Source organism: Ictalurus punctatus, chromosome 19 (assembly GCF_001660625.3).
Source record: "Ictalurus punctatus breed USDA103 chromosome 19, Coco_2.0, whole genome shotgun sequence".
Taxonomy (NCBI): domain Eukaryota; kingdom Metazoa; phylum Chordata; class Actinopteri; order Siluriformes; family Ictaluridae; genus Ictalurus; species Ictalurus punctatus.
Genome location: NC_030434.2, coordinates 18878452 through 18939399, shown reverse-complemented (window position 1 = coordinate 18939399; position 60948 = coordinate 18878452). Strand labels below are relative to the sequence as shown.

Here is a 60948-nt window from a genome sequence, read left to right as displayed (position 1 = left end):
GTAGTAGTTACAATAAATACCTAGAACATTGCACCACATCCTAGATCCGTGGTCACCAACCCTGTTCCTGGAGATCTACCTGCCTGAAAACTTTAGCTCCATCAAAGGTTGTGCCCACCTGACCATCTAATCTACCTTAAGATGTTCTTGAGCAACTAAAACAGGTGTGATAGATTTTGATTGGAGATGAAACCTGCAAGAAGGTAGATTTCAAGGAAGAGGGTTGGTGACCACTGTTTTAAATTGTTTAGTTGCAAGGATGTAAATCTTTTAAGCGATTTGCAGCAGTGGTGCAAAATTAGACGTAGAAATCTTTGATGAGCGTTAATAATAATAATAATAATAATAATAATAAATTATTAAATATAAAAATATATTACTGGCAACCGATTGTTCAGGCACTACAGTTTCAGGACAACTGTCACAAAAAGTGCAATTCAAATCAAGATCACCTTTCAATTTTGCAAAGTAATGTTTCACTGTGTGGCATTACCAAGTGGAGGGAAATGTTTATCCAAATTTAGTAAATCCAACTACGCCACCCTGGGGGAGAACCAGGGAAATATTCCCAAATAAAGGCACACATAAGTTTTACCTATCAGGGCAAGGAACATGATAGTGAGACATGCGCACGAATATAAAAATGACATTTTATTATGACACTTAAGCATCATTAAAACTTAACATACTAATATAAAATCGCTCTCCCATGAAGCACGATAAGGCTTTTAAAACTAAGCACTTCTCCAGGCCCAGGCTTGGCAGGAACAAGACAGGCCAGCAACAGCTCGGGAGGTCATCCAAACCCACCTCAAGTCACAGCAAAATCATCAAACACTACCTATACCATAAGGAAGTTATTGTGCTGGCACACTGAGGATGCTGGGAAGCACAGACCACTGAATAAATGCAGCTAGCCTCCCCTGTCCCACACCAAGACTCACTGGCTCCTGGAGAGAAAGAAAACACCCGTTAAACCAAAATTACACAAACACTAAACCATAAAAAGAAAAACATATTACAGACACAGGTGTGGTGGCTAGAACACCCAGGCCCACTGACACCACCACATAAAATAGAGGCAGTTAACAGCACCTACTCAGAACCAGAATTATAGTAAACAGTAAATAAAATGAAAAGTATAGCACCATAGACAAGAAGGCTTAGCATATGCCCCATCAACAGTAAGGTGGTTATGTGGAGAAACAAACCTGAAAGAACAGGTGTGAGGCTGGAAAACACTAATTTACCACTTACACTACATGTGGTTGCAAAACAAACCAAAAATACATCCAAAACTAAAGTCAACAAAACAGACACTAGCACAACGAAAAATTTTAGGAAAAAGACAACACAAATTGAGAAAAAGTAAATAAAAAATTACACCAGCAATAAAATAAAGCTGATATGCAACACAGCGGAGGCAAGGCACGTAAACAGACAGCCCAAGCGTGCTGCTAAGCAACACAGCAAAAGCAAAGCCCGGAACCGAACCAGCCCATAAACAAAACAATAAATAAAACAATAAAGAGAACAAGAAAGAATAACGATAGAGCAAAACAGTGAAGTAAAACAAAATAGCAGCAGTGTCACATGTAGCGTCTTGGGCTAGGGGTTTGCCTTAGAGAAGATTAAATGCTCAACTCTCCACTCTCACCTTAATACAAACTAAATCTACCAAGTCCCAATGTGAAAAAAGAGAGGTGTACTTAAAATTGGGTTGAATAAACACCAGACGCGAAGTTGTATGATTACTCACAGGTACCGCGGCTCAACATACATATACATATACATATACATATACATATCATTCAGCCACCAGCTAATGTTGATCACTGAACGCGATCTCCACCGCCGACTCACCTCTCTAAACTATAAATAAACAAATTAGCCTTGAGATGTTCACCTCACTACACCGTGAGCAAAGCCTCAACTTACCTGAACGGAAATGGGAACCGGAAATGCCAGGGTGAGAGGAACTCTGAATCACCAAGATATGTTGTCATGACAACAGAACGCTAATTAATAACAGAGAGCGAGAGGATTGTGGGTTTATATTGCACATCATGTTTTTTTCTTACGTATTTCACAGGAATAAAGTTGACTTGACGTTGGACGCTCGGTATTCGCGGAAATGAGGAAATTAAGGGACCGTCTCTAAAGTTACCTACGACATTGTTAAACACGATTCTAACTTCAATAGCATTTGAAGGGAATGACTTACAGTCATATAACCAACTGTAAAGTGTTCATGTAGGTGTCAGCAATGATGCACACCTTTTAGATTTTTGATATTTAATGAAATAAACTATTAAATCATATATAAATATTGCCATGTATTTTATTACTACATGGGCTCATACACAAAATATACTATAATTTAAAGTTCAATAGCATTTGAAGGGAATGATGTACACTCACAAAACCAGCTGTAAAGTGTTCGACTAGATGTCAGGTATGACGCACACCTTTTAGATCTTTGATATTTAACCCTACAATGCATGAACCAAAAAACCCTTCACGAATGCATAAAGGGGGACCCGTACTGGATTGAATGGTTTTCTTCAAAAAATAGATTTCCTATTAATGAAATTATATATATATATATATATATATATATATATATATATATATATATATATATATATATATATATATTATATTATATATATTATATATATATATATAATGTATGTAAATGTATGTAAAGTATTAAAAAATATGTAAAGTAGTGAGTGTACAGCTTGTGTAACAGTGTAAACTTGCTGTCCCCTCAAAATAACACACAGCCATTAATGTCTAAACCGCTGGCAACAAAAGTGAATACACCCCTAAGTAAAAATGACAGCTGGTAAGTCATTCCCTTCAAATGCTATTGAAGTTAGAAACGTGTTTAACAATGTCGTATGTAACTTTAGAGACAGTCCCTTAATTTCCGCATTTCTGTGAATATCGAACGTCCAACGTCAAGCCAAATTTATTCCAGTACTTATTTCAGAGACTCACTCTGGACTGATTTTTCGTTGTGGGATTGAAACTATGAGTCAGCGACACGTTTTACAGGGTGAGAAAGTATTTTCGAGCTGTACATTTAAACACTCTTTGCATTGGGGTTATTTAGCTTTTATAATTCTCAGGTATTTTATCGTTAATTCAGTAATAATTGTAGATTACTGTTGTGCTTTGTTATACGTTGAACTTTGAAACTTTTATTTGAAGTATATATGGATGTAGTAAAACTGAGAAGTGCTTCATTCACACATAAACAAATAAATTATTATTATTATTATTATTATTATTATTATTATTATTATTATTATTATAACTACTACTACTACTACTACTACTACTACAAATGTAGCCTGTCTTTAACAAAACATCCAAACAGATTTAATCTCTATAGCCCCAATTATAGTACCCTACACTCTCAAAAATGAAGGTATGAAACTAGGAAAGTGCACCTGGTGTACCATTAGTTAGTAGTGGTCAGTGCTTAAGGTCCCATTATGTACCATAAAGTCTATTCTAAAATTCTAACATTTGAAATGTTTTAGTTTTTGAGCAGTACCAGAAAGAAAGGATGAAGTTTGTGCAAACAGTTGCAGAACTTTCAGTAAGACCTCAGAATATCGAAACACTTCAAAATGCAGGTAAGTGATCTTGTTGATGTTTTCCATGTTGTGGGGAATTGAATGTGAATAATAATCATCATCATCATCATCATTTTTATTTATATACTGTAGCACCTTTCATACAAATCACAGTTCAAAGTGCTTTACAAAATGACAATTCTATAAAACAGTACAAAAATAGATGTAAAGGAAGAGTTTGATTAAAACATTAGAAAGTTAAAAGATCAATCTTAATAGTTAAAAAGTAAATGAAATGAAACTACATGAAATATGAAAATAGAGAAGGGGAGAGGAAGGGAGTGGTAAGACCTTACAGGCTGGAATTTAAAACAAGATAATGGCCAGACTGGATCGAGCTGACGGCTATGGGAACCACTCTTTACAACCATGATAACCAGAAAAGCATCTCAGAACATACAACGTGTTGAATCTTGAGGCCGATGGGTTCCAACAGCAGAAGACCACATCACCTTCCACTCCTGTCAGGCGTCTGAGGCTACAGTGGGCACAGACTCAGCAAAACAATAGTTGAAGTGCAATAGTATATAGTATATAGTCTCTATTTTTGTTTAAAGCAAACATGTGTTTTATTACCATTGTGGGTTATGTGTTCGTCTGTGTTATCTTATTATAATATTGTAAAAATACAGTATATAATATCTTATTATTCTGTGTAATACAGTATGTAATGTCTATTAACAAAATGAGAGCTCAACATTTGAGTCAAATTCCTTGTATACTCTAGTTTACATGGCCAATAAAGCCTGAATCTGGTTCTGATTCTGATGTGGCACATTTACAAATTTTCCATTTGAAAAAATAATTATTTATTCATTAGAACAGATGTCTTGTGAAAACATTGCTGACTGGACAGTTTCCCTTTCTTACATCCAGTATTCTCTCTCTGTGTGTATGTCTCTCTCTCTCTCTTTCTCTTGCTTCAGGTGTGATGTCCCTCCTGAAGCCTCTTCTCCTGGATGCGGTCCCAACTATCCAGCAGTCAGCTGCTCTGGCTCTTGGAAGACTCGCCAGCTACAGTGATGATCTGGCCGAGGCTGTGGTGAAGGGAGGCATTCTGCCTCATCTCGTCTCCTCGCTGTTTAAGCAGAACGTAAGACTTCAACCCAGCGTTATAGCTCTTATTTTAAAACAATGGATTAACTGGTGCGGAGCTGGGAATATACCTGCTAATACAGTAGACCTCAAAGTTGTCTTGGTACAGTTGTCCTGATTGATCATTATACTACAGGCATGGAGAAATAATCCAGTAGATAGAGTTCTATAAAACATCCTCAGTCCACATGGCAGAAAAAAATGACTGTGATATAAAAATGATATACAAACTGTTATTCATGCCTTTATGATAGAGGTCCATGGGTCAAGAGGGTTCGGTTTTGTTCTCCTCCTCTGGGCAAGATACTAAAATATTGGTGATGCAATTTTTATTTCTTCATATGGATTCTTTTAGCAATTCCAGATTTGTAAATATATGCTAATGTTTGCTGCTACTCTCAGCACAAGGGTTTCTCACTTTGTCCCTTTGAAGGACTCTTTAAAGGTTTTATGTAGGACCCTTCATTCCTATAACCTTTAGAAAGCTAGAACTGTTACGCATGTATAATATATTACAAAAAAAATTAATTTTTTTAATCGAATGAAAACTGAACAAAGAAAAAAAAATGTATACAATTTTCAGGTCACCTTTAAAGTTGCAGTTTGTAATATATAACTGATTCTGGGCCGGCATTCAGAGAAAAAAACAAACAAACAAACAAAACAGTTCCTTAAAGTTTCTTTGGGTGGGTAAGGGTTCTAGCTTTCTAAAAAGTCCTACCTTGAATCCCCTTTGTTAATAGTTTCCCCAGAGAGACAAACTAAAGGACCTATTGCTGGTGCTAGATTCAACATTGATACATACATAACGAACATATAACTAGATCCAACTACTGTTTAAGTTTTTTCTGGTTCAGAAATTAGCCCCGCACATGGCTGGAACTATAACTACCTTTTTTTTTCCCTTAAAAGGGGACTCAATATTCATTGGTCATATGTTTAAAGGGCAGGGGAAGGCTTGTCAGCTTAAATTTACCTTATGGACAGCAGAGATCGCTGAAATTACAAACTGATCCTTTAATTTTACTGACATCATATCAGAGCAACCACACTGTGTTATTATACAAGGGTTTTAAGCAAATGATATTTTGCTTGAATTTTTACACAATTAATACTTAATATTTAATATCTGCATGTGTGTTCTCATGTTGCACTGTAAATGTGAATGTATTCCACAGCGCTTCTATAAGAAGGCAGCAGCGTCTGTTCTCAGTGCCGTGGCGAAGCACTCACCCGAGCTGGCACAAGCAGTGGTAGACTACGGTGCCCTCGATGCTCTTGTCATCTCCCTGGCGGAGTTTGATCCTGTAGTGAAAGAAGCTGCTGCATGGACACTAGGCTACATCGCTCGCCACAACAGCTGTAAGTCTGAAGATTTCAAAGAAACACCTCCTACCTCATGATATAACTAGCTCTGAGGATATCAAGGTCTGGACTTCGGTAGTTTCAGAAGGTTTTGAAGTGGGTTTTCTTTTTTGCATGTATATGTGGGTTTTATGGCAATCAGCAAATCCTTGGGGGAAAAGCTGCTGCTCATCTGTTTTAGTTAAGATCTAGACACTCGGAAAGTTTACATGCACACTTTATTATTTATTACTGTACGTTAGATGTTTTTCCTAGAATATAATATTCATTTTGCATAAGTTCATTCAACTAAAACAGTTCATTTCTACATAATATACAAAATAACCAACATCTCAATTCTGTGATTCAGAATAAATAGATAAAATAGACGATTTATTCAGAGTAAGATCTCTACTCTGTTGTTGTTGTTGAATATGAAGTCAGTTGACAATTTTGGGATTGTAAAATATGCAAGGAAAAATAACAAAAATGCTTCATAAGATTTTAAGGCTGATAAAAAGCATAATAAGTAAATGTACTGTATATTCTTACAAGGATGTCATATTGTGTGATCCTTTAATATGAAGTTAATTCACAGTGTCATTTTTCAAAAATGTTTAGAAAAAAGGCTAAGATGTTGTGAAATTTACTATTTTTGGAGACTTGCCAATTTGGTGGTCTTCTTTTGTTCCCAGATGGAACTGTTACTTCTGTAAAAAATAAAAATAAAAAAGCCCTTTATCCATTTTTATCAATAGCAGTGTGTCACACTGTGTCAGAAACCAGTTTGCGTAAGGATTAAACTGGTAGCCTTAATTTTCCATTACTTATTAACTACTTTAGCCTTTAGTGCAAAACTTTAGAAGCAAACTTCAGACATCAAACATGTTTTGGCTCATTGACAAGAGGGAATTTGAGTAAAAGTCATTCTTGCTCAATGTATTCCTTTGATTTAATGAAGGTCTTCCTTAAAATCTGTAATGAAAGTTGCATTAATCTTGAATCAGAAACGAAATAGCAATGTCCTTTATTCCCTGTTTTCTTTCACACAGCATTGGCTCAGGCAGTGGTGGATGCAGGTGCTGTTCCTCTTCTCGTTCTCTGCATCCAGGAGCCCGGAACTGCCCTGAAGAGGATTTCCGCTTCAACGCTGAGTGACATCTCCAAACACTCGCCAGAGCTTGCACAAATTGTAGTGGACGCCGGAGCCATTGCACACCTGGCCCAAATGACCCTGAACCCAGACACCAACCTGAAGGTCAGAGTAACAGCGTAATCTGTAATGCTTTGATGAGATTTTCCAACCCGGCACAATTTGATTAATTAACATCTTTAAAATGATATTTATATTAGAGAGACTGCTTATTTTGATGTCCACCTGTGCACACACATACTACCTAGACTTATATATAGCTAATAGCCTTAGTATAAGATATATTGTGTATCGTAAATTATACCACAGCGCTGTTGAATGCTCGATTCTGATTGGTCCGAAAGTGTTGCTCATTCTTCTATAAGTGCCAATGTGTTTCAAGTTTTGAGGTTTATCACAATGTGCTTGTTTTGATGTGTTATTGTTTCTGACGTTTCTATCATGGAGACCTTTATTTAACAATTATGGAAGGAGTCTCTAGTGTCAGTGATTTGTAATGGTCAGTAAGTTTTACTACTTCTATGTAGAGGCACGTGTTCTCGGCTCTAGGCCAAATCTCCAAGCACTCTGTGGATCTGGCAGAGATTGTGGTGGAGGCTGAGATCTTCCCTGCTGTACTGGCCTGCCTTAAAGACCCAGATGAAAATGTGAGGAAGAACATCAGCACGCTGATGCGAGAGATCACAAAACACACCCCTGAGGTACCTAATATGGCCACTAAAGCATTTTCAAGCAAAAAACATGGAGAGTGAACAACTGGAAACCACATGTGCATAAATATACACATTGAATTATTCAGTTTTTTTCAATGGCATTCCTACATTTGTCTTCATGAGATGTTTCTTAGCTCAATGGTGTGTGTGTGTGTGTGTGTGTGTGTGTGTGTGTGTGTGTGTGTGTGTGTGTGTGTGTGTGTGTGTGTGTGTGTTTCCCTCAAGTTATCCCAGATGATCGTGAATGCCGGCGGTGTAGCAGCTGTGATAAATTATCTAGGGGACTCCAGAGGGAGCGTGCGATTGCCTGGTATCATGATGCTCGGCTATGTGGCTGCACACTCTGAGAACCTCGCCATGGCTGTCATTGTATCTAAGGTCTGTTACTATAAGCTCTATTTTATATTTCAGATTCTTACACTGGCACATGAGTAGATACAGGGCGGTTTGCTCCATTTGGTATGGAGAAATGCGTATGTGCAGGAGTTGGAGCAACCAGATAAAGTATGGGTTGCTTTTAAAGGTTATTTGAATTACATACCTCTCATTATTGCTGGTATATGGGTCTATCCCTATTCATGGAGATAAGATGGTCGCTGATTATACTTTAATAGAAGTACTTTACCTTTCTGCCCCACTGGTAGATGGTAGTTCCACACTAAATTATTCCATTTATTCATTTGACAGTTGCATTTACAAGTAGGTCAGCATCCAATCCAGTCGCAGACCCAACCAGTTGAAGTTTAAAGGTCTTGCTTAAATGCCATCAGTATCTCTTTGCCAGCAGCAGGATGCAGAATCTTAACCAACGAGTCACTAATTCCAAACTTTTTACTTAATCAGTATTTATATCACTCATTAATTTTGTGACTCATATTATCATATTAATGTATATTAATGTATCTGACGTTTCTCCTCTCTGCTCTTTCCACGGCTCACCTGAACTCTCCACTAGGGCGTACCACAGCTGGCTATCTGTCTGGCAGAGGAGACAGAGGATCACATGAAGGCTGCAGCAGCCTGGGCACTGGGGCAGATTGGCCAACACACACCTGAGCATGCAAGAGCTGTGGCCATGTCTAACGTGCTCCCCAAACTGCTGAGTCTCTACCTGGACACACAGAGCTCTGAGGATCTGCAAGTCAAGGTGCAAAGACTCACCAAAAAAATGGCAAAATAGCTAAATTCTTCAAAGAATGGACTGTGATCTGATACTGATTTTAACACACTCTTGTAGACTTGGGTCCTACGGAAACATAGGGCCCTGGGTAGACATAGCTACATATAGCAACTTAGGGTCCTATGAATTTAGTACATAGGGTCTTTGAATGTAGACACACATGGCCGTAGGGTTCTGGTAACCTGTAAATGTAGAGCCCTTGAAATATAGGCCCTGAGAATAATAGGAGCCCGGAACATAGGTATGTAGTCCGGAGGAATATAGGGCCCTGGGTATATAGTCCCTAGAAATATTGGGCTCTGGGTATATAGTCCCTAGGTATATCGGGCTCTGGGTATATAGTCTCTAGGAATATAGGACCCTGGGTATATAACCCCTAGAAATATAGGGCCCTGGGTACATAGACCCTAGAAATATGGGGCTCCGGGTATATAGTCCCTAGACATATAGGCCCTGGGTATTTAGTCTCTAGGAATATAGGGCCCTGGGTATATAGTCCCTAGAAATACTGGGCTCCGGGTATATAGTCCCTAGAAATATAGGGCTCTGGGTATACAGTCCCCAAACCTAAGACAGCCAAAGATACATTAGAATGCATAGTTTTTGTTTGTAATACCACAAACATAATCTCTCTCAATGCAGGCAAAGAAGGCTTTAAAGAGCATCCTTCAGAAGTGCACTTACCTTCCAGCATTGGAGCCACTTCTCTACGAAGCTCCCAGCAATGTTCTCAAACACGTTATCTGCCAGTTCAGCAAGGTCCACTGCACGTTTTCCACTAAACACATAACGTTTCTTATTGAAGGGTGGCTGTGTGAGGGAATCATTGGTCCTGTTGGTTTTGTGTCCTGCAGGTTCTTCCACATGACAGTAAAACACGGAGGTTGTTTGTAACTACCGGAGGACTGAAGAAGGTGCAGGAAATTAAAGCTGAACCCGGCTCTGATCTGCAGGAGTACATCAACGCCATTAACAAATCCTACCCCGAGGAGATAGTCAGGTTTATAACTGTTCTTAATGAATATTTATTCATGGAAAAATGGACTACTTATGTGTATTATGATGCTTTTTTTCACTAGTTAATCTTTCTTTAACAGGTACTTCTCACCTGGATATTCAGAAGCACTACTAGAAAGGATCGAGAAGTATCAGCCTGTTTAGTACAGGAAGTTCATCTCCATGATTAGCACTTTTTACTGCTTTATGAAATAATCTTATTAAATTCAGGGCACTGTGATATTTGGCATTTGCATTTGCTTATTGACCCTTTGTTGCAGCACTGTATGTAGTATACTGTCAAATGTGATTTGAATTTATTTTCATGTTTTGTTAAAAGCAACAATGCGATGTTTGCCATTTAACCCTTGCATTATGCTTTTATCTAGCTTTTCTGCTGTAGACTACTAACTACACACATCACAGTTATTTTGTTGCTTGCTAAAATTTCACATTTTTATTGATAATCATCAATAAGGAATCCCTTAAAATTGAGAAGTAGATGAATAGTTGTGTAATTCTAAAGCATTAATAAAATCATAATCACGATCTATTCGGTGATTGGACAATGGAGTAAGGCAGAATTGAAGATGGGGCCGAATATTGAATAAATTTAACTGACTTTTAGGCGTTGTTTCGCTTTTTTAATTTGTCAGTTCCGTTGTAAATAATGACTTTAATCATTTTACATGGTTTTATTTTTTCCAAAAGTATTTTTGCAGATTATATTCTGTAAATTAGTCATTTTCAACCATGTGTTATAGATTTATAATGTGCAGTTTTCTGTGACATTCTCTAAATATATTAGTTTTGCTTGTTTTTATTAAAGAGGATTTGACTGAATTAAATGCCACAGTCTGCTGAAGGTTAGTACAGGATTAGAGTCACTCATAAAGCAATATACTGTAATAGTTATTGAAATGTAATAGAAAAGTGTCTAACCTTCATCTACTTTTACCTGCATGTGTCCTTGTCATCTGTAATAATAATTAATTATTATGTTTGTTAATAATAATAATAATAATAATGAGAAGGTGAAGATGCAAACTTCGCACACACAGGGCAGAGGCAAGACTCAAACCCCCAGAGGTGTGAGGCAGATGTGCTAACCACTAAGCCACCGTGCCTCCACCATGACGGCCATTGTTATTATAATAATAATAATAATAATAATAATAATAATAACAAGAAGTAGTAGTAGTAGCTCTGTTACGATACCTGAGGTGAAAGCAAGCACAGGCGAAACAGACGCAGGAAGGCGAGGGTCAGGCTGAAGGCGTAGACGTAATTCAGGCGGTAGTCATACGATCAGGCGAACAGACAATACTGGGCTTGGGCAGGGAATCGTAGTCTTAATGCAGGCAGTAGTCAGACAATCAGGCGAACAGACAATACTGGGTTTGGGCAGGGAATCGTAGTCGAAACGTGAAGCGGGAAATCCGTAAACCAGGTAAACCAAAACTAAAGACAACGGCTTAGTGAACTGCAGCGACGGGACTGCTGAGCATTTACTTCACAAGTAACCAATGTTCTAGGCATGCTCTAGATACTGTGTGGTTGTAATTGTGTGCAGGTGTCCATGATCAGAACTCCAGAGAATGTGAACGCTTGCGTGCATGGGAAGTGTAGGCCTTGTCGGCCATGTTTGTAGTTTGCACTGCACTCTGGGAACTGTAGTCGCACCGACATGACAAGTACTGATGTTGGTATTTATTATTGTATAATATTTGTGTAATAATAATAAGAAGAAGAAGAAAAATTAGTAGTAGTAGTAGTAGTAGTAGTAGTAGTAGTAGTAGTAGTAGTTGTAGTAGTGATGTTGGTATTTATTGTATAATATTAGTGTAATCACAACGATCAAGCAAAACAATGAGGTAAAACAAAACAATAAATAAAACCATAAAGCAAAACAAATCAGGTGAAGCAAAACAGCAGCGGCGTCACATGTAGCGTCTTCGGCTGGGGATTTGCCTTAGAGAAGATTTAGATGCTCAACTCTCCACTCTCACCTTAATACAAAGATCGGAGTGTCAAACTAAATCTACCAAGTCCCAATGTGAAAAAGGGAGAGGTGTACTTACCATTGGGTTGAACAAACATCAGATACGAAGTTGTATGATTACTCACAGGTACTGCGGCTCAACGTACATATACATATCATTCAGCCACCAACTAATGTTGCGATCACTGAACGCGATCTCCGCCGCCAACTTGCCACAATATACGCCACCAGCGCCGTTCGGGTGCATCACAAATGTTCTAAGTTCTAAGTTCTTACTAAATTCTTACTAAGCTCTTCTTACAGCACTTAAAAACGAGTGGACAATGCCAGACAAAGATGAACAGGAAGAAGGTGGATCAGGAGCAACAGAGAAGAAAGAAGAGAGACCTCCATAAGAACAACTCTGGTACAATGCAGCAAGTGAAACCCTCCTTTTGTAACAACAGAGAAACCTATTGGCAAGGGCAATACATTGCCTGGAAGCGCTACAACCGAGAGGCATACAGATGTCCAGAGATGATCCAGAAGCTGAATGAGGATCTGGAATTAACCAAGGTAACAGTGACCAGGTATGTCAGGTACTTTCATTTTAGATTGATGTCTCTGATCGAGGCTCTCAGATCGTTCCTTGAAGTGCTTTGGCCAGAGGATAAACCTGACATCCAGCATCTACTCATAATTCACTTCTGTCATTGGTACCTTCAGTGTACTGTCCAGCCGCTCGATTTACAAGCTGATTTGTACTACATGAGCTGGGCTATAATCATACTGAATGCTGATCTTAATGGCAATCACAAAGGTAGGGAAAGGACTTGTGAAGAATTTATAGCGGACCTGAAAAGAGTGAATTGCTTCTAACAGTATTTTCTGAAACAATGGATGCACATTTATAAATCAATTAGAAGAAGGCCGCTAAAAATGTCCAGAGTAATAGCTAGATGTCAGGCTGCAGGCAAAAAGGAAATATCGAAACCAGAAAATTCTGGCTGTAACTCAGCATTTTCGACTGAAAACAACCCTACCACCACTATCTACAAAAAAGGATATCTCATCCGCAAAAGAGTTATGGACAAGAATGGGAGACAAACCAAAGAGGCCAGAGAGCATGGAAACCATTTACTGAAATTCTAAAAGGCAGGGTCCTGCATCTACAAGAAGACAAATCTAAATTTTGCAAGGCAATCAACAAGAATGCCATTAGAATGCATCATGCCTTGGCATACCCTATATATTACAAAAAGAGGCCTCATGTGCTGTGCCTCAGGACTGCAGACTCCAGACTCTTCTACTTCCAGGTCGAGAGTGAAGTAGAGCAGGCATCATGGGTTGCGATCATTAACCGCATCACCGCCCATTACTCGGCTCCTCCCCTCACTTCAGCTTCAAACTACATCAAAGCATATTGCCCTCATGTCCTACCTTCATACCCCACCACTCTGACTCTAGAGCAGCAGCTCAAGTCCCACAAGGACCAGTTAAAGGGGGTTTCAGAACCTATTTCAGAACCTTACTATCAAACATTGTCTCTTAGGGAAGATACTTTAGAGGATATAGAGTGCTACAAAACATGAGAGCGCGTTACAGGAGCTTGCTTCTGTTGTCTCCAATTTTCCAAAAAATTAAACACAGGTAAGTTATATCATCAAGTACTTACATCAGTTTCAGGATGAAGAAAACACAGTGAGCTGTGAGTAGGAAAAAGAAAAGGTCCAATTTATTGCTCACTACACGAGATCCACACAGTGGGATGTCCCAAAATGATCTGAAAATCCCCCCAGTTACGGGGTTCCCTTTTATGCAGTTGAAACACCCCTGGTTTGCCCAAATACCATCTGATGTCTGGGTGAAATCCTGTCTGAGTTTTTAGATTCTTTCCAATCCATTAATTTTTGCCTCAGACGTATCGAAAACTGTTGAGTTGGCATTTGGGGTACTTTCGGCCTCATTCCGTTCTCCTTTTGTTTTTATAAAAAACACGTGCTTTTTATGGCATTTCTGAGCCGACTTTGAGTGAGGACATTTATTACTTGTGTGCTTTTTCTCCTTTATCATGGGTAAGTATGCATTTTCTGCATTGTCATTAGCATATGTACAGTATGATTTAGTAATTGTTATTCTGTGTGTGTGAGTTCATGCTCTTGGGTGCGTGTTTTGTGTCCCGGGCGCGAGCTGTCTCTCGCTGCCACTGAAAGCGAGGCAGCCCAGCAGAGGGGCGGAGCAACACCCCCACCGGGGTTGAAAGTCGGAGCACCGCCCCCGGCGGCACTGGAAGTGGAAGCAAGGCGCCGCCCCCGGCGGCTCTGGAACAGAAGCGCTGGGCGCCGCCCCCGGCGGCACTGGAATTCAGCGCGCCGCCAACGGCGGCTCTGGAACGTAGGACTCCAGCTCTGGAATGCAGGGCGCCACCCCTGGCGGCTCTGGAACTGAAACGCTGGGCGCCACCCCCGACGGCACTGGAGCGCTGGGCGGCATCCCCAGCGAGACTGGAGGGCTGGGAGGCGTCCCCAGCGGGAATAGTCCTCTCACAGAAATAACATTAACAAAATAAAAACAAAAACTAAATTACATAAAATGCACCTGTAGACACCCAGAGTCACATTCTGTCTGAGTGTCTATTAGTGCTGTGCCGGGTTGGGAGGGTTACTTTAAAACTGTAAAAAAAATTTGTTCTCTCGCAAAACTTTTGCGTTCCCCTGAGAAACTTTTGCGTTCCCTCGCAAAACCTGTTATGAGTTCGGTCAAACACTTCCTGTTTATTTTCCCTCTGGTATTGTTTCAGACATCTCCATAGGTTCACAATGGAGCTGTTCATAGTTTTATTTTGATCTTGGACTCAAATATAAAGAAATACGATTCGAGGCACAGTTTTGACATAAGTGAAAGACACCTGAAAAGGATATTACCCAAAAGAGCATTGTTTTGATGAAAAAATTACTCAGGTGATGCTGTGAAGATACAAGCATGACCCACCTCGCAGAAGTCTCTTGTGAGAACACAGGTTTCACGAGAGAACACAACAGGTAGGCGATCTTTGCGAGAGAACGCAAAACTTTCTCGGGGGAACGCAAAAGTTTTGAATTTTTTTTTTTCCCATCCCAAATTTTTTCCACCACCATGTCCCTTTAGGGGCTCCGTAAATTCTTAAATTCTTTTGAATGTCCATAAAATAAATAAAATAAAATAATGAAACTAACGCCAAATCCCAGACATTTTCTCAAATTTAGAAATCCTGGCCGGACACTTTTTTAAGAAGAGGACATGGGGGAAAAGAGGATGTATGGTCACCCTAACAAAAGCATTTCAGGAAACAATTTGTGTTAATTTCTACCAAATTAACTGCACCCAGAGGTTGCTCATGTCTTGGCTCACTGGAAATAGAGAACCAGAACTATAATCGAGCAGCTTCATTTCAAGATTCATTTCTTTGGTTTTAAATGAAAAAAATGTAGTAATGATAGTATTCCCATTTCTCACAAAATGTACCTGTAATCTAATTACTTTTTTGTTCGTTTTTTTGACGTAAACGTAACGGATTACAGTTAGCCTACCAGTTTTTTGTATCCTGATTATGTAACACTGTTACATGTATTCCGTTACTCCCCAAGCCTGGTGCTGTGACTGGGGTTTCAAAGGAGATTTTCACACAGACCGTGCTGTCTGCCAAAAATAATTTGAGCTATAAATGAATGAACGGCTCGATATTGCAATGAGATATTTATCATTTGATTAACTAAAATATTGAATTCCACCTCAATTGATGATTACTATAGCATGTTTGTGTCACATTAATGAAATTCTAGGGGTAGTCTGGCTTCTTGTGTAGTCTTCTTGTGTAAAGTAATCTCCTGTGCTCTAATATTACCTTTTCCATCTGCAATAGATATGCCTAACCAGTAATCCCTTAATGTGCAGATTACTTCAGAAGTGTTCACAACAGATACAATTTTACAGAGCTAGCTTAACTGTTGGGTTAATTAGCTAAAGGTGGAATGAGGCGGAATAATAAAAAAAAAACCTTTGAGCTAATGCAAGGTTTTGGGATCACTTCTTTGTCATTTCAGGTGGCTCAGCTGTTCAGACAGCCAGGAGAACTTAATTTCATAAGCAGGTTGTTGATGCATGTTTTCCTTGTATCTTGAGGGATGCTGGGTCAAGTCCTGACGTGCTAGAAGCTTGACAGGAGTGGGGTGTAGAGCAGGGTGTGATAAGTGTCTTCAGGGAGGTTAGGGCTGCTCTGTTTTTGTCTTGCATCAGTGTACTAAATCAGATGCTGATACTGATGTCTGATCTTCTGAAATAAATTGAATTGGTCAAGTGGTCAAGTGCCAGATGTGATTGGGAGAGGGAGGTGCAGAGAATGAGAGGTTAATGAAAGGAATGCAGACACAGTGGTTTATTTAGAATATATGCTGTGTGTCTTACACTGAGCAGCTGAAAAGCTGGAATGAGAGAGCCAGTGCTGAGTTACTGACGGTTTATCTGACAGCATCCTACTCAGCCTGTGTGTGTGTATGTGTGTGTGTGTGTGTGTGTGTGTGTGTGTGTGTGTGTGTGTGTGTGTGTGTGTGTGCATGTGGGCTATTAAGTTGATAGTGTTTTCTTTCTTTTTTTTAATGAGAGTGCTGCACTGAAAAGCATGCAGAGAAAAACCTGACTAATTAAAGCACCACGCTTTTTCTCCCTCCATTATTCTCAATTACTTCAAACCCACCAGGGTATCACCTACATTTTATAGTGAATTACAGTCATTTTTGGCAGCAGTTTTTGGCAGCATTTTTGGCAGTCAGTAAACACGAGTCAAATAAAAGCATATTGTGTAATAATTACAGTGAATAAATGGTTATTCAAAAGTATTTCTTATTTCACTGTAAATATTTCTACAGTGTGATTGTTTTTACATTTACGTTATTTAACTCAACATTTCCTTTCCCATTCTAACTATTCCAAACTTTAAAGTATATTTATTTATATTTGATTTTCTTTTGGTATCCACAGATAATGCAGAGTAATTATATGACTTCATAAGACAGTAGGCTCCTTATTGGCATTGTCAGGGATACTGGCATCTAAACAGAAAAAACAACCACAAAAAATAAATAAAAACATTTTTTTAAAACAGATTTTGAATTATCAATTAATTGTTCACTGTTAATTAATGTTGATTTTCAATGCAAATATGTGCAAATTTCCACCACCAGCCACATTTTACAGCACATCACCTCCGCTGGAAATATTCCTCTGTACTCGCTAAAAATTGCCCCCAAAAAATGTAGATTTGATGTTATCTAGAAATAAATGTTTGTGGCCCTTAGAGCCCAACAATGCTTTGATATCCAAACATGAGACAGTGTGTGTGTGTGTGTGTGTGTGTGTGTGTGTGTGTGTGTGCGTGTGCGTGTGCGTGTGCAAGTAAGAGAGAGAGAGAACACCTCTAACCTTTTCATTTATGTCTACTGCACACTGGCTGCTGGTGCCTATGTCTCTCAGTCTAAAGGTTAATTAATTTCTCCCCTCACTGGCAGAATACACCGGAACATTAGTATGAATAATGCAACGAGAGCTGCAATGGGTTCAGGTACATGCTGTGGGGTGTTCACTGGGACCTGTTTCCAACACACTCCTCCACTCACGTGGATAAAATGCTTTTTGATATTTATACACACATGCACATACACATCTTGACTCGATGAAGACGCTCTATGTGGTAGATTAATTTAGGATGTCTAGCTAATGTACAACTAATTATTTCCTGCCACCCTCACCACTATTTATTATTAATCCTAATTCCAAGCATCACTAATCCTCAACATGACTTTCACAAATACAGTATACGAGACAAATGTAAAGTGAGGCGAAATCATAACCTTCAGAATAAAAAAGTAGGCCAACAGTGGGTGCAATCACTGTCACATCGAAGAGATGAAAATCTTGCCCTTTGTGTCATGATTAAAAGGTCAACACAGCCAGTATTACTCCTGTAACACTGTAAGAAAACGTCACAAACAAGCATAGCAGACACTGAACTCATGGTGTTATGTTCCTGTGTCTTATTTCTGACTTTACTCACCCACATGGTTTTTATCTTGGTGAATTAATCTGTAGAATCGAGAAGCAGGTGATCCTGCCCGATCAATTGGCAAGATTTTTTGAAGTGGTAGCCGGTTTCAAACTGAATTGGAAATATTATGCTTTTACACTTGAATGCAAAGGCTGCAAAGATGTGTGATAAGCATTGAGCCCTGAACAGCCAGTGGAAAAGCAAGGAATAGGGGGAACTGAGCGACACACCAGGCAAATTGATTTCCCGACTCACAACACCTGGAGCATGATGGTTCATTATGGGTCTCAGTGCCATGAACTAGCACAGTGGGGAGAAAATGCTCTTGTAAGACTGACGGTGAAGTTCAGTGGAGTGGCTTACATGTAGCTAGCAAAACACATCACACCTGAATTGTCCAATCTTGCATCTGACAATTGGCAGCAGAGCAAGGATAAAAGGTAACCATCTGAAAAATATTCTGGAGCTATAATGCAGAATAATTCTTAATAATGCTTAGTAATCAAAATAATGATTGTTAGGCAGGGGTTTGAATGTACTCAAGCAAAAAAAGAGCCACAGAGATTTGAATATTAAAAGTGTTTGAATTCAAAACAGTGAAATTAAAACGTAACTGAATTCAGAACATTGAAATATATTACTTTGAAAACTATATAAGCACATAGTGTTCTTTGTAGCTTTGTGAAGTCCAATTTCCTGCTGTGTAAATTCTGAGCCATGTGTATCCTGAATGCCTTTTGAGTGAAGGATTTTTTAATATTCCTTGCCTGAATGCTCGATTCTCATAGACTGTGTTGAAGATTTATGCCTGACGATATTTGATTTTTTGCCTCCCTTTTAAAAATAGATTTTTTTTTCATTTTCATGGCTCTACAATTTATTAGTTTAGTATTTGAAGTACTTTAGAAATAGTTTAGTAGTTGAATTTGTTAAATACATATATATTTTTTTATTTCATTGTTCAAAGGTTTGAAAATTCACATCAAATTTCATATTGGGGTCCAAAAGTCTGAGACCGCATCGAAAATATTGGATTATTTTAATTTAAAATTGAAAATAAACAGAAAGTTTTTGAACTTTGGAAATTCTAAAACAAAAAAGAATTCTGCAATATCTTGACTATTCAATATTCAAAATGTTGCGCAATTTCTAGGTCACTAGAAATTTTAAGCAAATGTGTGATATCGCTCATGTTAACAGATTTGTACAAAAGGTCAGATTTTCTGAGTCTTATCCCTTCTACAGAAGCACGTGTACAGACGACACACTGATGGATTTGATCTAAAATGGATCATCAGGTTTTACACAAACTTGTGGTGTCCAGCAAAAAAGGGACGTACCAAATACTACAAAACTCTGAGGCAAGGCAATAGTAAAGTCACTAGTGATTATAGTTAGTAGTGATACTTCATAATGAACTAGATTGTGGTGTGTATTTGTAGTGAACTAGTGTGTGTGTGTGTGTGTGTGTGTGAGAGAGAGAGAGAGAGAGAGAGAGAGAGAGAGAGAGAGAGAGAGAGAGAGGGAGAGAGAGAGAGAGAGAGAGAGAGAGAGAGAGAGAGAGAGAGATTAAATGTATGGGGACTGAGAACTAGGTAACGGGTCATGTGATGGATCAGTTGGTGAGCCTTGTAGTTGTTATAGGGTGGACATGGCATAGACTGCATCTTTTAAATTAATGTCCATGCTGTTTATTATAAAATTGAATAATCAGACTAAAATGGCAATATTTACCCAAATAAATCCCCTGCTGCAATGTCAAATGTAAAATGTCAGCACTGCTCAAATTTGAACCTTACCAGGACCTCTGTATCATGATAAACCCCAGAGAAATTGAAAGCCACCTGCCACACATTAGGAGGGAAATGAAATCAAGCAGTGGAAAAGTAAGCTGTCTCTTCATGACAGGCAGTACAAATAGAAGACGTTCAGCATCCTTGGGCTGTTTGAATAGAAAGCCTCTAGACATCTGCATTCAGATTTTGACGTTCAGCTTGACAGACACCTGGCAAAGAAGAATGTCAAGGTCTCTCAATGGCCATCTATCTGTCTAATGTGGAGTGGCACTAAAACACGGCTGTCCCCAAGTGCCTTGGAAGATGAAGACAACAGGAGGAAGGCCACAGACTGGCATTAGGAAGGATTCAATCACTGCCCCTGTTTAAAACATGGTATTTACTGAAGCACACATTTAATGTCAGGGTTTAAAATTATTACAGTGGATCTATTCTTAGCAAGCATCAGTTTTTGGACTCAAAGATTACAATGTAATAAAGGGAGGATTGTGCTTTTTCACTTTAACCTTTTAAAGTCCCAGCTCATTATTCAGTGATTCATATTAAATTATACTTCTCAGTTATGAATTACAACACAGCACAGTTAAATGCTCGAATGTTATTGGTTTCATATAACAGTACAGCTTGGAAAATAGTTCTGATGGTAACATAATGATAGGTTTATATTAATGTGCTCGTTCTAATACATTATTGCTTCCATATATATATATATATATATATACTGTCCTGTACAAACCAGGGTAAGAAAAATGGACACAAATCCATCTACACTAACAATGTAGGTCATCGCCATCTATCAAGATAGATGGAATCTCAGGTCATCACTGTCTATTAAGAAACATGGAAATTTCATAAGCTATAATCAGAGATCATGTAATGTGGGCATTCACTTTCACGGCCATTATATTGAGAAGAATGGCAGCATAATTACACACAGACATGAACAAACAATGTTGTGCAAGTGCACATGCTTTCACTCTCTCTGTTAATTAACCTTTCGTCTCCCCTCAAATCTATCCATCCACCAGGGAATTATTTATGGATAACCTGTTGTTGCATCAAGCTCCCCCATGATTGGTTGCCTTAGCACTTCCTTGGTGATAGATGCCTCTGCAAATGTTATTGAAGGCAACTGTCATGGCAGCACTGCTGCTTTGCACTGTTGGGATAATGGAACATCTTCTAATTATAATGGAGCAAGATATTTTTTGACTGTACTACCATAAATATAATCATCACAACAATCTTTAAAGTGCTATAGTATGATATTTTCCAGGATTAGATTCCCATAATTTGCCTAATGTGAATCCATTTGACCTTTTATTGTCCACTTATCTGCTCTGTTGCCAGTGCATAGCCAGCAGCACTCCTGGCCTATTAGGGTAGATTGGGATCAGAGGTTAATTGCAGGGTAGCTTTCAAGAGCATGGGCACTGTCAACAATTCTCATTACTCCAGCTGTTATGTACCTTAATGTGTCGAAATGTATGAACAAAATGAGGATGCACTTCAGTGTAGCAATCGAATCGAATCATGCATACAGACTCCAAGACTACTGACTAAGTTGTTCCAGTGCAAAGGCTTTTTAAGGCAATCTGATTATTTGAATATGTACTATTACTTTAATTATTTTAATATTAAAAACTGTTGCTTGTTTTTGCCGACATCTGTTCAGTGTGTGCTGACCTAAGGGGAGGGAAGGGAATGGGCAGACATATTCTTTTTGTCTTCCATAACCTTCTGCTGTCATTGCATTCCAGACACGATTGGATTATCCAAAAGGAACTCTAAAATACATCTAATCACTCAAGATCTTGGGCCAAGCAGAGATATTTGGTCAGTACAAGGACACAGCCAGATTGCATTGAAAAGATAAATAAAGCTTGTAAGCTTGTGTAAATTTCTGATGCAGTAGTCTGCCTGACTAAAATATTCTGTGGTTTAAGTCCCACTAACCGTAAATACATTTACATTTGATGACATGAAATAAGTACAATAATTAAATACAATCATTCATTCTTCTTCAGCAACTGCTTCATCCTGGTCAGGGCCACAGTGAATCTGGAGCAATCTCAAGAATACTGGGCACAATGAAGGTATACACCTTAGAAAGGACAATTGTCCATCTTAGCGTATCATACGGTTCATTCATTCACACCCAGGAGTAATTTAGAGTAGTCAATCCACCGACTGGCATTGAAACACATCTTTGTTGAACACCCAGGAATATAGGAGTTGTGCAAGATTTAGAATTGCCCACACAAACGTTTGTTATAGGACCTAAACTAGGTTGTATTCGAAAGCAGCCAAAAATGAGGAAAAAGATTGTTAAGAATACCAGCAAAAACACACCATAGAGCAGGATATTGTAAAAAGTCTGGATTTAACATTACACAATGAGCTTTGTGTGTCTAGGAGGAAACACATGTTTGCCTTACCATCCTTGGTAGATAGTTGTCTTATGATAGGAGTTGTTGTGTGATAGTTAGCTAGTGGGTGGAAATTTGGCAAGTGGGGAGAAAATTGGGGGGGGATCCAAAATAAGTCTATAAAGCATCACTATGAACCAAAACTGAGTAAATATTAATTACTTTTCACAAACAATCATTCATGGTTAAGGTAACTGTTGTTGGTAATCAGCCATGTTAGTTGCTTATCTGGACCTTTGTAATTAAAGAACTTTCCAGAATGTAGCTCGACCTTCATAAATTTTAGTTGAGCAGCGCTGCTGTAAGGGATGAAGGAATGTATGTAAAGATTGTATGTTTTATTTATTTTTTTGTGGGGAAAAAAGCCAATACACCAAAAGTTTTGGTTTTGCAGCTCCTGAGTGGTGCAACAGAACTAGAGATGATAGAGTCTAGAGATCAAAATTGGCCATGCTCTCTGGGTGTGAAGGATGGTAAATTCTCTCTGCCCTGTCAATAAAAGATGAACACAAGCCACTCTTGGGTGCCTATTCAGTTCATGTACACACAAGAGGGTAGATAGAGCTTTCCTCTCAATGTATTACGCTGCCTTGAGACAAAGCATGAGCAGAAGGTTGAAAATATGTGGTGGTTGGCTTCATATGTCTCTGAGGAAGCGTTTTTGTGTTCACCCTCCCCACTTGGTAGGTTCACAGGTTAACCTTAACTGACAGGTAAGCATTAACACACATATATTAATATAGGATACATTTAGCAATTACTGAGTGACAAGACCGAGATTTTTGTGAAATAAAGAGAGGTTGTGCGAAGTTAGAAAGTGTAAATGAAATACAGCAGTGTACTTTCGTTATAACTGGTTAGTAACTAAACCAAAGTATTGAACCATTTTGTCATAATTGGTTATGATATATGAGGTTACTGCGGAAGAAGTGCATTATATAATTTATTAGCCACTGAAAAGACCTTTGAAAAGAGTTCTTTGTAAGTGCTATTTTTTTTAAATAGTATCCAGGATGAAATAGGAAATCAGTGAAGTTCTTAAAAAACAGAACAGTCATGTGGTCTGTTTTGTGTTTGTTTTTTAGTACCACTCAGCTGGCTTGTACTTTCTGAATACACTGCAATTTGTTTAGTAAATTTTAATGATCAAGATGATTATCAAAGAATTTCAGCATCATGAAGGCTGGGACTGGTGTAGAGATTTTAATAGCCAGTTTAAGTTAAAAAATTATAAATCAAGCTGAAAAGCAAGTGCAGGGTCATGTGTTTCTCTTAGGCACTAAACTACACACCTCAACAACTCATATACTTTAACACATACATGATTGCCTTATATGAAAACATCATGATTTCACATAAGGCTCAGAACAGCTAAAATTTATTGTAACTCTAATTCCAATTCCCATAACCCCCAGCCAGCAACCATGTCAAGTAAACACATATCCAGATTTCTGATTACACAGCTGTTCCTAACCAAGCACACATCTTTAAATAAGACACTTATTCTCACTTACTCATTGTGAAGCGCCAGCATTGCACCTGCAATGTTACTAAGCCTTTTAATTATTTTTCATTTGTCGTGCTGATCTGCTTTGCTTTGCTTTTTATCATTTACCCATTTGTCCTGTCTAGGTAATGCCTGTTTGCCAATCCCCTGAACATTTGCTGCTTACTGCTTTGAGTATTGCCCAAAACCAAAAACCTGGACTTGTCAGTCTGTCTGCATAACAGTAATGAGTGGAAACCTGATTGAAAGGGCTCAGAGAAGCAGACCCGCCATGATGTCCGCAGTTGTTTATTATAGATAATATTGTTAATTGGAACTTTGTTGCTAAGGGACTTGGTATTTTTCCAAGCACAAAAACTAAACTCAGTCTTGAATTCTGAGTTCAATTAGTCAAATATCAAACCTGCAGATGTATTGGTTTTACAAAAAAAGTTCATTAGTTAATTAATCCCAGATAGATTGATTCAGGATTGTGCATGTTTATCACAAACTGAAAATGTGATTAATATGGCTTGCAGTAAAGAAAAATAAAGTATTTTTAGCAATAGAACAAGAGATTATGCCATTTCTTACAAATAATAACAACATATAGTATTTTTAATAAATAATAAAATTAATAATACTCTTGTCAAAGCAGCAACAGTAAGAGAAATGGCATGGCAACAAATTTCTGGCATTTACTCCATAAAATTATAATGTTCTGTAGTTTCTTTATCTTGCAATATTTAGATTATGAAATGTAATAAGATGTTTTATATATTTTTTTATTTTTTAACTTGTTGGTTAACATCTAATTTAACCACACCTACCACAGTAATAATAAGTAATAATTTTGAGAAATGTTATGATTAATTTATTACAGAATTGACTATAGAAGCTTTCTGCTTTTTGTGTTATGGCATAATTTAGATACATTTGTTCATTATAAAGGCTTAGTAAATGTTATTATTTTATCTTTAACTGGTGGAAACAGGCTTCTGCAAATTTAATACTGTCACGGATTTCCCCTTGTGCTGTGTGCTCAAGCATTTAGCACGCATGAAGTGCCCAGAGTGCGACAGCGCACACGTCCGGGTTGTCAGTGACACGGTTTACTTTTGAGGCATGTGTTTTGTTTTGGTTTCTCCGCCCTTTTTATGTTATTGGTTGTCACCTTCATGTGTCATCATTATTCACAGCTGTTTATGTTTTACCTTTGATTACGTTAAGTATTTAAACCCTTCGTGTGTCTTTGTTCAGTGCAAAGTATTGTGTGTTTCTATGTTTTCCACCAGACCCGTACTAATACTTCAATCCTCGTTTCATTATTTTTGATCCTATTTTAGTCTTCCTGTTTATTGATTCTGATTTCGCCTAGTCTATCCTGTTTGCTGTTCACCTGACATTTTGCTTGTTTTGACTACAATTGTGATACACAATTTGCCTGCCTCTTAATAAAGCTCTTAACTGCATCCTGCATCACTTCCTTGCAAACCTGACAAATACATGCTCTCCAGATGTATTCATTTGTGAATGTAATTTTATTAGTACCCGCCAAGGAAACAGCAAACAGGAAAACTCCACTTGTTCAGAAGAAATCCATCCTTGTGGCCTCACATCAGTCATAAAACCATGGTTACATGCATAGCCTTCCATAAACAAACCAGATCAAACATATCTTCAATTGTAAGTGGTCTTGGGGAAAAAAAATTTGACTAACGGTGTTATTCACAGTGATGGTGCTGAAGCCAAACTCATCAAGTCAACAAGTGCAAGTACATTTTTTGCAAGAATCAGGTGGGAATTTGAAAGATCTACTTTACTTTGATGCAACCCTCTTGACTCATCAAGCTCATAGATGTTTGCAAGCCAAACATATACGAGGGACAGCTGCACTGGGTCCTCGTGTTCAGGTTCCCCTAGTCTCAGGCAAGAGAAAGTGTCCTACAGTAATTTGGCTCAGTATGCTTTTCTATCAGGAGCGGATGGTCTCTAAATTCCCAGTGAAGAAGTGTGCTTTTTCTGGAGTAAATGAGGCAATGCAACATCCCACAAGGCTTATACAGTGTTCTCTCTCAGATGAAAAATACACATGGTTGATCCCACTGATGCCGCAGCATTTGGCAAGTGCTATCTTTCTGCCTTGGATGCTACTCAACCTAACTCTATCTTGAAATATGTTTGTGTTTTCACCATCCCCAGACAGCTGTGACAGCTTTTTAAATTGTTTATCCTCACAAAAATCCTCACCCAAATCAGATGAGGCACATATCCAACCAAACAAGGGGCGAATCCTGGAGCTGCTGCTAGAACACACCGAACAACTGGGATTTGTTCGGCTTCAGAGCAGCAACACAATCATCTAGCAGTGCTGCAAGCTAAAGTTACAAAGCTAATAGTCACCGTGACAAGGACAGAATTCACACAACACTGAATGTTTTGCCTTTTTTTCAATCTAAATATGGATACAACTAATCACATACAGTTAAAAGGTTGTTAATGTATGCTGACACTGACAAGTAAATTAAAAAGTAAAAGTTCTTTCTCCCATGCATGAGTTTGGCACTAAATTTGCATTTCACCATGAAATATACAGTACTACTCAGTTACAGATTACTACAGGCTACATAAAGGGCATAAGGGGTCTGTAGGACAGATTTAACTCTTGATTTTTCATTACAGATCTCAAAGGATTACCATGCTGATCATCAAGTTAGTACCTTTCCCATACTATATCTATATCTACTATAGCTATATACTACATAATGGTTATTAAAAAATTTGGTTCCTTCATTGTATTTTCATTTATTTATTTGGATTTATTTAAATGGATTAGCAGTATATGTAATAAAAAAAATATTTGGCAGTATACATTTTATGGGGTTGCACTGTACATATCTTTGAAACTATTATAGAACGTGTGTTGGCATGAGAAACCACTTCACAGCATGAAATGCTGACCTTTTCTATGAACTACAAACAAGTTTAAGATATCTTCAATCTTTAATCTTCAACGCATAATTGCCAGCAACCTCTACTATACCCCATCCACATGCTGAAGTGTAGGCCTAATGGCTAGAATACGTAATACATATCAAGACTTTATGTGCTTTGATAAATGACAACAATGTGCTTGCAAGTCCAAGAGCAGACACCTGCTGAATTATAGATGCCATCATGCCTTGCTTACAAATCCATTCAATTACAAACCACCAGCTTCCCCTCTGGGCAGGATCAATAGACACTCTGCCAGAAGCATATCTTCCACCTGGGTCCCACATATGTCTAAATGTGTCGTTTTACCATCTTTTCCTTCCTCTGCATATTCACCATGTGTAGCAGTCATTTTTCCTATTTGTCCTAGTGTGGGATGAAATTGTTTTTAGTGTGTATGTAACTCTCTCTGTCTCCTTCTCTCTTTCTTCCTCTCTCTCTCTCTCTACTATGTGTTTAGGATTTCCCAAAAGAGAACCAGATCCACTTTCTTGAACTTTCAAAGCTGTATACAGTTATATAAATATGTCACACCTTGAAAGAAAAAAATCATAAAATGTTAGATTGGCGTTACAATATATAGTACAAAAAAGCAACATTTGGCAAATGTTCTTTGTCATTTGTAATATATTAACAAGAGAAAGTTGCGCTTGAAAGTTCTCAGAATGTTTCAGGAACAGCAAAGACGTTAACCAAAACAGAACATTATGAAATGGTTCCCAAAAATAACTAAATGAGAACTAAATGCCAACGTTATGCAGACTGTGTTTGCTAGGAGGAATCCTGCACATATGTTCAAATTGTAAGAACTTGCAATGGAGTAAAGGCCTGCTGAAAAGTTTTTTTATGCTTGTTTTCAATATTCCTTTAAATCTGATCTGCCTGTGTCCTTCATGGGTCTATCCTGCTGTTCTAAGGTCAGCTTCATCTCTCTTTATGTGACAAGTTTGGAAACAATCCTGGATGGACCAACACATCCAACTCAGGTGCTGCCCACTTTCTTCTGACCTTGTATTTGTCCATCCTTTTTTAAAGCCCTGGTCATGAATAATAAAACATCAGTCAAAAAAGCAGCTGTGTTTCTATTAAATACAGCAAATTTTTATGTTTGACTTTCCTAGTCATTAATCTTGACTTGTTCATGCCCAACTAGATTGTAATAGCTTCATGTGGTACGTATCAATAATTTTACAACCTAACACATCCCCCCGTGAAATACATAACCATCCAATTCAATCAATCAAATATAAAACTATCAGAAGAAGTAGAGTAGTGCTGTGTTTATATTTCTGCAAAGATGTATGAACTACTGTCGGACACTGATGAAGGAGGGACTCTGGCAGAAGTAACAACTGTGCGAATGAACCAATACATTTCTGAATGGTTACGACGTGAATACAATCAGAGGCAATGGTAACTTTAGCCACATTAGCCGTGGAATCTGTTAACAACCTCATTCACAAAGCAGTCTGGTGTAAAATGATTCAGACAAAACGTACACAGTTTTCAAAAAGACGATCACCTTGCTGTATTGTGCATAATAAATGTGCGGTTAGGAATTATGCAGACAGTATAGACAGACAGTAATGAATGGTCACACAATGGTAAATGCCAAAAATACAATAATAAATACCAAGGCCACCATTTATTCCCTACTATATAGAAAAGAGAAGATGCTAGAAAATGTCTTTGAACTGAAAACAGTGATGTACCCTTAACTCCCACAGCATAATCCCGTATCTACCCAAAAGAAATCCAATAATTAAGCTCAATTGTATGTTTTACTTGCATTAGCATTAAAAAGTAAAGCAGATCATATCAAGATTTAAACTGTGTGACCTTTACTATGGTCTGATTACCTAAAATAACAGAGTATTTACCACTCAATTAAGATAGCTTGCACAAAATATTCTCATGTGAACTTGTCTCTATAAGGCATGGTATTAATGTATAGCCATTTGGATGGATGAGCATCCAGATTGCTTATATGTACATACTGTGTGTGTGTGTGTGTGTGTGTGTGTGTGTGTGTTTTAATCACTATATTAAAAATTACATTATTCTAATATATTCTGAATAACATTCAGAACAATTTCCAATACCACTTTCCATTACCATCCATTTGCACCTTTGCATCTTCCCATTCTGTATATAGGTTTCTTTATACTTCACTGTGCTTCTCTTTCCAGCTAGCTTTTGAATCAATTGAAGCTATTTAGAACTTTACCTGTTACAAAAATGCAAAGCACTGCAATAGTCCATACTGGAAGAAATGGTTTTAAATGGAGCACTATTTCAGCATCACTTTGCTTATTAGGCAGAAAGCAGAAATGCTATGACTGTAAAAATGTGTACGTTTGCAGTAGTGATCGTTTGAAAAGTTCCGCCCAGATTTTGAGAAATACATTTTGATCAAGGGCTTATTCAAGGGTTTGATGATGATGATGACGATGATGACGATGATGATGATGAGGAGGAGGACGATGTCGATGACGATGACGACAATGATGATGATGATGACGATGAGTATGAATGATGATGATGACGATGATGATGATGACGACGATAATTATGATGACGACGATGATGATGATGATGATGATGATGATGATGACCATGATGATGATGATGATGATAAACAGATATTTAGAGTAAAATTTAAAGCCATAAAATAGTCACGTGCTGAAATTGGGACATTTTCTTATATATAGCTCTGAACACTGTAGACTTGGCTAAAATATTTACATTTACATCATTTTGCAAACACCCTTTATCCAGAGCACCTTACATTTATCTCATTTGTACAACTGAACAGTTGTGAGTTAAGGGCCTTGGCCAAGGGCCCAGCAGTGGCAGCTTGGCGGTGATGGGATTTGAACTCACGACCTTCCAATCAGAAGGCCAACATCTTAACCACAAGTTTTTAAGGTCCAGTTTTCCAAAAAAAAATTAAAAGGGAGAAAATTGCATTTAAAGAGTCTACTCAGATTTGAAACAGATTGAATGTAAAATAGAAGTATTTTCACTGATGGGCACAGAATTTTTGAACCACACTTAAAACTTGGTTTAAGCACGTACATACAGTATATATGTGTGCACAGCTCTGAAATCTGAGACCAAAGCAAAAAAATTCTACTTACATAATATGAAGTCAATGGGACCAAGAACTGATCCCAGAGACACTCCTTGACAAGCGGTGGAAACACTTACTGTATATTTCCAACATATAAACCACAGGGAAGACTGAGTTGGGAATCATCATCAGGACTGAAGACACTGAGATGCATGAAATCAGTAAGACTGTAAAGCATCCATCCATTCATTTTCTGTACCGCTTATCCTACACAGGGTCACGGCTGAGCCTGGAGCCTATCCCAGGGGACTCGGGACATAAGGTAGGGACACCCTGGATGGGATGCCAAATTATCACAAGGCACAATCACACACCCATTCACACACAACGGACAATTTGGAAATGGCAATCAGCCTACAACGCATATCTTTGGACTGGGGAGGAAACCAGAGTACCCAAAGGAAAACCCTGAAGCATGGGGAGGACATCCAAACCCCCCCCAACCTAGGAGGTGCACGTTAACCACTAAGCCACCATGCCCTCTGACTGTACAGTAGATTGTGAAGAAATTACCTGCAAGATAAAATGAGGGATGTTTTCAAGTACTTTTCCAACCTGGATTGCTGTAGATATTTAGTGAAAGGAAGGTTATTTTTGATGTGACCATTTGTGAAGATGATGCAGAAGGTTAATGTGCTGCTGCCCTTTTTTCACACAGGTGATTATTCCTAAAACAGTGTACTTGCTCCCAGAAATTTGAAAGACATGTCCTCACTGACTGAAATCACGCTCACTCATTAATATTCTTTTCATGTTGTCAGATATTGACATTTCAAGGTTCCAACAAGCAAAAGCTTATCAAACGATAATGAAATGTTCCATAAACCAATGAAAATATATAGACAATTTGTTCATATATGATCCACAGCATCATATATGCTTGGAAGAGTGAGTCACCACCTCAGTCCTTGACCTCAGAACTTATGGTCATTAATGTTTGTTTAATTGAAATTCCAGGTAGCAGGTTGCATTCAATTTTCTTGAAGTTCAGTGGGTAAATATAAGAAATGGACTACTGATCCAATAGGATTTGGCATCCACTTCATTTGAAGAGAGATGGCATAAAATGAACTTTCACTCTGTCATCAAGCAAAATATTACGACAAGCATTGAGATGAGAGGTTTTATGTGGGGCACATGCTGGGCAGTTTTGCAGATTGGAACTATAAAATAAATGGATTATACGTTATAATATGCAATTACAGCACATCTTGTTTTATACCCCTTATACCACATGTTTTATACCCCTTATACCACAACAATGTAGTAATTTTTAATATATCAATGAATGACATGATGCTTTTACCCATTTATTGTTGCTTTCAATATTTTGGATCGTCAATGAAATGAGTTAGTTTATATAATGTTATCGATAACATACATTAAATATAGCAGCTAAAAATAGTTATAAGCTCCCTTACCAGCCTCTCTTTTTCTCTCACATGAAGTTAGACTAGAAAGCAAAGTTCTCTGCCTTGATGTCTCCCCTAATGGTTACATCATGCTGACACTGGATACTTATTTCATAAATGTTAAATAAACATCTCCTTACTATCTCCTATCTCCTTAATGTATTAGAACAAGAACATTACTATATACATTTCAGCTAGACCTGCCAGTGTCCCTGCTTGCACCCTAATCTTAATACACACCCTTTTAAAACACTATAGAGTAAGAGCACACCTAACAATCTGCGCTCTCTCTCTCTCTCTCTCTCTCTCTCTCTCTCTCTCTCTCTCTCTCTCTCTCTCTCTCTCTCTGTATGTGCACTTCTGCTGCCTGATGTGATGCTGGTGCCAGACCCTCACCTCCACTGCTGAGTCTCCTCTTGCTCTCCAAACCTGCCTGATTCATCCTTATGCTCTATTTCTGCTCAGAGCTTCTGCATGCCCAACATACCCACATTTCAGTAGTGTTGGGTTCGAGTCCACCTTTGTCAAGACCAAGTCCTGTTTTATTATCCCTATATCATACTTATTTGATATTTTATAAGTGTTAGAAAGCAGATGATTTCTTGGGAATGGCAATATTTGAAATGAGTGTCATATTGAATCATCCCACTTAAAATATCTATTCATTTTTAAGTGCCAATATGTTATTTCATGGAAATCATTTTTTGTCACTAAGAAACAGATGTTCCAATTCTGTCCTAACACACAAATGCAATCATCCAAACACTCTAGGAATTATTTTATTGTCACAGTTTTCACAAAAGACAACTAGCAATGCCAACTTACATAATAACCGTAATCATTTATAACCTTTCCTCCTGGTGCTAATTAAGATGCAGTGTGTGAAAAAAGGAAAAACCTGAGAGGAATTGTATACACATAAAATTGAAGTAACATATGTCTTGTGATACACATATCAAAGTGAAATATTCAGGGACAACTCCAGGATTCATATCATTTCCCTAAGATTAATTTTTGTGAGGTAATATGTGTTAGCCTGGCTGTATGTCTCTAGATCTTTGTTTGCCTTTTTCCGAGGTAACTTTTAATGAGGTAAGTTTCTGTTGCTAATTCTGAGGTAAAATCTTAGCATTGCTATGTTTCTGTAGGTTATTCTGTGCTAACTTTTTAGGTTGGCAGTGTTTTGTGTTGCTTATTCTTTGGTAATTAATTAGCTAGATATGTTCATGTTGCTTGTTCTGAAATAACTCATAGTCTAGGTATATTTCTGTGGCTTGTTCTGGGATAACTTCTTATCCTAAACAGTAGTATAGCCAGGAATTAAATAAAATAAGTATGATGTGCTCAGGCAGTTTTAGTGACTGTCAGACAATAGCATTAGTGGTGATGACATGAAGTTATTTAATCATGTAAGGCATGATTTTCTTCTGTGCTTACTCATTAGCCTTGCTAGGCTTCTCTAGCATACAGTATTTTGAGGTACCTTGTAAGTCAGTTATGTTTCTATTGCTAATTCTGATGTTAAAAGTCAGCAAGGATCACAACAGCTTCGGTTTTCTTACTTTTTTTTTTAATCTTGAGAATCATTTTGTCTTTCTGATGTGCTAAGAATCATTTGAGCTGGCAGGTAACACGATATCTGGGCAGGTGGTCTAATCTGCACTCTGAAATAAACATAATTATTATTTATCATGTGCTCACATAAGCTTGGATAGCTGCTGCAGGATGATTATGTAAGCTAAGTCATTTTGCCCTGTGCAGACTAAGTGAAGGTACATTCCATTAACATCCTTCAAACATAGTCAAAAACACAGCAGATGTGACCTTGCAACAAGCTTTTCTCATGAATAAGGCAACGTTACTCTTTTACTCTCTAAAGGGATAAATGTAGACAGAATTACTACCACGTGGTAACTTAGTATCATTTGTTGCAAATAAGGGAGATGATTAGGGGTTCACAGATTGCATTCTGGTTGGTGTTATACCTGAGCTAACTGCATTTTAGTGGATTTTCAACACAAATTTAAGATAAACTGACGGAAAGTGTTTTAGTGCTGCAACATTAATTCAATATCAACATAACACCTTATCATAATGCTTCCAGCTTGATGTTAAAGCTAAATTATACTAAATTAACAACAATAAAGCTGCTAATGGACCAAAGTTAGGGATATCTGAAAATTGTAGCCTTGTGGGGACATATTTGGCTGAAACACTGCTCCCGCCCTACCTTATTTTTTTTGTACACAATAACTGCAGCTTAATTATAAAGGAGAACATCCGGTCTTCAGTCCGTAAATTGAATTAAACGCAACTGGATTATTCAGCAAGCCAGTGATCCAAAGAATAGGAGTAAATCCTAGTCCTAGACATAAGTGAATAAAATAAATAAAATTTGTATTGTGTGTTTACTCAGGTTGCCTTTGTTTTGTGTTGTATTTCATTTGAAGATCTAAAACTATTTAGTATGAGATATACACAAAAACAGAGGAAATCAGGAAAATACTTTTTCACAGCACCATATATTGTTTAATGAATCCAAGTCTGTGAGCGAGGAAGTGCATGCTGGCCCCGAAACAGCTCTACCAATATCGACTACCCTAGCTGAGGCACGAACTAAGCAGTTTTGGTACACCGATCCATAGCGCTAGCCGCCAAGTTGATTCCAGGAGCAATGTACGCGAGGGTAGTGGTGCTTGTGTGACACAGTGAGGGGTCAGAAATGTGAGAACTGCAGTGCATTCGGCTTAAGAGGAAAATAACAACTCAAAATCGCCTTGTCCCTGCATGGCCAAACTCCAAGGCACCAAATAATAAAGGAATAAATCACTCTTAACTTAAACGACCCAAATATTTATCTCTAGCCTCTTCTTTAGTCTTCTTTTCCTTAATCTACTTTCTCTGTACTTCTAAGCTCCCCTTCTTCCTTTTCTTAAATCTATTTTCCCTTCATTCTGAGCTTCCTTACTTTCTTTATTGTTTCATCTTTAATTCTCAAATTCCTTTCTTTCTTTTACTCAATGTTTTCTGTCCAATTCTAATCTCCTTTTCTCTCTGTGTGTGTGTGTGTGTGTGTGTGTGTGTGTGTGTGTGTGTGTGTGTGTGTAACCTATAAGATTACATCTGGCAAGTGAGAATGTGAAATCTGCTTTATGTGATCCCTTCTTGCTGGTGTTTCACACCCAGCAGCTGGCTTTGCATATGACCACAAATAACCTATCAAGTAGAAACTACATTCGAAGGGCGCTGCGTAGAAACTGGTTATGGTGCCTGGTACCTGAGAGGGCACTCACAGTGTTACAAAAGGAAAGGTGAGTTAATGGCATACGATGGATACCGTAATTTCCGGACTATAAGCCGCTACTTTTGTCACACGCTTTGAACACTGCGGCTTAAACAATGACGCGGCTAATTTATGGATTTTTACCGGCTAACGAGCTTCATGCCGCCAAAACATTTAGCCTCGTCACATCGGACCAATGAAATTACCGAACAGGTCACAGTGGACCAATGAAACCGTTCGAATTAAATCAAACGCACTCAGTCATTTTGCGCTTCATGCACACACCCTCATCATGGAAAACACATGAAGAAATGCATATGATGCAGCTTTCAAGTTAAAGGCAATCGATCTGGCTGTCGAAGAAGGAAATAGCATGCGAAGAGCAACTTTTGCTCAGGTTTGCCAGTGGATCCTAACAGCGTGGAGCAGTGTCAAAAAATCACCAACGGGTTTCGAAAGGCTGGACTGCTGCGTGATGAAGAGTACAGCACAAGCTCAAATCTGAATTTGCCTCGAGATGTAACTGACATTGAGAGCGACAACGAAAGAGAGACTGAGGAAGTGTGTGACGAAGTACCGGTAATTCTGAGGCTGTTCAATTCCGACACTGAAGAAGACGATTTTAGTGGTTTTAGTGCGCAGGAGGAAGATGAAGATAGCGATCAATGACTTTTCCTGGTAGGCAACTGTATTTTTATTTTTATTTTTTTAATCAGCCGTGTTACAGGCACTGTTCGGAAAAAAACATTTACGGTACGTATTTAATTAAAAGTTAAAAATAAATCTTTGTGTAACATCTTTCTGTGTAAATATCTCATGCTACAACGTGGACTTATAGACAAGTGCGGCCTATATATATGTACAAAAAAAATATTTCTTTTTAAAGTTAGTCGGTGCGGCTTATATTCAGGTGCGCTCAATAGTCCGACAATTACGGTATATAAAGTCTTTACACCCCTGTTAAAAATGGCAGGTTTTTGTGATGTAAAAAATTTAATGTGAAATTACAAGTTCTAAAAATGAAGTGGAAAATGATCAGAGACATTTTAGGAAAAATAAGTGTGCACACCCAAATACTTTGTTGACGCACCTTTTGATTTTATTACACCACTCAGTCTGTTTGGGTAAGAGTTTATAAGCCTGGCAGATCTTGAATTGGCAATATTTTCGAACTCTTTATTGCAAAAACATTCTAGATACATCAAATTGTACGGGCATCTCGCGTGCACACTTTAGGTCACCCCACAGATTTTTAGTTGAATTCAGGTCTGTGCTCTAGCTAAAAAACATTGATCTTTTGGTTAAGCCATTCATTTGTTGATTTGGAGGTATGCTTTGGGTTATTGTCATGCTGAAAGGTGAAATTCCTGTTCTTCAACTTGATAGCAGACACCTAAAGATTTTGCACTAAAATCAACTATTATTTGTAACTATTAATGATTCCCTCCACCTTGATAAAAGCCCCAGCAGCCCTAAAGCATGATGTTGCCACCACCATGCTTCACTGTGAGTATGTTCTTTTTGTGATCTGCAAGCATACCTTTTGGAATTGGTCTCATCAGACCATAACAAATTTGTCCATGTGGTTTGGAGCGATTTATTTGGGCTTGGATGTTTTTTTTGTGAGAAAGGGCTTCCATCCAGCCACCCTACACCATAGCCCAGACATGTGAAGAATATGATGGATTGTTGACACATGCAGAGAGTAATCAGTACTTGTCAGATATTCCTGCAGCTCCTTTAATGTTGCTGTAGGTCTCTTGGCAGCCTCTCTGGTCAGATTTTGTCTTGTCCTTTTATAGATTTTTGAGGGTGGAAAAGTTCTGACATGATTTATCTTAGTTTCTTTTTTTTTTTTTTACATCACAAAAACCTCCTAACAGGGGTGTGTAGACTTTTTATATTCATTGTAAATACATTATATACATTAGTGTATGGCTCAGTTTAAGGCCTCTTTCAGGTTGTAATTAAGTTTTAGCGATAACCATCCTGATCAGCTACTTCTTGTACCACCTCCATTTTCTAACCAAAAGCCAAAAACAAATGGCATAATATTATCCCCCTCCCGTGTCCTTTCCTCTTTTCTATCCTAGATGCAGAGAACCTGATGGAAACCAACATGGACTTGGAGAGAACATGTGAAAACCTGCACAGCCAATAACCCTAGCTCAGGATCAAAGCAGGGACCCTGGAGCTGTGAGGCAACAGCGTTACCTGCTGCACCACTTACTGTGTAATACTTATCAATTTTGAACATGGGCATGATAAAACATACAAACAAGAAGTCAAGCTCAATTTCTTTTTCTTGAGAACTGGACAACCTTTAAGTATCTGCTTATGCTGCTTATTAGGTATACTGTAGCTGACTTTCAGTAGTAATTACAGTAAAACTTAATACATTTGATCCATTAAATGAAAATAAAATTAATTTTTAAAAAACTAATTATGTGAGCAAATTGCAGTTACTTGAAATGAAACACATGATCCATTCTAGGTATCAATGTGAAGCAGAAACAAGAAGGAAGAAAAAGGAAAATGCTTGAATTTTAACCACTGACATCCTAATTACATAAACATGAGTCATGGCTTGAGTCATTCCACACTGTCATTGTTTCAGTGCTCGATGTGAAATTCATTCACAATTCAAGAATAACTAATAACGCATGAATACTTATCATGATTACGTATGTAAATTAATTTCCTACCCAACCCTGGCTAATGTCATTGATATCTGAGAGCATAATTGTTATGTGGAACCTGAAGATGCACACGTGAGCACATTCAAATTTATTAAAAACTTTCAAATCATATTTGGTAACATTTTATTTGAAGGGTACATTCATAGTGCCTTTATAGCATATACATAAGATATTCATAAAACTTACTACTTATGAATGTCACAAAGGCCCATTATATAAAGCATTACTGGTCTTTTTTTTTTACTGTGAAATAAAAGATTAGCTAAATTTTAGGCCATGGTGTGATTAAAAAAGCAAAAGATATAGAGGTAGTAACCGGGTGATCTACCTCTATTTCTCTCAAAGACCCCCAAGTTCTCTCTTTAAGTGTTGCTTTCTTTATCCAGTGCCTCTAAGTGCATGTCCTAACTATTCTTTCCTGCCATGCAAGGGATACGTTTTCACTGACTGCCAGTTACTAGACGTAATTAAAAGATGTCCTGTGGCCTTCCATGACATTGCCACTTTTTTGTGGGGCCTCAAGTGGCTTTTTTAAGCTACACTTTTCTTAGAAGCATTAAGCAGAACATGTTCCTGGAATGTCAAAACAGACCTAGCCATCAAGGAAGTCCACCCCCACCCCTCAATCCCACACACAAAAAAAGTCTAGGGATGTGTATTTAAGTTCTATATTTAAGGATGTGTGTTTAAGTCCTACCTTTTAAGTCCTTCTTTTCTTTCCTGAGGCCTATCTGCTAATCAATAACAAAGATTACAACTCCTATTCATTCTCATATACTTACTACTACATATACTTAATACTTTTTTTTAATGATTGATTATATTGCTAGTTATATCCAAGCAACCCCATGTATTGTTTGTCAATAGAAAAATTTATATTTGTTTCTTGTTGCAGCAGAGTTGCCTTGTTTTTGCTTGTTTACAGCAAAACTGTATTTTTACAGCACTGCATATTGATTACTGCATATTGACAAGCAAGTTGACAGAGAATATTACTATAAAAACACAACTGCAATTTTACAGTTATTCAACATTGCCAAATATATTGGACATAAACAAACATACACTGCCAAATACACATGTTGGAAAATTCAAAAACATACGAGAAACAATAGTTACAAAATTGTTGATCATTGTTTTTGATCTGTAAAAAGTCACAGGAAAAATTTATCACAGATATTGACAAATTAAACTTTCTTGGACATTTACATGTTTAATGCATTAATATTACTCGTGAGCTAAAACTAGCCTGTGAACTGTGTAGCCTACGTAGATACACCGATCAGCCATAACATTAAAACCACCTGCCTAATATTGTGTAGGTTCCCCTTGTGCTGCCAAAACAGCTCTGATCCGAGTGGGATCGAACCAGATGGGCTAGCCTTCGCTCCCCATGTGCATCAGTGAGCCTTGGGCACCCATGACCTTGTTGCCGGTTCACCAGTTGTCCTTCTTTTGGTGGGTACTAACCACTGCATACCGGGAACACCCACAAGACCTGCTGTTTATGAGATGCTCTCACCCAGTTGTCTAGCCATAACAATTTGGCCCTTGTCAAAGTCACTTCCAACATATCATCTTTGAGAACTGAATGTTCACTTGCTGCCTAATATATCCCACCCCTTGACAGGTGCCATTATAAGGATATAATCAATGTTATTCACTTCATCTGTAAGTGCTTTTAGCATTATGGCTGTGGGTGTATGAAGATATGTACAAGAAGATTTTAGAGAAAATATACTGAAACCTATCTACACTTGACCTACAGTGACCTATTTATAACTGGCAAATGCTCGGATAATTTGTTTAGCTTAGTGCATGTAGCTCTAGCCACCTAGCTAATGTGTTCCTACATAGCCAATGTAACTTGCCATCCCACTTACTTGATATAAAATGCTCATTACAGTGAACACAGTGTATTGTCATATACTGCCAAAATTCATCTTTGGCGATCAGGATCTTTCATAAGTGAGTACAATAGAATATATTTATTGTTTGACAGCTATTGTCAAATCCCATGGTGCAATACATTGAAGGCATACTGATACTTGTCAGTAACTCCACAATCTTTCAGTCAATTAAGATATCAAATTACACAATAAGAACTTGTGAAAACCAACTGCAAGGGCCACACAAACCATTCCTCTCCCTCCCTCTCTCTCTCTCTCTCTCTCTCTCTCTCACTCTCTCTCTCTCTGCCCCTCTATTATAGCCATTACTTCACAATGTACTCCATACTTTCCATCATATCATGGCCATAGTTTAATTTGCTTTTAACAATCCAGAGAATGAAGTACTCACACTGTCAAGTTTTGATTGGCTGCTGTCGGACCATTCTGGAAGTTTCCAGCACTTTAACGAAGTTTCTGCTTATGTAATGCTCAAATGAATGTGTCCTTCTCATATCAGAGCACCTCTTATAAACCAGCTGCACATGAATCACTGCAATATCGAAAAATAAAATGATCCTCTCCATGTCCAATGCTACATAAAGTATTTTTTTCTGATAACGAAAGTTTAGAGCTGAGCTGAGCACCAGGCAGAGTAACCTTGACTTCTGGTGTAGAGCTACAATGATGAATTGTCTCAGTAAGGCCAATGTTTTCATTTAACAAAGTTGAGAATCCTCTGTAAGCTTCCATAACAACCCACAACAGCATTTTGTTAATCTACATCCAGACAACACTTGCAGGTAAACTCTATCAGACAGCTACTGTATGTTTTGTTGTTTTGTCTATTCACATACTTATGTTGCAAACATGGCTACATAAACTAATCAGTGAATAAAGGACAAAACTAATTATTGCAACAAAAAAAATCATAAGAATGAATTAATGAATTCAAAATCACTGTAGGGAAAGCCAAAGTCAAGGACGGCCTCCTACTGACACTGGTAAATCAGAGCATTTTTCTTAACAAACATGAGGTCTAGTGTAATAATTAAAGCATCCTCACAACATCACTCAAAACTGTAATTAGTTTAGAAGTACACTTATGTCCCAATTTAGTCTAAATATTAAGTGCATGGGCTCTGCGATGGATTGGCACCCCATTCACAGGTGTACTCCTCCTTGTGCTCTAGGTTCCTCTCGACCCTGAAGGATAAGCAGTATAGAAAATGGATGGTTGGATAGTCGGTGCGTGGATAAAACTACGAATATCTATTTATAGTACACTTTAAAAATATACTACTATATTTTAATGAATTCATGTGTCATGGCCCCCTTTTTTTCAAGGTTTCTGTGTGAAACCAGTATGTCTAAGGAGGCTTTTACACTGGCAGTTTTGTCCAAAACAGATCACAGTTTGCAAGAAAAATTGGTAACATGAAAGCTGTCAAGTGGACTGGGAAGTGCACCAGGTACCAAACCCAAGACTACCTGTAGGAGGTGGGCTGAATTCAGTTGCACTGGAACTGAGCCACGATTCATGATGAATGTGATCGAACGCAACTCATACTCGGGTCCGCATTTGTTCAGGATGTAAAGTAAAGTAACCAGCACATATGTTTTAGCCAATGACATCACTAGTTTAGACATCACATGTACCATGGGTCACAGGGGAACTTTATAGGACATACTGCTTTGCACAATAGCACCAAAATAATAATAATTTTAAAAATATATATGGTGAGTTGCGTTGTGTTCACCATGCATGTTTGTGATGACGTAAGATGAATGCAAATCCACCGTGCACAACACAAATGTGCACAGTGTGAAAACCACCTACTGTAAGCAAGGGTTCTCAAACTGGGACCCCTTTAACTGCAAAATCAATTTCACAGACCCTCTCGATGCTGGCTTAGTTCCATACATCCACCCGTATTCCATACCACTTATCCTACACAGGGTCACGGGAGATCCCAGGGAACTCGGCACAAGAAGGGGAACCCATTGACAACCCATTGCAAAGCACATTTCGAACCCACAACCCCAAAGTGTGAGGCAAAACGTCTTAACCACTGTGCCCCCCTGCAGGCTTATTTTATGAACATAATCTACTGTATATATTTATACATAATTGAAATGTGTCCTATTGGCTATTTATTTGAGGTTTTTTAATTAATCAACTTTCCAAGAACAGAACACGTGTTGATGTTATTTATAGGTTTTTAAATTATTGGTGTTTGGGTTAAACCCATTCAATTCAATGACTAGTCAGACTAATAACTAGAAGAAGTCAGTAATAAATATAATCATTTTGATAATGGTGCATGGTGGTTTCTACCACTGTAACTATTTACTTTATATAATCACAGACCCTGTGTCAGTGCTTTTCTAGCTTCTAGGCTTGTCTCCTACTCCACCAGGCTAGCACTTTGCTTCCTTTGATTCATTTATAGTCTATTTTTGCATTAGCTGTCTGTGCACATGCAACATAATAAACACACATAGAGAACGACCTCATTACAGAGAAGCTTTCTGTTCATTTTATACCACCAGGTCATGCTAAAATGAATACTCAGTTTATTATTGCGTTTTGTTCTCAGGCATTAAACACAGCTTATCATGGAATAAATACAAAGCCTCATTTTGTTGATGCTGACTCAGATGGGTGTTAATGAACCTGCTGTCAGCTGTAAATAGCAGCAGATACTGTTATAAACAGTGATCTCTAGAACAGATGCACCACGAGAGAAAATAATGACATGAAAAGTGTGTGGTCCAAACCAAGGAGAGCTTGTTCTAATGAGGGGTCCGGTGCCTTCATGAAATTAGACGTAGTGAGTCATGATGTCAGTCACCTGGTGCCGAGGTAAAACAATCTGCCTATCAAATACCACTCAAACCCACAGTAGTTGGAGTCATATTTAACAAGAATATTTGGACATTAAGTCCACTTCTGTTTGATACGTGAGTAGAACAGGAAAGGTCAATTGTTCCTGATAATTGAAGGTCGAAGCCACGGACTAACTCCATTTATCTGATGTATCTGCTCTGAATTTACTTTTGAGCTGTTTCTTCAATAGTCGTTGACTACTGAAGGTTAGTCAATGCCATTAAGTATGTAATAAGCACTTTCCAAATGACATCTCACCTGCTCCTGCTGTGTGCAGCTCAAGTATTGCCAGCTCTCACTATCTCAGGGAGATCCTGACCCAGACAGGTTACAGTCTTTGGTGGTTGTACAAAAAAAAAGGCAGTGTATGTTCCAGGTTTCCACAATCACATTTCATTTTTCACAGCTGTACACTCAGGCATAATGACATTTTAATCAGAAAATACTATCTGCTATTATTTATGGTTACTGATAATGAAATGAGCAACAGGATTGATATTACAAAGGCAGATCAAAATGTCATCTGTACAAGTAAATCTGCATCTAAGCGAACAACCCTGTTGATATTGTTTAATTTTAGTTAAACCTTTTTTTTTTACCGATCCATATTTATATTACCCATGCACATGAGCATTTTAACTGTCCTACATGTCAAGTGAAGAAGAAGAGGAAGAAGAAAAGGAGGAAAAGGAGAAACATAAGAGGGAGAAGGAAGAAGATGACAAGTAAAAGAAGAAGAAGGAGGAGGAGGAAAAAGAGAAGAAAAAAGGAGGTAGAGATATGTTGTGGATAAAAATGACATGAAATAAACACGAGGGAGACCTAGTATGAGTAATATGTAATTTTATTGAAGATCTGATAGGGAGTGTTCAGATCCAAATCCGGCCCCTCCGATGAAGGAAAGTGGGAAAGATGACAGGCACCTAGACACACAGAAGCGGTATTAGGCGGATATTGATGAATTGGATTCACATTTTAAGATTAACACACTATGGTTTATTAGTCACAGGGAAAGAGAGTTAAGGAAACGCACACACATAGCTAACACACGCACTCTTACACAGCCAAGGACGGGCGTGCAGAGATATCATAAACACACACACCAAAAAGGCCCCAATGCACACACATAACATTATAACTTTATAAGAATAATAAAAAGGAGTATTAAGATATTATAAGGATAATATAAGGAGTAGTAGGATATGTAGGATATTAGAAGGATAATATAATGATATTATAAAGTAGGGAGTACAGTCAACCACTTGCAAGCAGTATAACCATATATAAAATAGAGATATAGAACAAATATGAAAGGAAATTATAAACCAGAAATACAGAAAAATGTCAAAGAAACTTACTCATAATTCAGATGGTGAGGATTCTTGTCTCGCGAGGAAGGGTCAGGCATGGTGTAGATGAGGGTCTTAATTTTAAGAGAAAACCATGAGGAACCATTTATAAGGGTAGCTGAGTCAAGTTGCACACACACCCCCCCCCCCCCCCCCCCCACCCGTGAGACCAAGGTCTCTCAAAATTGTTTTCTTTTTCTCCCAATTTCCATCCTACAGGTACATTTGATAAGCCTCTTTCAAAACATCATGGTAAATTTGATAAGCCTTTTTTTAAACATGGTAATGTAGATGAGCTTCTCTTTTTTTTTTTAACCCTATTGGTATTGATATTATAGTCTTTCTAAAATATATTGGTTATTTACTGTGTAAATACAGTATAAATACTGGAGCTTGAACTCCAGGTGTCAGATCACTTCTGAGAATTCTCATCGGTGGGGATCTCGTGTGGTGGAAGGGAACCAATAAATCTGGAAACTTGCTTCTTCTCACTCACGGCTGGTGTCTTATTTTTCTTTCTCCAACTGGGTTTGCAGATGTGAGTATTTGCTTCTATGTTGAATTTTTAAGTGTCTCCAGGTAATAGGCTAAATTTGAGCCAGCAGGTGTCAATATCTTCTTGTTTCTCGGTGATGATAACGACATCGTCAGCATAAGCAGATAATTTAAAAACTGTTTCACATCCAGGAAGGTTTACACCTGAAAGAGACCGTCTTAATCTGTGTAGGAGAGGCTCTATGGCCAAGGAGCACAGCATGCCAGATAATGAACAGCCTTGTCTGACTCCTCTCTGAACCTTAAATGGAGCGCTTAAACCACCGTTGATCTTTAAAATACTCTCAATGTCACTGTACAAGACTCGCACCATGTTTATAAAACCCGAGCTGAACCCGAACGTGTCTAGAGTCTGCCACAAATACTGATGTTCAACTCTGTCAAAGACCTTTTCCTGATCTAAAGAAATCAAACAGATTTCACAGCCCAATGAATTGGAGAGGTCCAAAACATCACGAGTTAGAATGATGTTATCAGATATCAACCTGTTGGGTATACAATAAGTCTGATCAACATGAACGACATGCTCCATAACGTTTCTCAGCCTCATGGCCAACACCTTTGATAAAAGTTTGTAGTCAGTACTGAGAAGGGCCACTGGTCGCCAGTTTTTGATCTCCTGTAAATCTCCTTTTTTAGGGAGAAGAGTAAGGATTGCTCTCCTGCAGCTCAGTGGTAGTTGTCCTTTGTTCAAACTGTCTCTGAGAACAAACAGTAGATCTTTTCCGATCACAGGCCAGAACACTTTATAAAAGTCCACAGGAAGACCATCAATACTGGGTGCCTTACCCCTCTCTAGGCTCTGCAATGCAGAAAGTAGCTCGTCAGCAGAGATTTGAGCTTCCAGCTCTGCATTAACGTCCTCGCAGACCTTGGGTAAACCCTCATAAAAGGACTGCACCACCTCTGGTTTCTCTTGGAACTCTTTCCTGAAAAGCGTCTCATAAAAAGCAACTGCACATTTATGGATCTCCGCAGACTCCTGTAGCAGCTGCCCGGTGCTGGACCGCAGAGAGTGCATGAGCTTCCTCTGTCCATTCCTGCGTTCAAGGCCGAAGAAAAAGTGAGAGGGTGCATCATTTTGACAACGTTTTGATGACGAGAGCGAACCAAAGCACCTTGGGCAGAAAAACCCAACAGGTTAGATAGAGCTGATTTTTTCCTCTGGAGAATTTTAAAATGTTCTCCTTTTCTAGTGGAGTCTGCCAAATCTTGCAGCTTCACTATTTCACTCTCCAAATCTTTCATAGACCTCATCGTGTCCCTTGTGACATTGAGAGTATATTGTAGGCACAGCTGTTTGATCTTTCCCTTCCCTATGTCCCACCACTGTTGTAGAGAAGTGTATTCAGATTTTGTTTTTGTACAACTTCTCCAAAAATACACGAGAGCATCCTTAAAAACATTATCAGACAGCAGAGACACATTAAAATGCCAGTAGGCACTATTACATTTCACATCCTTGATAAAGAAGGAAACTCGTACAAGGGAATGGTCTGAAATACCAACTGGGTGTATTAAACAGCTTCTCAGCATGTTGCTTTGATGTGTGAAGCAGTAAAATCCATCAAGCCTGGCCAAAGACGAAGAATGATCTTTTACATGAGCCCAAGTATATTGACACTGAGTGGTGTGGAAGAGCCTCCAAACATCACATAGATCATTCTCCTCGATTAATTTAACCAGACATGCCTTGCTAGCTCCATGTGGCTCTGGGTGGTTTCTATCTAACATTGCGTTTACAGTGCAGTTAAAATCACCACCCAGGAACATGTATCCATCATCACCACAATTACTAATAACAGTATTTAAAATATTTAAGAAACCCACCCTTTCAGTTGGAGCATATACATTGATAAAGATCAATTTGACATTTTCAAATACAGCTTGTATTTTTAACAAACGACCCTCAATGATTTCCTCAGTCACACAAGAGATGGGTAAAAAGTCTCTAGAAAACAAGATGCCAACTCCACCGCTGTTACTGCTCTTATGGCTGAGAAATATTTCCCCATCCCATTCCTTCTTCCATGCAGTTTCATTATCAGCTGTGCTATGTGTTTCTTGTAAGAAGATGACACTTAGCTTCTTGACCTTAAACAAGCTGAAAATGGATGCTCTCTTCACATCCTCTCTAGCACCATTAATATTTAAGGATCCCAGCGTTATGTCACACATAGCAAATGTTATGCTGTATTCGGACAAAATCGTGAGATCAACACAAAATAGGGAAAAGCAAAATGTGAGACACTTAACCATCTTCCACTATTTGCTCTCTAACTTTTGTCATCAGTTTTTTAAGACGAAACACTTCTTGGTCGGTGAAGGTTGGCTGGCCGGTGCGTTCTGTGTTGTTCATAAACAGTCTAACAGAGTTAAGGAACAATTTTAAATCTGGAAAAAACTCATCAACTTTAACTGATCTCATGCCTTTTGTCCTGTTTAAAAACGACTGAATTCCAGTGAAGGAGTAAGCACCCTCCACCTCCATCTGTGAGTCTCCACTTACATCACTTTCCTCACTTTCACCTTCTTGCGTGTTTATAAAACCATTCTCTGCCTGAGATGAACAGCTCATTGGATTAATGTTTGCAAAAAATGTTATCAGGTTTATTTACGTCTACACACATTCAAACATATGTAGTGACCGTATCATCACTCATGAGAAAAGATAAAAGGTTTATGTTACAACATTTGCAAAGCCTATTCCCTAATTTACAAAATCAATTTATAATATCTGATAGATTTAGTAAAATTCTCATTAAGAGAAGAAAAGCTTACCACAGTGTCATGGGAGGACACAGATGAGCATAACATAATGCATTGGCAAACAATGAGGAATATACATATGCAAACAGTTTTAAAGGTTACATGCCAAATTAAACCTGAATAAGCAATAGATAAGTCTCTGTCATGCATCCGTCATGGATTGAATGACCTTGTCTGTTGGGTAACATTTACATATGGAGAATATATATATATATATATATATATATATATATATATATATATATATATATATATATATATATATATATATATATATATATATTAATAGGACATCTATTTTTTGAATAAAACCATTCAGTAAAGTACGGGTAATTTTGACCCCCTTTATACATTCGTGAAGGTTTTTTTTTTTTTTTTTTTTTTTTTGGTTCATGCATTGTAGGGTTAAATATCAAAAATCTAAAAGGTGTTTCTCATACCTGACACCTAGATGAACACTGTACAGTTGGATGTGTGACTTTACATCATTCCCTGCAAATGCTATTGAGCTTTAAATAATGGTATATTTTGTGTATACGCCTATTCAGTAATAAAATACGTCAATATTTATATATGATTTAATAGTTTATTTTAATAAATATCAGAAATCTGAAAGGTGTTTCTCATACCAGACAACTACATGAACACTTTACAGTTGGTTATATGACTGTAAGTCATTCAATTCAAATGCTATTGAAGTTAGAAACATGTTTAACAATGTCGTATGTAACTTTACAGATGGTCCATTAATTTCCGCTTATCTGTCAATATCGAACGTCCAACATCAATCCAACTTTATACCCAGTTTAAACCCAAACAATCTAAAAACGACACGGAGGAACGTTCGTTTAAACATCATCGGTTGCTCAAAAATAGACACTAGTTGGATCAAGGGACTCCGTTGGAGATAAACGTTTCTATCTAGGGACTCAGATGGAGGTAAACACGAGCGGAACACACAGCGGTGGAAGTGCGACGCCTACTGAAGTAGAAAGATACTGACCGTAAAAATAAAGTATATTAAAATACTGTATATTAAATGATTATATTAGAGGTGAAGTGAGCGGCGGTGTGTTTATATAAACAGTTATCAGTTATATAAACTATAATATAATACTAAACTATAATACTAAACTATATATATATATATATATATATATATATATATATATATATATAATCTCAGTTATATAAACTATGTATGCCGTTTTGCTAATATATCTGAGTTTTATCGATAATCCTATTTTTAAATCTAAACAACTAGAATTTTCTCGGACTTGTTGGAGTTGATGTTTATTGGACAAAAAGTATTATGGAATAATGTTTCCTGCAGTGCGTTTTGAGATTTCTTCTGGGGTTATTTTAAACCTACATGCTTAACCGTCTCAAAAATATTTATTTAATTATACATAATTGGTGTGTGTATATATTTACATTTTATGACATTCATTCTATATTTGTTGTCAGTAACCATTGGAATTGAGACCATCAAGACTTTCTTTGTGTGTGTTTGTTTGTTTTATTGCGAACACACATCTCTCGCTCTGTTCCAGGGGTCTAGGGAACCTGAGGAGGAGGAATGTTACATTTGTTTAAGCAGCATCACTGACATGTGTGAGTGTTTCCTCATTCACCTGAAAACAGAAACATTAAGTGTACACACCATCACCTTTATTTTAAGTGCTGTTGATTAGCTCAGTGAGGTGTTGAGATCATGTATCTAACAAGGAGGTCAGAGGTCAGATAGCTCTAACAGATAGCCAATGACGAGGTTCTTCGTTGCTGTCCAGGTGTGAAGGTGTCCAAAAAGAACAAAATTATCCATGCGCTCTGTGTGAGTGATGCGATACACTCACCGTCTACTTTATAAAGACATGAGGGATCAGAATTTATTTTGTGTTATTTTACACACATTATATTTGTCAATACCAATGACTTAGATGAAGATCAAAATATTGCAGTTCTGTGGGTGGAAACACCTTGTCGATGAAAGAGAGATCAGAGGAAAATGGGCAGATAGGTTTGAGCTGCCAGGAAGGATCTAGTCACTCGTATAATCACTCTTTACAAACGCGGTGAGCAGAAAACCATCTCGGCATGCACAAAAGATCAAACCTTTAGGTGGATGAGCTACAAAAGCAGAAGAACAGGAATCTGAGGCGATCATGGGCATGGGCTAATAAATAACTGGGTCTTTTCTAGTCTTTACAGATTTCGTAGCAAAAATGACAATGTTGTGGTAGAGCAACAAATTCAACTGATTGTGTCGACTAATGTTATGGAGCATGTGGTCCAACATTTCTTCACTTCCATGCTCACAACTTTAGTTTCTGCCTGCAGCCAGTTCCCGATTACTGTTTGACGTGTCTGTGTGTTGTGTGCGCGTGCAGGTGAACAATGTGAGGTCAAAGTGCCTGCTGTCACACTTGAGGAGTGCCCAGTGTCCAGGGGAGTGTGTAATGTAAGACACACACACACACACACACACACACACACACACACACAGTCCTTCACTGCATTTCTATACCTCAGTGATTTGGATGTAATAGAATACAGTCAATATGTAATAGAAGTCAATATGCATCACTGCACAGGTAGTGGTGCTGTGTGTGTGTGTTTGTCCATGTTCAGCATAGATTTCACTTCCACTGTATCTCCCGCTGGCTAGAAAGGAGCAACACATGTCCTGTGGACAGGAGTTCATGGACATTTGAGGATGTGTGATTGCTGCAATACACACGATTCTTTTATTTTAAAATGAATAAACTACTTTAAAAAAAAAAAAAAGTTGTTTCTATAGTAACAGTTCATTGACTTCGACCAACTAAACTATGGAACTAACAAAGTTTGATAACTATCAAATAACTATAAACTGACTATAAAAGGGATCCTGTGTCTGGAGTTAATAAATAAAGTGTAATTATTGAGAAATTAAGAAGAGTAAAACACTTTGGTCCATGCTGTTATGGGAAAATACTCAACTTCAGGGTGGAAACAGTCGCTCTGCATTGGTACACCAACAGCAACGTTACTTGATTGTCTACGTTGAGGAATAAAATAACGTTCAATCCCATCACAGTGTGACCCCATTCTTACAGTAACAAGTTACTGATTCTACGCTCATATGCTATTTTCTTCTTTTTAAATCTAATCTTTCATGTATCCAATTTATTAAAGCATATTAAAGCAGTAGTGTCTTATGGATCTTTTACATCAGAGGATCTCAACCTTTTGCAACTAAAGTGTCTTAGCCTTCCCTATCATGTGGCACACCCTATATTGGAGGAAAAAAAGGTATAATGATTATCCATTCTATATAAAATATATCATTCAATTTGAAAAGCAATAAAATACACTAAGTACCCAAATGATGCCCAGTCTTTTTTTTTTTTTTTTAAATTCACACCACCTCCTTCCCATCTCTCCATGCCCCCCTGGTTGAGAACCACTGTTTTATATGAACACAGCATGGCTGATTTTGTTTCATGATGCATTCTCCTTCAATATTAAAAACCCACAAGGCGTCAGATCTACAACAACCCAAACCTTTATTGATTGAAATCGCCGTTGAGATCAAAATAAATGCTCCTGGATCAAGGGGGTAAGGGGGGGGGGGGGGGACATTTTACCATGTCATTTTTCTGTTTTGTTCACAGAGTAGAACAGAAAAAACCCAACACCAATTCAGAAAACTTTAGTTAAGACCTGACTGGATGGAATGATGGTCAGTTTAACTCTTTTAGAATAATCTCCATGTCAGCTTGGGTTAAGTGCAGTAAAGGATTGGTACACAGTCAGGGTGAAAAGACATAAAAATCAGTCAGGTTCAGTATCAAAGGCAGTGACTGGACCATTTCAAACACCAATCGCAGCCCGGTTCTGTTTACAGTGTGATTCAGGACTGTTCCAGGAAGTGTTAAACTGAGACCGTGTGGTCTCCCCCCTTCTTTTTTCCCCTTTAATGGTTTACACTGATAAGCTGTTCCCTATGCCTAACTCCTTCATGGTGGTGTTCCATCCAATGCTCTCTAATATTCCTGAAATCTATCTAGTGTGCGAGTTAAAAAGCATTTACTACATGTTTCTCTCACCTCCATCCAGTCACCACCCGTGTTAGTGCAGAGGAAGAAATACATCATGTAAGCAAGAGAGAGAGACAGAGAGAGAGACAGAGAGAGTGGGGCAGTAAGCGCTATTTCAGAGCATTGACCTCATCACTAAACACGTGTCCTTCAGCTGCCTAGGCTTGCGGGTTGAACTTGGAGCTCAGTTTGTTGGTGAGAGCCATGATCTTCGGGTTGCCCTGGTATTTGGAGAGGTTGGCTGGATTCTGAGTCACGTCCTGGAAGGCTGCCATCACTTCAGCGTCACACACACACACGATTACATTGATTGCATCGATTATAAAATACCTCAACAATCGTTTGAGAGATCCACATGCTACGAATTCCACGGGCATTGTGGGTAACGTAGGAACCTGTTAACTACATTGAAAATGAGGTGCAAATCAGAACCTGGGCAACTTTGAAGGTAAGACTTTGTTTATGAAGATTAATATGCACGTCCTTAAAGGATTTTTCTCCTTTAATGGCATAAAAACCCTTTTTATTCGTTACTTGATTTAACTAGCATTTTAAGTAGCTACAGATGAAGGTTGATTTGACGGCACTATAACAGCATTTTGAACTGCTTGGGGATTGGTTCCACACCTTCATGGCCATGAGCACCTCTGGTCGTAAAGAGCTCCTGCAAGCCGGGCATGCTGAACAGAGCTCCGCCTGGAAAACCTCCTGAACCTACAGGAGCACGGAACATACACACCACAGCACAATAACACCCAACCAGCTTCCTATTCGTGCTGCATCACATCACACATGCACACACACCTCTGTGTTTATCATCATCATCATCATCATCATACACACCTAGGAATCCTCCTTGTGCCCCTCCTCCTGCCTGGATTCCTGCTCCTACACACACACACACAGTTTTAACAGTACTCTAAGATCCAGTGTAAAGAAACTGCACCACTCTGTCTCACCCTCTGTGCTTTCTCATGCTCCTCCCTTGCGTTCTTCACTCGCTCCTGCCGCTCTCTGATCTTGTATTTACACCGGTGCACCTGGACCTTGTTGACCTGTGAAGGAACATACACACAAGGGACACTTAGTCAGAGAGATACCAAATGCAGACAGACAAAAAGTGGGACATATTGAAGTGTGTGTCTGTACGCACTTTAGGTTGAACCTAATTCAGCATGGCATTGGTATCTTCATCATAGTCCAGTTTGCAGGCTGTAGCCAAATCTTTAGCTGCTTCCTCCCAGTGACCAAGTAACCACACACACACACACACACACACACACACACACACACACACACACACACACACACACAGAGAGAGAGAGAGAGAGAGAGAGAGAGAGAGAGAGAGAGAGAGAGAGAGAGAGATCGAGAGAGAGAGAGATCGAGAGAGAGAGAGAGATCGAGAGAGAGAGAGAGATCGAGAGAGAGAGAGATCAAGAGAGATTGAGAGAGAGAGAGAGATCGAGAGAGAGAGAGAGAGATCGAGAGAGAGAGAGAGATCGAGAGAGAGATTGAGAGAGAGAGATCGAGAGAGAGAGAGAGAGCCTTAAAGCCTCAGAGATGACTATTAAAATTATGTGCATCATCCACAATACACCCACCCCCACTTCAAAAGTGTTTGAAAATGATCACACTCGCAAGTGAGTACACCCCTAACTGAAAATGTCCAAATTGGGCCCAATTAGCCATTTTCCCTCCCCAGTGTCATGTGACTTGTTAGTGTTACAAGGTCTCAGGTGTGAATGGGGAGCAGGTGTGTTAAATTTGGTGTCACCGCTCTCACACTCCCTCATACTGGTCACTGGCAGTTCAACATGGCACCTCATGGCAAAGAACTCTCTGAGGATCTGAAAAAAAAAAAAAAAAAAAAAGAATTGTTACTCTACATAACGATGGCCTAGGCTATAAGAAGATTGCCAAGACCCTGACACTGAGCTGTAGCACAGTGGCCAAGACCATACAGCGGTTTAACAGGACAGGTTCCACTCAGAACAGGCCTCGCCATGGTCGACCAAAGAAGTTGAGTGCACGTGCTCAGCGTCATGTCCAGAGGTTGTCTTTGGGAAATAGACGTTCGAGTGCTGCCAGCATTGCTGCAGAGGTTGAAGGGGTGGGGGGTCAGCCTGTCAGTGCTCAGACCATACGCCGCACACCGCGTCAAATTGGTCTGCATGGCTGTCGTCCCAGAAGGAAGCCTCTTCTAAAGATGATGCACAAGAAAGCCCACAAACAGTTTGCTGAAGACGAGCAGACTAAACTTATTTGATTCAGATTGTGTCAAGTGTGTTTGGCTGCATCCAGGTGAGGAGTACAAAGACAAGTGTGTCTTGCCTACAGTCAAGCATGGTGGTGGAAGTGTCATGGTCTGGGGTTGCATGAGTGCTGCCGGCACTGGGGAGCTACAGTTCATTGAGGGAACCATGAATGCCAACATGTACTGTGACATACTGAAGCAGAGAATGATCCCTTCCCTTCAGTGACTGGGCCGCAGGGCAGTATTCCAGCATGATGACGACCCAAACACACCTCCAAGACGACCACTGCCTTGCTAAAGAAGCTGAGGGTGAAGGTGATGGACTATTGAGCATCTGTGGGGCATCCTCAAACAGAGGGTGGAGGAGCACAAGGTCTCCAACATCCACCAGCTCCGTGATGTCGTCATGGAGGAGTGGAAGAGGACTCCAGTGGCAACCTGTGAAGCTCTGGTGAACTCCATGCCCAAGAGGGTTAAGGCAGTGCTGGAAAATAATGGTGGCCACACAAAATATTGACACTTTGGGCCCAATTTGGACATTTTCACTTAGGGGTGTACTCACTTTTGTTGCCAGCGGTTTAGACATTAATGGCTGCGTGTTGAGTTATTTTGAGGGGACAGCAAGTTTACATTGTTACACAAGCTGTACACTCACTACTTTACATTGTAGCAAAGTGTCATTTCTTCAGTGTTGTCACAAGATATAATCAAATATTTACAAAATGTGAGGGGTGTACTCACTTTTGTGACAGACAGACAGACAGACAGACATAGAAATATTTTTTTCCTGGACTACTGAAATCATGACCAGACTGAATAACTGAGAGTATCTCTAGACCCACCTTGGTCTTGGTGTATTTCTCCAATAGTCTTCACACACTGTCTGGTGATGCAGGCTGAGCTGACTGGATGATCCCAAAGCTGACACACTCTCTGCGCCAGGCACTGAAACAAAATCAATCGGTCTTGTAAACACCTTGATTTAAAAGTACAGATCATTTGACCTCCGTCGAAAGACTGATTTGTAAGGGGGTATCGTCCTGTTATTTCTTGTTGCACTTCATTGTTTGCAATAGAAATGGAAGATAGTGACTGGGTTTTGTTTCTTTTAAATCTTATTAGGTAAATAAATATGCACGGACACATATGCCACTTTGTGACAGTGAGTGATCTAGTTTGCATGTAGCTGATTTAGTTTGTATGTGAAAAAAGCAACTGACACCTTTTATTTCTTTCAAAAAGAAATGAAGGACAACTAGGAGACCATCCCGATCTACATCTAGGACTGTAAACAGTTAGGCAAGCTGTCCATTTTGTGCAATCTACCCCTCTTTTATAATATTTCTATTTATACATGAACATGTATTTCATGTTTCTATTATAAATTCTCACAACATTTTAAATGGTAAAATACAGCAAAGTTAATGCGAAACTGGTCGCTGCTTTGTGATAGGCAGCGAGACGAACGAGACGACAGTACGCACACAGCTTCTGTAAGTGCCACAGCGATTATTTTGCTGCTTTCCACAGGTGCTGTGCCACTAGAAATATGTACACAATCCCAAAATACACCATGCACTGTTTGTGACTTGCTTATAAATAAATAAATAAATAAAAAATAAAGTGATGTCACTCTGAAAAGTCTGCTGACATTTCTACACGTTTTTGCTTTGGAGCTTGTTGGTTAGCGTGCTACCTAAGCACACGGCGGTAAACATTACCTCAGAAAGTCTTTTCAGGACACCGAATTTCACCTCTTCGTTGCCGTTGTTATCTAGATCAGCAAAAGAGAATGAAGAACAAGTTAATCAGAACTATAGCGAGAAAGGATCCAAAGACAGTAAACAAGCTCATACATACATACATACATACATACATACATACATACATACACACACAATATATATAAAATATATATAATATATATTTATTATATAATTTAGTTCAGATATACTGAATACAATTAAAACTGCATTGCTCCACCGAAAGAAAAAAAAAACCTAGCAAACGGCTGGATTATGATAGCAAACAATTAACACCCTAGCAACCGGCTGAGTTTCCTTAGCAATCAACGAACTACAACCTAATAACTGCCTGGGATCATATTGAAACCTCCTAGAAACACCATAGCAACCAACTTGGTTAACATAGCAATGACCTAGCAACAACCTAGCAACCAACTGGAATATGAGAGCAACCCCCTAGCATCCAACTGGGTTAGCACAACAATCTCCTAGCAACACTCTAGCAACCAAGTTGAATATGCTAGTAACCACCTAGTAACACCCTAGCAACCACCTGGATTAGTTTAGCAACCAACTTGAATATGGTAGCAACATTTTTATATTTTAACGTAGATTTTTGCCTTTTAATCTTTACACACTTTAAACTGTTAAATGTTTCACAATTTTTCAAGTCAACGACAGCAAAAAACTGTACAATAGTTTAATTATTAAGAATGATCTGACTTCGAAACGAGCTGAGTGAATGAATCCGCTGCAGAGGGTGCAGCAGGTAAGAGTCGATTCAGCGATGCAAGTTCGGCGGTAGAGTCCCTTCTTACACAGGCGTAGTTACCGCGCTACTTGGCACAGTTCTCCACAGTCCTTGTCCCTTCAGTTGCACGTTGAAAACTGCGGCTGGCGGTTACAGCTGTCCGTCTCTCACGACGACATTAGCTTAAACGTCCACGGGTTACAGTTTATACTTAGCCCTTTTCAAGCTAGTGCAAAACAATAAACGCAGATAACCTAGCTGCACTTCACTTAAACCTACGGTTCACAAAGTTACCAAACAGATTTGCACACGACTCTTCGCTGAACAAAATAATATTTGCGCCACTACTGTAGCAGTACTTTAGTCTAGAAACATCACCTCAGCATTAAAACTCCATTTTCTTTTCCCGCTCTGCTCCCACGTGTCATTCCCTCCAAGTCCACTTCACCGCTCCTCCCTTTTCTCCACTCCCCAACACAGGTGATCTCCGATTGGCTACGAGTGTAATTAACCAGGAAACGTATTGGCTTAGACACCTGCGTGAAGTCGCCCCCCCGACACAAAACGTCAGCAAAATAGTCTCAATCGTTTGTGCTTTTTTGTGCCGTAAAAATTTTCGTTTGTCCTGCTTCAGTTCAGGAGATATTAAAAGAACATTCAAAGGTCATTCTGGGGGTTGGACCCCCACATGCTCAAAATCAACCCGAAATAGTCTCAATCGTTTGTGCTGACTGTCTTTTTTATTTTAACAATACAGTTGAAGTAACAAGGTAAAATCCAAACGACAAATCACATTAAATAGTCGCATTCACGTAATTGTTACCTATCCACTGTGTGTTTTCAACTTTTAAGAGACACAGCGGATCACAGGATGTGTGAAATGTAACACGAACTCCAAGATAAGTGTTTTTACTTGTTTCTGTATATGTTATGAGAATAACAGTCATAAATAAATACACGCACCATAATCTGTTTGCTGTAGCTCTGTTTATACATACATAGGCCAAGTGTGTGTATACATGTATACACACACAAAAATTTTATATATATATATATATATATATATATATATATATATATATATATATATATATATATATATATATATATATATATATATAATTTTTGTGTGTGTGGAAATTTAATAACTTAAATGACTCAGTAAATTGACTCATGTTTATGTAATTAGGATGTCAGTGGTTAAAATTCAAGCAGTTTTCCTTTTTCTTCCTTCTTGTTTCTGCTTCACATTGATACCTAGAATGGATCATGTGTTTCATTTCAAGTAACTGCAATTTGCTCACATAATTAGTTTTTTTTTTATTAATTTTATTTTCATTTAATGGATCAAATGTATTAAGATTTACTGTAATTACTACTGAAAGTCAGCTACAGTATACCTAATAAGCAGCATAAGCAGATACTTAAAGGTTGCCCAGTTCTCAAGAAAAACAAAATGAGCTTGACTTCTTGTTTGTATGTTTTATCATGCCCATGTTCAAAATTGATAAGTATTACACAGTAAGTGGTGCAGCAGGTAACGCTGTTGCCTCACAGCTCCAGGGTCCCTGCTTTGATCCTGAGCTAGGGTTACTGGCTGTGCAGGTTTTCACATTTTGTCCATGTTGGTTTCCATCAGGTTCTCTGCATCTAGGATAGAAAAGAGGAAAGGACACGGGAGGGGGATAATATTATGCCATTTGTTTTTGGCTTTTGGTTAGAAAATGGAGGTGGTACAAGAAGTAGCTGATCAGGATGGTTATCGCTATAACTTAATTACAACCTGAAAGAGGCCTTAAACTGAGCCATACACTAATGTATATAATGTATTTACAATGAATATAAAAGTCTACACACCCCTGTTAGGAGGTTTTTGTGATGTAAAAAAAAAAAAAAGGACAAGACAAAATCTGACCAGAGAGGCTGCCAAGAGACCTACAGCAACATTAAAGGAGCTGCAGGAATATCTGACAAGTACTGATTACTCTCTGCATGTGTCAACAATCCATCATATTCTTCACATGTCTGGGCTATGGTGTAGGGTGGCTGGATGGAAGCCCTTTCTCACAAAAAAAACATCCAAGCCCAAATAAATCGCTCCAAACCACATGGACAAATTTGTTATGGTCTGATGAGACCAATTCCAAAAGGTATGCTTGCAGATCACAAAAAGAACATACTCACAGTGAAGCATGGTGGTGGCAACATCATGCTTTAGGGCTGCTGGGGCTTTTATCAAACTGGGGCTTTTATCAAGGTGGAGGGAATCATTAATAGTTACAAATAATAGTTGATTTTAGTGCAAAATCTTTAGGTGTCTGCTATTAAGTTGAAGGAATTTCACCTTTCAGCATGACAATAACCCAAAGCATACCTCCAAATCAACAAATGAATGGCTTAACCAAAAGATCAATGTTTTTTAGCTAGAGCACAGACCTGAATTCAACTAAAAATCTGTGGGGTGACCTGAAGTGTGTATGCGAGATGCCCGTACAATTTGATGTATCTAGAATGTTTTTACAATAATGATTTTGAAAATATTGCCAAATCAAGATCTGCCACACTTATAAACTTTTACCCAAATAGACTGAGTGCTGTAATAAAATCAAAAGGTGAGTCAACAAAGTATTTGGGTGTGCACACTTATTTTTCCTTTTTTTCCTAAAATGTCTCTGATCATTTTCCACTTCATTTTTAGAACTTGTAATTTCACATTAAATTTTTTACATCACAAAAACCTGCCATTTTTAACAGGGGTGTAAAGACTTTATATATCCATCGTATGCCATTAACTCACCTTTCCTTTTGTAACACTGAGTGCCCTCTCAGGCACCAGAACCAGTTTCTACTTGATAGGTTATTTGTGGTCATATACAAAGCCAGCTGCAGGAAGTGTCTAACTCAATGGTATGAAGGTAAAGTGATCACATAAAGCAAATTTCACATTCTCACTTGCCGGATGTCATCTTATAAGTCACTCACTCACACACACACACACACACACACACACACACACACACACACACACACACACACACACACACACACACACACACACACACACACACAGAGAGAAAAGGAGATTAGAATTGGACAGAAAACATTGAGTAAAAGAAAGAAAGGAATTTGAGAATTAAAGATGAAACAATAAAGAAAGTAAGGAAGCTCAGAATGAAGGGAAAATAGATTTAAGAAAAGGAAGAAGGGGAGCTTAGAAGTACAGAGAAAGTAGATTAAGGAAAAGAAGACTAAAGAAGAGGCTAGGGATAAATATTTGGGTCGTTTAAGTTAAGAGTGATTTATTCCTTTATTATTTGTGCCTTGGAGTTTGGCCATGCAGGGACAAGGCGATTTTGAGTTGTTATTTTCCTCTTAAGCCGAATGCACTGCAGTTCTCACATTTCTGACCCCTCACTGTGTCACACAAGCACCACTACCCTCGCGTACATTGCTCCTGGAATCAACTTGGCGGCTAGCGCTATGGATCGGTGTACCAAAGCTGCTTAGTTTGTGCCTCAGCTAGGGTAGTCGATATCGGTAGAGCTGTTTCGGGGCCAGCATGCACTTCCTCGCTCTCACATTTGGATTCATTAAACAATATATGGTGCTGTGAAAAAGTATTTGCCTGATTTCCTTTTTTTGTGTATATCTCATACTAAATAGTTTTAGATCTTCAAATGAAATACAACACAAAACAAAGGCAACCTGAGTAAACACACAATACAAATGTTATTTATTTATCTTTTATTGAAGCAAAAATAAAAATTTAAATAAAAAATATCCAACACCTATCACCAATGTGAAAAACTAATTGCCCCCTTAAACTTAAAATCAGGTTGTGCCACCTTTAGCAGCAATAACTTCAACCAAATGCTTCTAATAAATGGATCAGTCTTTCACGCATGTCTAGGACTAGGATTTACTCCTATTCTTTGGATCACTGGCTTGCTGAATAATCCAGTTGCGTTTGATTCAATTTACGGACTGAAGACTGGATGTTCTCCTTTATGATTGAGTTGCAGTTATTGTTTACAAAAAAAATAAGGTAGGGTGGGAGCAGTGTTTCAGCCAAATATGTTCCCACACGGCTACAATTGTCAGATATCCCTAACTTTGGTTCATTAGCAGCTTTATTGTTGTTAATTTAGTATAATTTAGCTTTAACATCAAGCTGGAAGCATTATGATAAGGAGTTATGTTGATATTGAATTAATGTTGCAGCACTAAAACACTTTCCGTCAGTTTATCTTAAATTTGTGTTGAAAATCCACTAAAATGCAGTTAGCTCAGGTATAACACCAACCAGAATGCAATCTGTGAACCCCTAATCATCTCCCTTATTTGTAACAAATGAAACTAAGTTACCACGTGGTAGTAATTCTGTCTGCATTTATCCCTTTAGAGAGTAAAAGAGTAACGTTGCCTTATTCATGAGAAAAGCTTGTTGCAAGGTCACATCTGCTGTGTTTTTGACTATGTTTGAAGGATGTTAATGGAATGTACCTTCACTTAGTCTGCACAGGGCAAAATGACTTAGCTTATATAATCATCCAGCAGCAGCTATCCAAGCTTATGTGAGCACATGATAAATACAATTATGTTTATTTCAGAGTGCAGATTAGACCACCTGCCCAGATATTGTGTTACCTGCCAGCTCAAATGATTCTTAGCACATCAGAAAGACAAAATGATTCTCAAGATTAAAAAAAAAAAAGTAAGAAAACCAAAGCTGTTTTGATCCTTGCTGACTTTTAACATCAGAATTAGCAATAGAAACATAACTGACTTACAAGGTACCTCAAAATACTGACTTACATGATTAAATAACTTCGTCATCACCACTAATGCTACTCTCTGACATTCACTAAAACTGCATGAGCACATAATACTTCTGTTTAGGATAAGAAGTTATCCCAGAACAAGCCACAGAAATATACCTAGACTATGAGTCATTTCAGAACAAGCAACATGAACATATTTAGCTAATTAATTACCAAAGAATAAGCAACACAAAACACTGCCAACCTAAAAAGTTAGCACAGAATAACCTACAGAAACATAGCAATGCTAAGATTTTACCTCAGAATTAGCAACAGAAACTTACCTCATTAAAAGTTACCTCAGAAAAAGGCAAACAAAGATCTAGAGACATACAGCCAGGCTAACACATATTACCTCACAAAAATTAATCTTAGGGAAATGATATGAAACCTGGAGTTGTCCCTGAATATTTCACTT

General features: G+C 38.4%; 1 protein-coding gene and 1 long non-coding RNA gene across 2 annotated transcripts; one reads left to right on the top strand and one right to left on the bottom strand.

Moving 5' to 3' along the window:
* Positions 1–630: 630 nt before the first annotated feature.
* On the bottom strand, positions 631–2152 carry LOC108279615 (uncharacterized). The gene is made up of 2 exons (XR_001815556.1): positions 1939–2152; positions 631–950 (listed from the first exon to the last, which is right to left on the bottom strand). It is a non-coding gene; the product is annotated as an uncharacterized LOC108279615 (long non-coding RNA).
* An 807-nt stretch (positions 2153–2959) lies between these two features.
* Positions 2960–11018, top strand: LOC108279572 (sperm-associated antigen 6). Its single transcript, XM_053688211.1, has 11 exons — positions 2960–3064; positions 3555–3650; positions 4577–4743; positions 5924–6107; positions 7142–7347; positions 7770–7943; positions 8181–8333; positions 8911–9102; positions 9778–9894; positions 9990–10135; positions 10233–11018. The coding sequence occupies exons 1-11, from the start codon at positions 3040–3042 to the stop codon at positions 10294–10296; spliced, it is 1524 nt and encodes a 507-aa protein (XP_053544186.1). The 5' UTR covers positions 2960–3039; the 3' UTR covers positions 10297–11018.
* Positions 11019–60948: the final 49930 nt, after the last annotated feature.

Coding starts and splice junctions, on each gene's coding strand:
- LOC108279572 (XM_053688211.1), top strand. CDS start 3,040: ATGAGTCAGCGACACGTTTTACAGG. Junction 9,895..9,989: donor TTATCTGCCAGTTCAGCAAG/GTCCACTGCACG, acceptor TGTGTCCTGCAG/GTTCTTCCACATGACAGTAA. Junction 10,136..10,232: donor TACCCCGAGGAGATAGTCAG/GTTTATAACTGT, acceptor TTTCTTTAACAG/GTACTTCTCACCTGGATATT.